The sequence below is a fragment of the Camellia sinensis genome, chromosome 9, assembly GCF_055761805.1.
Source record: "Camellia sinensis isolate YWXY chromosome 9, ASM5576180v1, whole genome shotgun sequence".
NCBI lineage: Eukaryota > Viridiplantae > Streptophyta > Magnoliopsida > Ericales > Theaceae > Camellia > Camellia sinensis.
Window position 1 is genome coordinate 5,666,302 of NC_138969.1, and position 72,089 is coordinate 5,738,390.

The 72,089-nt window shown below is 36.8% G+C and overlaps 2 protein-coding genes, 1 long non-coding RNA gene, 1 other non-coding gene and 1 pseudogene across 5 annotated transcripts; 4 read left to right on the forward strand and 1 right to left on the reverse strand.

The window, feature by feature from the left end:
• The first annotated feature begins 22,007 nt into the window (after window positions 1-22,007).
• LOC114261593 (uncharacterized) lies at window positions 22,008-47,729 on the forward strand. The gene is made up of 5 exons (XR_014339346.1): window positions 22,008-22,301; window positions 45,799-46,078; window positions 46,552-46,653; window positions 46,775-46,821; window positions 47,323-47,729. It is a non-coding gene; the product is annotated as an uncharacterized LOC114261593 (transcript).
• LOC114307786 (uncharacterized) lies at window positions 29,782-31,512 on the forward strand. Its single transcript, XM_082886043.1, has 2 exons — window positions 29,782-30,806; window positions 30,907-31,512. The coding sequence occupies exons 1-2, from the start codon at window positions 29,788-29,790 to the stop codon at window positions 31,346-31,348; spliced, it is 1,461 nt and encodes a 486-aa protein (XP_082742169.1). The 5' UTR covers window positions 29,782-29,787; the 3' UTR covers window positions 31,349-31,512.
• On the forward strand, window positions 32,068-34,840 carry LOC145798972 (serine/threonine-protein phosphatase 7 long form homolog). The gene is made up of 5 exons (XM_082888489.1): window positions 32,068-32,088; window positions 32,249-32,914; window positions 32,994-33,200; window positions 33,288-33,719; window positions 33,811-34,840. Exons 1-5 carry the CDS (start codon window positions 32,068-32,070, stop codon window positions 34,717-34,719), a joined length of 2,235 nt encoding a protein of 744 aa, XP_082744615.1. The 3' UTR covers window positions 34,720-34,840.
• A 3,337-nt stretch (window positions 47,730-51,066) lies between the features above and the next one.
• Window positions 51,067-59,808, forward strand: LOC114261594 (protein CHROMATIN REMODELING 4-like; annotated as a pseudogene). The gene is made up of 5 exons (XR_014339345.1): window positions 51,067-51,368; window positions 52,271-52,375; window positions 52,522-55,274; window positions 57,520-57,677; window positions 59,771-59,808. The product of XR_014339345.1 is annotated as a protein CHROMATIN REMODELING 4-like (transcript).
• Window positions 59,809-62,263: 2,455 nt separating this feature from the next.
• Window positions 62,264-64,592, reverse strand: LOC145799026 (uncharacterized). The gene is made up of 3 exons (XR_014341013.1): window positions 64,464-64,592; window positions 63,284-63,336; window positions 62,264-62,526 (listed from the first exon to the last, which is right to left on the reverse strand). It is a non-coding gene; the product is annotated as an uncharacterized LOC145799026 (long non-coding RNA).
• Window positions 64,593-72,089: the final 7,497 nt, after the last annotated feature.

Below are 72,089 nucleotides of genomic sequence, written 5' to 3' on the forward strand. Positions count from 1 at the left end.
TCTCAATCAGAAAAAATAAAGTAAATAAATTTAAAAAAAAAAACACAAAAAGTCTAGCAAAGCCTTGTCAACAAGTTAGTTATAATTCAGATTAGAAAAAGAAAGAAAGAAAGAAAGGTTGGATGTAACTCTGGTGCATTAATAGGTCTAGCTTAGGAGATTATTAGTTTGAATCTTGAAAATCTAAGTGATTCGTGATTAGATCAAAAAATTAAAATATTCCAAATCCCAAAAATCCAAAACACACAATCTAAATCCACAAGCACTTACGAAAGTGATTTAGATTGTTTGTTTTTCAGATTAAATAATAAATCGACACAAACGATTTTTACGTGGAAAAAACCACAATTGGACACCTCCAACTGTGATTAAAAAAACCACGGGCGAAACGCCACAAATCAATCCACTACTGAAGTAAAAAGATTACAAAGATATCTTACAAATTACCCAACATAGTCAATCTATCTTCGAATCTTCTGTAACTCTTTTTCACGACTTCATCTCGGAACTGATCAATCTTGAAGTTGATTCCACAACCTCACTCACATATAGAATCCAACACCTTTTGAAACTATACGCGAGTATCTTCGGAATCCACCGAAGAGAACTCTCTTCTTGAATTTAAAGAACCCAACTCCTTGATGTATGTATTTTAGATCATGAATGAAGAACTCTTCTCAAGACATCAAGGAAAAACTCACCAAAATCTCTCTACAAGAAGACCTCAGAAAATCTCAAAGTAGATCTCAAAAAGTAATCCTAAAGTTTGGAGAAACCAACTACTTATAAAATCCCGGATTCGGAAGCTCGCTCGAGCGAAGCTTATCTCGCTCGAGCGAGAAGCTTATCTCGCGTGACTTCCATAATGACCTTCGCTCGAGCCATAAAGTCTTCGCTCGAGCGAGGAATAAACACTTTCAGGTTTGTCGCAGATGCAGTTCTTCGCTCGAGCCTCCAATGCTTCGCTCGAGCGCACAATGACCTCTTTCAGGTTTGCAGCCAGACGCAGTCCTTCGCTCGAGCGAGGCCTTCTTCGCTCGAGCGAGCAACACAAAACAGCACAGAAATTACAACTCGATTACACAAGTTTGTTCGTGGAATTGACAAGACTTAGGGACCTAACAATCTCCCCCTTTGTCAATACCCGGACAAAACTACCTAACATAATTTCCTAAACAAACAAACTAGCTAAAACGATTACAACTTAAAGCAAACGAACTAGCTAAAAATATTACAACTCAAGGCAAACCAATTATACAACCAATCTCAAAACAAACTGGAACTAACATCTTGAACCAATAAGCCAAACTTGAGAAAAACCTGTAATCAAAGCTAACTCCATCAAACCTGAAAAGTAACATATCAAAACAAACCAAAACAAACCATCAAATATCCATATCAACAATAGCCACATCATATAAACAGAAACGTCCAAATAGCCATCTGCAAAACAAACATGAGTACCAGTACCCCAAAACTACTCCCCCTTTTTGTCCGGGAGTGACCCAAAAACATCAACAGGCAGATACAGCATAAAAAAAACTATCCAAAGTAAGAACAAAAACTGTCCAAGAGAAGCAGATGCCAAAAGCTAAGAAGGAGAAGATGGTGACTGCTGCAACTGAAGAAGAGAAATAATCTGAGTAAGCATGGCACTCTGCTCATCAAGGCGGCCATCAACACCATCAAGACGTGTAGCCAAAAGATCAAGACGACGTGTAACAGACTGCTCAAAGTGCTGTAGCTGGCCACGAAATGAGCGAGGACGTAGCTCAGGAAGATCAGGGGCACCGGCAGTGGCGGTCTCAAACTCCTCCTCCTCGGCAAGGGGATCATCATTACCTGCACCAGAACTCCCAACCCCCGACACACTCCCCCTCACATGAGCCTGACTCTGAGAGACTGTCAATTTAGTAATGGGTTTGACAGGGTAAGCAAACTCATCATCATCAAAAACAAGAACATCCAGGGCAGTGAGAAAACGAGTAAGCAAACACCCATAAGGAAGTCCCAAAGATTTTCGGCCCTCAGAGACTCCAATCATTTTTGACATAATCATCTCCGGAAGGTCAATCGGGAGTCGGTGATGAATACAATACAGAACATAACCTTGGTCCTGAGTAATATGCGAGGAATGGGTGGTGACATACAGATTCGCACACACGATGATATTCAAGAGACGGAACCGAGGAAGCAACTCATTTTGCTGAAGGAGATCCCCAGTGACCCAAGTCCGGTCAACACCACATAATTCAGTCGCAACACAATTGAAATCAACACCTGACCGGGTAAGAAACGGAAAATGACAATTGTGAACCTCAGGAAGACCAAGTAAAATCCGAAACACATCCCCAGTGATAACAAGTGACTTCTTCCTAACCCAAGTCTCAAAGGAGGCCGGAAGTTCTTTGCGAATGGAATGGATATTGCAATAGAATTCCCGGATGAGACTCAAATTTTGTGGCCCGGAGAAATGCAACACTTGATCTCCCCCTAAAGTATCAAATAAAGACCGAATGGGAATAACCTCAAAGGCATTTGGGAGGATATTGCGCTCTAAATGTACGGTCCGAGATGCAAAAGACTCCCTAAACAACTTAGATTTTTCTTTAGATGGGAACCTTTCAGAGTTGAAGGACGAACGAGAAACCGTAGCTTTACGACGCTTGGATGACTCGGCCATGACTAATACCACCCAAACAGAGCAACATAGACAAGAGCCCAGAAAGACAAGCGACATCCAAAAAACCACACCAGAAAACCCCCAAAACAAAACACAAAGAGCCAGTCAAAACAAATTAGTCCAACAGGGGTTAGAAAAGCAGTGAAATTCGTAACATTAGCATAAAAGAAATGAAATGAAGAGCAGTGCTAAAGAGACAAACAATCAGCCACAGAGAAAACAAGATATTACAGCCATTATAGAATCGAAACATCAATGTATGAGATAATAGAGAGAAAACAGATTACATAATGGCAATATATGTATATATAAATGAAAGCCCCAATGTTAAACTCTGAACAAAACCCCAAAGGGAAACCCTAAGCACAATGGAGAGTGTAATGGACAAAATCAAGAACCCTAGATGCAAGAGTGAGGCCCGAAAATAAGAGGGAAGAACCCAAACCAACAAAAATCAGACCTAGAGCCTAAGAACAACTACAACCACTTCTCAACCAAGTACCATACGAAAAAAAATAAAATAAAACGAAGAAAAGAAAAACACTTACCAGAAACGGGGAGAGAAGAGGAAGAAAAAACACTCCAAAACCAAGAGAGAAAAACACAGACGATCGCAGCCAAGAGAACCACGAAAAACCCTAGGGGAGACAGAGAGAGAAAAGACGAAGGGGGGAAAAAATGAACTGAAAAGGCACTGATTCAGAATTTGAACTGCGAACGGTCGCTCGAGCGAATACTTTATCGCTCGAGCGAGAGCCAAAAAAGCATGTTCTCAGGTCTAAAGCAGTGGCAAGAGCACGCTCGAGCGAGGAAATTGTGGCTCGAGCCAAGGAAAAAAAACAAGCCATTTTTTTTTTTTTTTTTTTAATATATAAAAACAACACTATACTCAAAATCAAGAGGTGAGACCTGAAACAAAAATAGATGATCATACTGAGCCAAGAGAATACTAAGATGAAATAATCCGCAATTCATGAATCGTGTGAACTTGCAATTTTTTTAAAAAAACGACACTGGAAATCATGAGCAAAGTAGATAAAATATAATCAATGATCATAAGCTACATGAGAATGTACAACTCAAAGTCCAATATGAGAGCTCACATAAAAAAGTGTGTGTGTGCAATCCATGAGAGGTCACTGAGCTAGAGTTAATCCTAGTAGTGATCGGATGGCTGGACCTCCATCAAGAGTAACTCAACAATACAGTGAAAAGTCAAACCACTAGGAATCACGGGGTATTTGTTGGGTAAAAGCGGAGGCTCCCCCTCAATCAAAGAGTCCTTTTTTTTTTTTTTTTTTTTTTTTTTTTCTTATGGGCACTCACTGGTGGCTTTCACTCTCAAGAGTATGGAAACCAAACCAGAGAAGAATGAAATCATAAAGGATGGCCTGGTTGGTGCCTCTGAGGTAGCCTTTTCCTAATGCCTGGACTTCAAGGAACTGAGGGAGAAATCGTGGAAGTGAAAACAGATGGTAGATGGTTAAGAGACTCAACATCACCCATGATATGCTAGTATCGGTCAATTCCACAGTAAAAGTACAAGAAACACTGTTAGTGGTCCATAGAGAACTTTGATCACATGTGCGGAAACCCCTGCAACAATTAATCTCAAGGATGTGTACAGAATGAGATCATGTGGTTAATGAGCATGGGCATTCAAAATGAGCTATGACCAATGAACAATGAGATCTTGTAAGCAGCATGAGTAATGTAAAAAAATTGGATGCAAGTAAACAGCTATCAATGATAAGGGGATTATCACATCCAAGCATTCATAAGGCACAAACAAGCACACCTACTCAAGAAACAAGAAACACTCTAGTGATCGAGCATGACACCCAAGGTCTTTCTAAGGAACTCAAACCGAAGAAGATCAAGGGGTTTTGTAAAAATATCAGCTTTTTGATGCTCAGTGGGAATGTGCTCAAGAACAACAAGGCCTTCATCCACTAACTCTCGAATAAAATGATGACGGATGTCAATATGTTTGGTGCGAGAGTGTTGGACTGGATTTTTTGAAATGTTTATGGCACTTGTGTTATCACAAAAAAGAGTGAGAGTGTTCTGTTCTATCCCATAATCATGAAGCATTTGCTTCATCCACAACATTTGAGCACAACAACTCCCTGCAGCAATGTACTCAACCTCAGCAGTAGAAAGAGAGATGGCATTTTGCTTTTTACTATGCCAGGAAACCAGATTATTCCCAAGGTAAAAACACCCCCCAGAAGTACTTTTCCTATCATCAGCACACCCTGCCCAGTCGGCATCAGAAAAACCAGTAATCTCAGCTGTAGTATCAGTAGAAAACCAAACCCTATACCCCAAAGTCCCATTAACATATTTAATGATGCGTTTGACAGCAAGTAGATGAGACTCTTTAGGACTAGCTTGGTAACGGGCACAAACACCTACACTGAAAGCAATATCTGGACGACTGGCTGTGAGATACAAAAGACTCCCTATCATACTCCTATAAAGGGTAGGATCAACATCAATACCAGTGGAATCTTTGGAGAGGTGAAGACTGGTGCTCATGGGAGTGCGGGCATGTTTGGCAGACTCAAGACCAAACTTAGACACAAGATTTTTCGCATACTTAGACTGAGACACAAATATTCCTGAAGGAGATTGTTTAATTTGAAGACCCAAAAAATAAGACAACTCTCCCATCATGCTCATCTCAAACTCATGTGTCATGCAATCCGAAAAATATTTCACAAGATGTTCCGCAGTGGATCCAAACACAATATCATCAACATAAATCTGAGCAACAAGAATATGAGACTTAGTATGTTTCACAAATAAAGTCTTATCCACACTACCCCTTTGAAAATCATTATCAAGAAGAAATGTAGTGAGTCTATCATACCAAGCACGAGGGGCTTGTTTCAAGCCATACAAAGCCTTGTCTAACTTGTAGACATGATTAGGACATTTAGGGTCCTCAAACCCTTTTGGTTGCTCAACATATGCCTCTTCTTTCAAGTACCCATTCAGAAAAGCACTTTTCACATCCATTTGAAATAATTTAAATCCAAGAAAACATGCAACACCAAGTAAAATACGAATAGATTCGAGACGTGCAACTGGGGCAAACGTCTCATCATAGTCAACACCCTCTACTTGTGTGTAGCCTTGAGCAACCAGCCTAGCTTTGTTCCTAACAACTGTACCATTCTCATCAGATTTATTTTTAAAGATCCACTTGGTACCTATCACATTCATGTCTCTAGGTCTGGGAACTAGAGTCCAAACTTTGTTACGTTCAAATTGACCTAATTCTTCATGCATAGCATTGACCCAACTATCATCTAGCAAGGCTTCTTTAAAATTCTTAGGTTCAATTAATGAAACATAACACATATGTGATACCTCATCCCGAATCTGTCTTCGGGTTTTCATTCGATCCGAGACACTTCCAATCACCTGTTGAGCTGGATGATTCAGTTTCACCCTAGCTGATGGTTTAAGCTCAGGACTTGCGGTGACAGGGGCAACAGGAGTGATGTCCCTTGGATCACTCTTTGGACTTGACCTTACCTGTGAAGATGGTTCTGTAACCATTTCTTGTGATGGGTCCGCACCTTCTCCTTGATTTTGTGATTCCGTGTCCAAGATTGGAGACTCATCATTATCATCCTCATTTGTTGCTGGAGTAGGTGCACCTGTGTCATCTATAACCACATTGATAGATTCCATTAAAGATGAAGTTCGCAGGTTATAGACTCTAAAAGCCCTACTAGTGGTTGAATACCCTAGAAAAATACCTTCATCACTTCGGGAGTCAAATTTGCCCAAAGGCTCTCTATCTTTGAAGATGTAACACTTACTCCCAAAAGTTTTGAAGTATTTTACATTAGGTTTCAAACCCTTCCACAATTCATATGGAGTTTGTAAAGTGCCGGGCCTTAAATACACGCGATTTATGACATACACAGCAGTATTTAAGGCTTCAGCCCAAAACTTAGGAGGAAGTTTCTTACTAAGGAGCATGACCCTAGCCATTTCTTGAACAACCCTGTTCTTCCTCTCAACAACTCCATTTTGTTGTGGAGTAATAGGGGCAGAAAATTCATGCTTGATTCCATGCATATCACAAAAATCCGAAAACGAACTATTTTCAAATTCACGACCATGATCAGTTCGGATTCTTATGATACGCCCAATGGAAGTACTTTGTTCATTCTGGATTTTAAAGACTAAGGCCTGGAAAGCATCAAACGTATCAGATTTTTCCTTTAAAAAATTTACCCATGAAAATCGAGTAAAATCATCAACAGTTAAAAAAATGTATCTTTTACCTCCGATGCTTTCAGTGCGAGTAGGACCCATTAAATCCATGTGAACCAATTCGAGAGGACGTTTGGTTGTAAAGCTGTTCACCTTTTGATGCGGGGCACGGGTTTGCTTTCCAAGTTGACATGGTCCACACACATGGCTCAAATTCTTACCCAGTTTAGGTATTCCCCTCACAAGCTCTTTGTTGGCTATCTTAGTTAGGTCATTGAAATTCATGTGACCTAATCTTTGATGCCACAGGTCAATGTTACTAATGATGGCAGAGTGACAAGTGAGATCATTAGTAGTAACAATCCCATAGCAGTTATCAGATGTGCGAACCCCATGTAAGACAGTATTTCCCTTTTTATCCAAAATTTCACATTTATTTTTTGAAAACAATACTTCATGATGGGAATCACACATTTGACTAATGCTTAAAAGATTTGCTTTAAGACCATCAACTAGTAGAACATTATTTAGCTTGGGAAGACCAGCAACACTTATAGAGCCCTTACCAATGACTCTCGAAGTGCTGCCATCTCCAAAGGTAACAATTCCTCCTTCATATTTTTCAAGGGAGGTGAAGTAGGATTTGTTACCGGACATATGACGAGAACACCCACTATCAAGATACCACATGTGTGAATCACGTGCTTTTAGAGCAGTGTGAACAACTAAACAAGTCAAATCATCTTTTCTCACCCAAATCTTTTTAGTCTTGGTATTTCGCCTAGACATGTAAGGTTGTCTCCTAGCCCAAAAAGTATTTGAATTTCTACTCTTTTGAGACACCTTACCAAACAATTCATAGCAATAAGGACGAATGTGGCCATACCTACCACAGTGATGACAAATAAAAACCGGTTTTACCTCATTTTTGTTGATCTTACCAGCTTTTGGTGGACGAAGAGAGAGATCAGCCTGGTCTACCTTCAATTTTCCCTTTGCTTGAGTCTTCTTGTCATGTGAAGTAGAGGCCTGTCCCTTGTGAGCTGTTGCACCATAGCCTAACCCGCTTTTGTCGCAACCCATTTGTTGAGACCCGAGGATGTCTTCTAAAGATTTGGAACCTTTGTTCCACATGGCAATAGTGGCTCTAGCAAGACGAAGCTCTTCATCCTTTTGACAGACTATCTCTTCCAATCTGGCTTGTGACAGCTCAAGACTTGCAAGCTTTTCTTCATATGTGGAATACACCTTCAGAAGTTCATTCCTTTCAGTTTCACAAGATAGTAGTTTTCCACCTAAGTCTTGCCTGTCACTCGAGATCTTGACGATATTCTGTTTTGCTGCTACAAGTTCTCCTTTCAGCCTGACATTCTCACTCTCACATGTTTTGATCTTGAGAGAGAGTTTGTCGTTGGTTTTGGACAAATTTAGAGATTCCTCGTATAGCTTTTCGTAAGCTTGTTGTAGTTCATCGCCATTGATCTCATCATTGTCATCAGATGTTCCATCATCCTCTTTTTGCTCTTCATTCTCCTTTGCCTCTTCCAATCTAGCAACTAAGATTGAAAAGTTGCTGGATGGTGGTGAATGTGAATTTCCTCCTTCATGAAATTGGCTCAAAATTTCCCATGCCTCTTTAGCCTTTGTGCAACGAACAACCCGTTGCTGTTCTTCAGTAGAAATTGCTCCACGAATAGTGATCAGGGCTCTCTGATTGCTCGGATTGTCAGCCCTGTCTGTATCTTGTTCAATGGCCTGCCAGCCTTCTGGATCAAAAGCTCTCAGAAAAGCTCTCATTCTGATTTTCCAAAACAGGTAGTTACTCCCGTCAAAGGTGGGAGGAAGATGCAAATTCTGACCACGAGCTAACTCTGCTGGCTCTGGAGGAGGTGGTGTCAAAGTAGACCAAAAAGCCATGAAAGCACTATCCCCGTCTTCTCCAGATTCAGGTTCTTCGGGTTCTTGCTCCAACCCGCTTTCATCATCCCAAGTTACAGTGTAGACTTTCTTTCGATTCTTTTTCGAAGGGCATTCAAGGGCATTGTGACCAAAACCTTGACATTCATAGCACTTGACCCCTTGCCCCTTTACAATCTTCTTTTCAGTTTTTGAAGCAAGTTTTGGTGGAAAAGTTTTGGGTTTGTCATTACTCTTATCTTTTGAGATAGGGGCTCTGAAAGTCGGCTTCTTTTTCAAAAAATTTTTAAACTGTTTTGTAAGCATAGCCGTCATCTCAGACTCTAAATCAAATTCAGTCTCTGGAGGTTTTGCAGTCTCATGGGCACTCGTGAAAGCCATATTTTCTTTTTGCTTTTTCTTAGAAATTTGGTGGGTTTCATAAGTCTGCAAATTTCCAACCAATTGATCGAGCTTGAGGGTATCAACATTCTGAGCCTCCTCAATGGCTGTCACCTTTGGTTGGAACCTCTCGGGAAGGGACCTCAAAATTTTTCCAACAACTTTTGCTTCAGGGATTTTTTCACCGAGAGTGAAACAGGAATTCACGATATCACTGAGTTTTGCATAAAATTCATCGAACGTCTCATCGTCGCGCATAAAAAGGGTTTCAAAGGCGGACGTGAGACGTTGAAGTTTTGCCCTTTTAACAGAGGTGGTACCTTCGTGAATCGTTTCAAGAATATCCCACGCCTCTTTTGCTATTTCACACGTGCAAATTCGACGGAATTCTTCAGGTGTGACAGAGCAGAAGAGGGAGTTTAGAGCTTTGCTGTTCCAACTCGAATTCTGGTAATCGATTGTGTCCCATTTATCTAGGGGTTTAGGAATATCGATCCCATCAACGGTGATAGTAGGTTCACTCCACCCAAAGATTACGGAGTGCCAAACTTTCTCATCGATGGATTTTAAAAATGCTCTCATACGAGCTTTCCAATAAGAATAGTTTGTACCGTCAAGTAAAGGGGGTCTATGAGTGGAGTTACCTTCACGAATAGAATCCATGATACTAATCACACAAAATCACACTCCTATAGTTTTAAAAAAAAAACAAAGAGTGACCCGCTCTGATACCAAATTGAAAATCTAAGTGATTCGTGATTAGATCAAAAAATTAAAATATTCCAAATCCCAAAAATCCAAAACACACAATCTAAATCCACAAGCACTTACGAAAGTGATTTAGATTGTTTGTTTTTCAGATTAAATAATAAATCGACACAAACGATTTTTACGTGGAAAAAACCACAATTGGACACCTCCAACTGTGATTAAAAAAACCACGGGCGAAACGCCACAAATCAATCCACTACTGAAGTAAAAAGATTACAAAGATATCTTACAAATTACCCAACATAGTCAATCTATCTTCGAATCTTCTGTAACTCTTTTTCACGACTTCATCTCGGAACTGATCAATCTTGAAGTTGATTCCACAACCTCACTCACATATAGAATCTAACACCTTTTGAAACTATACGCGAGTATCTTCGGAATCCACCGAAGAGAACTCTCTTCTTGAATTTAAAGAACCCAACTCCTTGATGTATGTATTTTAGATCATGAGTGAAGAACTCTTCTCAAGACATCAAGGAAAAACTCACCAAAATCTCTCTACAAGAAGACCTCAGAAAATCTCAAAGTAGATCTCAAAAAGTAATCCTAAAGTTTGGAGAAACCAACTACTTATAAAATCCCGGATTCGGAAGCTCGCTCGAGCGAAGCTTATCTCGCTCGAGCGAGAAGCTTATCTCGCGTGACTTCCATAATGACCTTCGCTCGAGCCATAAAGTCTTCGCTCGAGCGAGGAATAAACACTTTCAGGTTTGTCGCAGATGCAGTTCTTCGCTCGAGCCTCCAATGCTTCGCTCGAGCGCACAATGACCTCTTTCAGGTTTGCAGCCAGACGCAGTCCTTCGCTCGAGCGAGGCCTTCTTCGCTCGAGCGAGCAACACAAAACAACACAGAAATTACAACTCGATTACACAAGTTTGTTCGTGGAATTGACAAGACTTAGGGACCTAACAAATCTAAATCAAGACAACGAACAGATTCATATGTATCAAGTAAAATCTAATGTCTAATGCAAGAATCAAAAAGAAGAAGGTAAGTTACATGCATATATCTAAAATATATGTGTGCATATGCACACGTTTGGACATCATTAGAAAAAAACAACACGGTTTTCGAAGTCATAATTTTCAATCTTCAGAACATTGACTTAAGTGAGTATCATCAAGACAAATAGAAACATCCAAGCGAGTATCTGCTAGACAGTCCATACACACATCCAAAATGCATAATGAGTCCATTATAGCAGAAGAAAAAAAAAAGAAAGAATTAAAACATTGTGATGTTTGCAGCTGGAGAAAGAATTAAATGGATGTTATTGCAAAAATGATCAACATGATATGAAAAATGAAGTGTATTTAGCTTCTTAAATTACATGTCAAAGATATTTCACCAAGAATACCTACATCAAATAGGTATATGAGAAGTACAATATTTACTTGTGAACTTATGATTTTGCAGACTCAAGCATATTTAGGTTGAATATGAACTAAAAACTGCTAATCAAGTAAATTTCATTTTCACATTCCTCAAACTAATTTTTCTAAAACAAACCATGGATCCTCCTATAAAAGCTTGAAATCATACTTCGAAATCACAAGAATTTTGCATAAGGAATATTATTTCCCATTTCCTTCTATGTTATGATAATGACAGAACAAGTTGAATGTAGTAACAGTGCAAGACGTCTAATAGTTTCATTTATGTTTGTAAACAGATCTAATGAGAAAGTAACATCCACTAATCCATGTCATCATGACAAGGAAAAAGCAAGTGATCTAGTAGTACACATGCATTATGTTTTCTCACACAATGGATATCTCATCAAATAATTATGCACTTTTAAGCTCTTTCTTTTTCTTTTTTTTCTTTCCAACAAAGACAAAAAAACAAGTAAGAAGAAATGACTATAGATACAAGAACATACCAAAGGAGATGATGACAAAGGATATCAGAGTACCAATAGCACCAAATAGCATGATAGTCATGAAGTTTCAAAAAAATTGGTCCTTCTTTACTTAAAACTTGATGAATAACATTCAACCAAAGGCAAAAAATGACATAATTCTCAGCCTCTTTCCTCATGACATCAATAACAGAATCAATAAGCTCATTGTTCAAAAAAAAAAAAAAGAATCAATAACCTCAGATTTATTTACATGATCTCTCATATCATGCAGTTTGAGAAAAGTCCTAGAGCACTTTCGGATTCTCAAAGATGCAGAAGTAGTTACTAAAAGTTTGAAGTAATTTATTATTATTTGCAACAACTAAAACCAAAATGAAAGACATATGAAAAGGTGGAGTACTTACAAAAAAGAAAATAAATCTCACTCTATTGAATCTAAGGTGGAGTAATTTGATCAATCCAAGTAGTTCAAAGAGTACCTATCATTCAAACTTCATTTGACTAACGCTAGATAAAATTACAAAGAACTGCAATCATAAGATTGTGATCCATATCAATTTGAAGAGCAAATACTGAATCTAAAGATAACTAAATTAATCACAATAAACCAAAGAACTCTGATCCACAAAACCAAATCAAACGCAGTTTCAAACTCAAATGAGAACAAACAAATCAGCAAAAAAATGTATTATTATAGTGCAAAAAATAAAAACAAAGGAATTCTTAGATACAAAACCAGATCAAGTACAAATATGTAACAAATTGAAACAAACTGACTAGAAAAAACAGAGGAAATTTGAAGAGAGTTGGTAATGTAAGTGAATTTGAGATAGGTGAAAAGCATGATAGGTGAGCTTATTCTACTGTATTTGAGACTTCAAGAGATTTTTTCAATGCGGTCTACTAGCAGAGTTAGGGTTTCTCTGCGATGAATCGAGCAAATTGCGGCAAGAGGTGTACACAGATACAGAGAGAGAGCGAGATTGTGCGAAAGAGAGATTGAGAGATCAAGAGAGGAAGAGAGATCGAGACAGAAACAAAGAGATTGAGAGATCGAGGGAGAGATTTATACTGGTGGAGTTCTTCAGACAACGATTGGTAGATAAGAGAGAACAAGAGCGAGACAGAAAGCAAGAACGAGAGAGAGTTGAGTGAGCTTGCTAGAGCAAAACTAAGAAAAGGACGTAAATAAATGAAAGAAAATAGGATCCTTTTCGCGTTTTTTTTTTTTTTTTTTTGCCACGGCTAATTAGACAATCGCAAAAAAGTCGACGCAAAAAGTCAATTTTCTAGTAGTGATGGTTGTACCTCCGGTATATCTATGCTTCCATTGCACGATGGTGCCAGGATTAGATGTTAGTAATGCATGCATGAATTTAGGCAACAACCTATATGATTCATCCCAATCCCCGAATACCATTCTAATTGCCTTTGCCCTTGCATGCCACGCCTTCTTGTATGATATACTATAGTTCATGGTCTTTTTGATATCTTTGATGACATTCTTAATTGGCATGTCAGGTTCATTCTGAATACGACAATACTTATGAGTCAGATTATTTTGGTGTGAATACTATAAACAAAAAATATGTATATATATGTAAACATTTATTTTGTATACTCACCGCAACTTGTCCCCAAAGATGAGAAGCAATGTAACTGGAGCTAATATTAGTGTGGTCCCTGTTCATTCGTGGGTATAAACAATGGCGAGGACTCCTATACTGCTTTATTTCAAAAAGACCATGTTTCCTACTAAGAGATGCATGCAACCACCATCTGCAATTGTGCTTGCAAGCACACCCAAACGTCTCGCTTGGAGGTTACGACTTATACTCTCGATTATTTGTTGTATGGTACAATTTCACAGCATGTACGAGTTGCTTCTTATCAACGAAAACCATCCCTTTGTCCAACTCTGGATTTTCAGCGTTCCAGATTCGGTTACGAGGAACGACATCGCGGTTACTAATGTCAAAATCACCACCCATGTGAATGTTTTCATAGAAAGGGTTTCAGGTCTAGGTGGAATGGGGGCATTGTCAAGGTCAACGGGAGCATCGGCATCATCTTCTTTATCATCATTATCTGATTCGCCCAATAAATTTTCTTCATCACACATTTCATTCTCATCATTCTCTAAGGCGACATCAGGACCGTATATGTCACTGTCAACAAACTGCACATAATTCACCATTTCAGCCATATTACCAGCAACTTCAACTGGAGTGGTATGATGGCTGTAGATGGGTACATCTTCTGTGTTATTGTGAAATTTAGTCTCATATCCACCACGTGAACTTGATTCTACACTATGGCCCTCAAATGTCTGTTGTGTGTAGCCCATTGCATAACATTTATTTGATACATACATAGGAGACTAAAATGTTGTCGTGTTAATCCCATGTGTCAGTAATGTAGTGAACAGACGAGAATCCATCTATGTCATATTCGGGACATTGTGTACAACCTTTTTATCAATGTACACTTCCAAACAATTTGGTGGTTGGAAACTTCCACCGATGCTTAATACGGTGTTCAACGCCTCATCGTCAGTGATCGGTAATATCTTGTATTTGCTGGTTGCTTGCCACTGGCGATAAGGATATCTATATTTGAAGATCAATCGGACAGTTTTCCCGTAACTTGCCACCTTGGACATAAACATCTCCTCCAAATTACTAAGCATTGTGCCAAGTTGCACCCCATATATCCCTTTCAACTCAGCATCATATGACACACTTTCATCGGGATCCCAAATTATATTTCCCCCCCAGTAGAAGATAATTGGAACATTTGCCATATATTTGCTTCAATGAAACAATAAACATTAAAATATCAACAATATACATATATCGAATTTTATTTCTAAAATAATTATATGAATTTTAAATCATTCAATTACAATTACTTGTGAGGCAATAACTTTATTTAAGTAATCAGCAATTGTAATCCAACAATCATTATTCAATTTTTAATTAAAATATGAGTTAAAATAAACCTTATGTTTTGGTTTTTTAGCTTTTTAAGAAAAAAGCTAACAACACAAAAAGAATGTTGGTTTGTTTGGACATAACTGTCTATGGAACTCCTGTGTTCTGCCTTTTCCATTATTTATTACGATTAACATCATGCTCTTGTGCACGGTAAATGTAAATTTTTCTTTTTCCATGCTTCTTCTTCTTTGTTTTGATAATATTTCAGTGTTGATTTGATTTTTGTAAATTAACCTGCTTTTATTTTTGTGTTCGTTATTTGAATTTGTTTGGGCGAACACTTGGTGAAATGAAGTTGTGGGAGTCAAAAGACAATTTATATTTTCCTATAAGTGACATTTATATCATAAGTGACATTTTCCTATAAAAATCAGCCCTCTCATTTTTGTCAATTTATATTTTCCAGGGTAGAAAGAACTGTAGAGGTGAAACATTACTTCAATTTATATTTTGTCACATTTTTATTTGTGTCTCAATTTGTTTATTACTGTTTATTTTCTCATTTTTTCTCACTTATTTTTATTTGTATAAAACAACAGCTGAGATTTCATCTGTACGTGGAGTTTTTTTTTTACTTCTTATGTGGAGACTCTTATTTTTTCTGCGTGAAGGTTCTTTGTTGTCATTGCTCTCTTGTCTTAATTCATAAAAAACATTAAAATGACTATACTTCTTGTTTTAATTCTTTGTTGTCATTGATCTTTTTTTATTCTCATTCTTTTTGAGGTTGGATATGCATTGATCATATGATCCTTTTTGGAATTCATACACATGTATAGATGTCCTATACAAAAATGTTTGTTGAATTTGAAACAAAAGAATTACATAGCAGCAATAACTTCAGATTTTGAATAATTATAGAACTGTACACAAAATGTATATAGGTGGATAAAATTTTTCAAAATAGTAACAAACTCTATAAAATTGTATGCGTATATATGTATTTATATTCAATATTATGATCAATTTTGTTTGTTTATAACAAAACTACAAGATTTTTAGTTAGTGACCCATTTTGATTTACAAGATCTGTAAAGGGACAATTCCAAAGATTATAGTCACGACAGAGTTTAGAGGAAGATCAGATATATGCATGCGCATTATTCAGTATCCAGAGACGGTGTGTTTGGTTTGTGTTTGTAGAGTAGTTTTTGAGATAAAAAGTACCAAAACTTATTTGGTTTGCCTTCTTTCAGAAATGGTTGTGGAAAATTGTTTTGGGAAGAGAGTTTTACAAAAAGTGATTGATTTGATATGTATGAGAGAGAAATTTATTTTGGAAAATAGGTAACCAAACAAAATTTTGAGATTTTTTTTTTTTAATTTGTTTAGTTTGATTACTCTTGAAAATTTGTTTCTAGAGAAATTTTTCCAAAATATTCTATGAAAAACAAACCAAACAAGCCCATTATTTCTATGATTTGAATCCATAACACTCGAATTATAATAGATTTATTTTATTTTATATTATTATCAGCATAATAAAACAACTTTACCATTGCGGCAAGGGCCTCCCTCCCTCAATATGATCAATTTTTAAAAGGCATTCACTCCAAATAAATAAATAATAAGGACTCTACACAACCGTTAATTTAGGCAATGATTTAATCGTACACATGTAAGTGGGACAAATTTAAAAAACACTTATTTTGTTTTCTTTTCATAAATCTTGATCTATTTTTTAGTATTTTGATAAAGTAGACAGATATATCACACATTTAAAAAACACTTCATTCTATCAAGTATTCTTTTTATTCAGTGAGATTGGACAAAATTGGACAAATCATACAAACATCTTAAATCATAGTTTAAAAGTTTTGTATGAAATTATTATTTTTTTCATTGAGTTGAAATAACTCGATTGATTTGGACAATATAAAATAGAGGTTTCAAACATTATTTTTAATTTTTTAAAACTGGTGATCCAATTCTTCAAATTTATGGACAATTAAAGATAAGTTAATTTGATTTGCTCAAACTTGTGCCATTAGGGACCTTAATGACAAAAATATTTCCTATGTGAAATAGTAACCCTCGTCCACTTTTTAGAGGTTATAGAGGCTTTGTTATGAAATTCAAACAAAAAGCTCATTTGGCTTGTTCTGAAAAGTAAGAAAAAAATTAAATTTATTTACTCTTTATTTTTTTCTTAAACATACAATAAATAAATAAATAAATAAATAAATAAAGAGCTAATATAATCAAAATAAACCAATAAATTAATTTTTTTTCTTGTTCTCAAAAGAGGTTTGTGCCTTGGCTTATTGGCTTATGTTGGTGGTTAAATCTATGTAGTAAATTTTGGATAGTTGTCCATGTCAATCTATTGGGCCATCCGTAGCAATTATTTGGTATTATGAAACACAAGTTTACCCATCAAAGTGCCTTTTTTTCCCCCCCCCCCCTTCTTACCTAGGAAATTTCTATAGACTATTAATTAGAATGTTTTAAGACTCTTTTGATACATATATTATTACTAGTGTATGCCCGTACCTGAAGGCACGGTGTAATTAATAATGACTTCTAATTATATAAATCAAAATAAAATTATTAAAACATAATGTTAAGATTTTTCTTTTCAATGGTGGTGGACAGTCACAAAGCGGAAGTGGCGATGAGTCCCTTCGTTCAATACCCATTTCAAAAACTTTTTCAAATTTTTTTAAGTTTTGTGAGGAAATTTTAATTTCTACTATAATGCTATTATATGTATTACAAATTCAGCTCATTAAATTTTTTAAAATTTTTATTAAAAAATTATAAAATTAAATGTTAGTATTTTATGATGAAATGTCTTCAAATTATTCTAATATCAAAGTTAATATTTTTTATAAAAATTATTAATTTTATTGAATGTATATTAAAAATAATACATGATATAGCAGTTTGGTTTGATTTTTTAAATTATTTTTTGATTTTTTTGAAAAAATATAAATAAATTTGACAAAAATAAATTGTTTGGTTTGATTTTCCAAATGGTTGTGGAAGAATGTGGCACCTCCCAAAATTCAGTTTTTTTTGTTGGTTAGCTTGGAGAGGCAGAGCGAAAACATCAATTTTCTACATAGAATTGGGGTGTTGGATAATAATGCTAGCACTTTGTCTCTCTTTTGCGGGAAGGAAATTGAAACTGTCAACCATGTACTTTACATTGTCCACTGGTATGGAGAGTATGGTTTGGATTTTTTAATTGGTGGGAATTGTGTTAGGAATGAGCATCCCCATCTATCCCCCTAAATTATTTCCTTATCTATTTTATGGATTTGGAATTCCCTTATATCACCTCACCAACTCCCTTATATCATATCCTAAACTAATAATTGCTATTTTTCTATTTTTATTATTGTCATTATTATTTTGCTTTGTTTTGTTTAGGGACTATAGTACACATTTATAATTTTTATTTCTTTTAAATTTATTATTAAAAATAATATTTTAATAGAAACTATAACAAAAATTAGGATTTTGTTAATAGAACATAGAAAGAATAGATAATTTGTTAAGAAAAATAGATGAAAAAGGGATTTCTAAAATAGAGAATAAATTTTTTAATAATATTCTAAAATAGAGATGATCTAATACCTGGATGATGTTGAAGCAATGTTACAATGGGGAGCAAGTGTTAATTTAAAGAAGAAACTGAGTATTGTTCCAAATTGTGCCATTAATATTACTGTGTTCAATATCGAAATTGAGGAATGATATTGTGTTTATAATGGGGGGTCATCACAATTATGCTGACTTGGCCTAGGTAGATAGCTCCGCGTAGCTCATAGTGCCTACGATAACATTGTGCCTAGCCTGTCTAAGAGTTCGGCCCAACTCTGTGAACATTTTGGACAAAGTTCGTATGGAACTCAACCCGGTCTAAAGAGGTCGGTGTGATTATGTTAAATTTGTAAGATATTATCTTAAGAGATGTGAGTGTAATTTATCCGATATGTTTTGATTTACGAATAGAAATATATAATTTATAAAATATATCTAAAACAACAATTATAATATGTATAAGAAATGTATCAAACTCTAAGATTGATTACTTAATTAGTCATTTTATACCTTTTGTTTTATTTAGTCATTGAAATGAGATAGAATGACATAAAAATTGTCATTTTTTAGTCTTCCATCTAGAATCATTATTCCCTTATAATAATAAATGATTATTCTATTTATAATAAATTTTTGTCTTAATAAATCATTAAGACAAATAATAATTTTTAATGATATTAAAAGTATATTTCAATTACCAATTCTCATAAACTAGAAGCATCAACGGTTATATGAATTTCATAATATGAATTTCAATTCTCAATTATATGAATTTCATAATATGACATTAACAATTCTCAATTATATGAATTTCAATTATCATAATTTTATTCTTAATTAAAAAAATTCCTTTTATTAACAAGTAAAAAATAAAATTTCCAATTCAACAAATATAGGTTGGTTTATTCACAATTCAAAATCCCAAACCCTAATTTCAAAAAATATAGATAGAATTCACAATTCACAATTCACAATCCACAAGCATAATTTATGATTTCACAATTCAAAACCCTAACTGTAACAACCCAGATTTTTAATTATTCTGTAGAATTTATACTAATATTATTTAATCTCAGTTAAGAAAATATATAATTTATTATATATTATTATGTGTAATTTTATAAAATAATATAATTATTAAAAGTTTAGGGGTCAAAATATAAATAATAATAATATAGATAATATAAATAATAATAATAATGTGTGTGGTATTAAAATAAATAATTAATTTCTGTTAGTATAAGATAAAGTGTAATTTAATTAAAAATTAAATTATTTATGTAATTATATTAAAATATTGAGTCAAAAAGTAATTATCTTAAATATCTATTAAGGATAAGAATGAATCTTTGTAATTATTATCGAAATCTGCCACGTATTGCTCTCTCCCCCTATAAAAGGCGGAGGCGTCCGCAGAAAGAAAGAAAAGAAAAGAAAGAAGAAGAAAGAAGGAAAAGAAAGAGAAAGAAAGAAAAGAAAGAGAGGAAAAGAAGGAAGAAATAGTGGAAGCTAAAAGGGTTTTTGATAGTGGGAAGAAAGAGTAAGGTATTAAAGTTAAGGTGAGTTATATTATACCTTGAGTTACCAAAATCTATTTTACTTATATTTTAACTTACCAAAATCTATTTTATAAAAGTTATGTTTTATTAGTATATTTATAAAAGTTATATTTTATAAAGATTTCAGTCACGTGGTTTTATTTCTGAACCCTGTTCGCTTAAAAGAAAACCCATGGATGTGTCTGTTTTACTCTTAAAGAATATTTGGCTATGACTTTATATGAAAATATGTTTTGTAAGTACCACCACGGGAGTCCCATGCCTTGGGGGACTTAAATAACCATTGGCTTAGTGAGTCCCATGCCTTGGGGGACTGAAATAACCATTGGCTTAGTGAGTCCTATGCCTTGGGGGACTGAAATAACCATGGGCTTAGTGATTGACCACTTTGTGGTCCAGTGTTTGTCGTGGATCCATTGACCAGTGTAGTGCTTGGCACTTAGTGATGTACCGTGGTTATGGTTGTATAGTGATTTCCGTATTACATGTATACGTCAAATGATTTTCGTATTATATGTATCAAGTTCTTTTTGGCCTAACTAATTATCCATGGTGAATTTTATGCCTTATACTCTTAGTATAATATTTCTCACTCTGCCATGAGCTTATAGTTTTTTTACCACTTTCAGGTGGCATGTCGAGACCAGCGTGCGGAGTAGGCACAAAACACTTTTATTGATGTATTTTTTTAATGTAAAAATCGGCCTTTTTGGTCAATACCTTTTGTAATAAAAATAGAAGCTCCAATGATTATTTTAGTACCCTTATTTAAATATTCTTCCGCTTGCGTTTATTAAATTGTTTAAAGATTTGGCCGGAGGTAACCTCGGTTACTGGCCATCACGATGCCTAACCCTTGGGTACGGGGAGCGGGTCGTGACACTAACATTTTATGATTTCATAATTTCATAACCACACATTTAAAACCCTAACACATTTCATAATTCAAAACCCTAACACATTTCATAATTCAAAACCCTAACACATTTAACCACATATTTCATAATTCAAAACCCTAACACATTTATGATTTCATAACCCTAATTTCTAATTTCACATTCAGTTGAAAATCCTATAAAATTTTCACAATTCAAAACCACAACATTTTACCAATTCAAAACCATACATTCACATTTTCACAAACACAATAAATAAAAATTCAAATGAGACAGAGAGAGACAGATGCCCTACCAACGAGAAAGAGCAACCCACGAACAGCGAGAGAGCAGAGAGAGAGAGAAAGAGAGAGCAGAGAGAGAGTTTGAGAGCAGAGCGAGGGCGAGAGTCTGAGAGCAGAGCAAAGGGGATAGCGAGAGTGAGAGTCGAAAAAAACGTAAGTCTAAAAAACGTGATTGCAAATGAGGGGGCTTGGGGGGGGGTTTTATATAACTTGTAAAAGCGTGGTTACGAACCACGCTTTCATTTAACCACGGATTTTACATTATTAAAAGCGTGGTTGCAATTCACGCTGCTTGTTTTCAACAGTGAAAGTGTGATTGTGAATCACGTTTTCTTAACAAAACAAATATGCACAGTGAAAGCGTGATTGTGAATCACGTTTTCTTAACAAAACAAATATGCACAGTGAAAGCGTGATTGTGAATCACGTTTTCTTGACAAAACAATATGCACAGTAAAAACGTGGTTTGGAACCACGTTTTCTTCAGAAAAAAATAAACACAGTAAAAACGTGATTTGAAACCACGTTTTCTGAATAAAATAAATTTTTCCTAAAAGCGTGGTTTGTAACCACGCTTTCACTACTTCACAAATTTTCTATTACAAATAGTGAAAATGTGATTTGTAATAGCACTTTAACCTAATTTGAAAATTCTGTTTAAACTAGGGTTAGTTTGAAAATTAAGATGCTAATTCGACTTAGGCCAAGTTTGAATATCCTAAATAAGTACACATTTTTTTATCTTTTTTTATCACATCATCTCTCTACTTTTCTGTAAATCTTTTTATAAAAAAATAAAAATTACACTTATTTAGATCATCCCAAACAATCCCTTAATTTGAGAAAAGCCTGGAAAAACACACACTCTCTCTCGGCAATTGATTATGGTGGCTGAGGTGACGAAGTTAGAGAGAGAATGTGGGAGGAGTGTCCATACATTCAATGGTGCAATCAAACTCTCTCTCTTCTTTCTCAGGAGAGAAAATGAGGGAAAAGAAAAGAAAAGAAAATAAAAGAAATTTGGGAGGGAGATGGGGACAAGCGTCCTGGAGGTGCACGTGGCGAGACGTCATTGGCCATGTGCTTTTCGCTCCGGGGCTTCCACAACAACCCAACTCCTGCTGCCTTGTCAGTGTCCTATGAGGCCCGGTGAATCAGTACCGTATGCGTCTTTCTCTCTCTACATCTCCATCTATTTATTGCATTTTTGTCTCCTTTCATTTTCTTCCTATATCTCGATATTCTCGTAATCTACATGCTTCATATGCCCGAATCAAACCCCCTCTCTACGCCCTATCTGTGTATCTCAATTTCTTGCTCTGCCTCTCTTTCAATCCCATCTCCATTTCTCTGTGTTTTGATTCCTTATACAGATTGGTATAATTCTATCTATTACTGTTGTTTTGAGTGTTATTACTCATTTGTTGGTGGTGAATTTTTTTTTTTTTTTTGTGCAATTTCAGTTGATTCTTGTTTGCTTTAAAGTTGGTTGTGGTGGAAGTGTTGCGTGATTGCTGTGATTGTTGTGCCGTTAGTTTGAATTTTGTGTTCAAAAATTGAATATATTTTTTTGGGGGTAGTTTGCGAATTGGGTTTTTGAACGAGTGCGGCTATTAGCACCTACCAAAATTCTTTGGGGCCTTTTCCCAATATAAGCCATTTTTGTATTGTATTTCCAAAACTAGGCCAACTTCTGACGGAATTCCAAAACTAAGTTAAAGCGCCATTACTATTCGCGCTTTTACTGTTAGGAGCGCAAAAGTAGGTGAACAGGAAAATCGCTATTACAAATAGCGACTTTGATTAATAAGTCGCTATTACAAATAGCGCTTCTAGTGTTTGTTTGGCTGCGGATAAAAACGCTTTTCCTAACAGCGCTTTTTTCAAAATTGACAAAAAACGCTATTCGTAATAGCGATTTTAAGAAAAAATTTTCCCCGGAAAAAACGCTATCTCTAATAGCGATTTCAGTTCAAATTTTGTTGCCAAAAAAACGCTATTTGTAATAGCGATTTCATTTAAATGAAATCGCTTTTTAGATCAGCGTTTTCAAAGTCCTCATATATACGAACAAACCCCCCCCCCTCATTTGCATACGTTTTGCAGATTTTCAGACTTAGGTTTTTGGCTCTCTGCTCTCGCTCGCTCTCTCTCTCTCTGCTCTCGCTCCTCCATCTCAGCTCGCTCTCGCTCTCTGTCTCTGCTCTCTCTCTCTCTCCGTGGTATGACATTAACCCTAATTTTATGTATTTAGTTTTTGTGTTTGTAAATGTGTTGTATTTTTTTGTCAATGTTAGGGTTTTACTTGTGAATTATTAAATGTGTTAGGGTTTTTATCATTGTGGTTATGAAATTAGGGTTTGGAATTTTTTGGCATACGGGTTAGGGTTTTTCTGTCAATGTTAGGGTTTTTAAATGAATTTGAATTTTTTGGAATCATGGTTAGTTTTTGAATTTTTTTGAATTTTTATTGGTTTATCAAAATAAAGTATTTTTAATTTGAAACATATACTGTCATTATATAATTTTAAATAAAGTATTTTTATTTATTTGGTTTTTTATTTTTTGGAATAAATTGAAATGCTTTATTTTTTTTGTAATATTATAGCATCAATGGATTTTATTTTTTTGGTTCTAATATTATAAAATTAATAGATTAAAATCTAATTGTAAGTGAAATTCAACAATCTATTTCAAAGAATTGTTTCAAGTTAAATGAGCTTCCAAATAAAGAAAGTAATATTATTTATATGATTTATAAATTTATATTTTATTTATAATGAAATATTAATGTTTTTTGTTTTTTTATTCAAGAGGATACTATCATTTTATTTTGTTATGTTTTTTTTTATAAATTAGTTAATTTCATTATTTCAAATGTGAGAACATTTTTGTCTATGTACAAAAATATCTAAGTTTCATCATATTTATTTCTATTTATGTTTTACATTCTCCTATACAAATGAAGATAGTTAAAATAGAAATCAAAGCATGTAAATGTCATTAATTTGGGAGAAATTGTAGAGGTCAAGACTCGAGACCTGCATTGTGATACCCAAGAGACAAAGGACCCATGTTTCTTTGGGACTATTTAGGGGTTTTCTTTATTGGGTTTTGAATGTGTTAGGATCACATATGGATGACCTACCCCAAAAAACAAATTAAATTAAAATTTTAAAAAAAAATAGGAAAGTTTTGTCACATATGTATACTCTGATTAATTTAAGGCAGAGAGAATTACATGGAGGATCAAAATATTTTACTTAATTATATATCCTCATCTCTTGAAAACGTGATAAGATTCACTAAATGCTAGATTTAATATAATTTGATCATCCCAAAATTTCATGGACCGTTACAACAAAACCAAAATATTAATAGGGCTACCCAAAAATAAAATAAAAAATAAAATGAACATAAACAAATTTCAAGGTTTCAAGTCAAAGAAAGGGCACAACAACTCAATCTGGCTTTGCTCCCGTTTGGGATATTAGTTTGGGCTAAAATAGTCATATAAGATAAAATAAGTTATTTTATTCATATAAGACAAAATGTTACATCTAAATCATAATTATTTTATTTTTTCTCTCATAAAAGTCAAAAAAACCTATCACTAACGACATTTTTTAGCCCCAAATTAAATAGTCAAAAAATCGACTCATATCCAAACAAACCCTTTGGTTACACCAAATTCAGATCTCAATCTTGATTTTTTTGTTGGAATGCAGTAAATGACAACACCCTAAGATTATGTTTCTTTATCTTGACAAAAAGAAAATGAGGTGAATTTATTTATTTCTCTTGGTAAATCCAAGGCTCGGGTACAACATTAAATGACCACATTAACTTAATTCACAAGTCTTTTAATAGGTGTACCAAAAACTTGAAATCAAATCTAACCTTCAGTCGAAAAAAAAGAAAAAAAGAGAGTATTTTTTTCTCTTTTTACAATCAATTCTGCAATGATAAATCTAATATAACTTTGATTAAGAAAGTGTCTCATTTGTCAGGTCAATCAATCTCTTAAAACTGAGTTTGAATTAAGAGAAAGAAAAATGTGAGTAAAATAAAATCTAATTTTTTCTTCTATTTTGTTTTCTTTTCTTTTCTTTTCTTTTTTTTTTCTTATTTTATTTTATTTTTAATCTGTGTTCAAAGTTATGATTCAAACACAATCATAATCAAGTCAAATGAAGGGAATTCATGAACAAGTGAAAGAGCTACTCATCATTATGCAAAATCATAGACTGGATTTCTATTGGGCAATTAGCTAATTTAGCTGTAATATATATAATTTTAGGATGTATGTAAATAGTGTTATGCCTTCTAAATTTAATTTTTGTCAATCTTAGGTTTCGTTTGGCATGTCATGTTTGGGCTAAAATAGCTATAAAAAGACTCTTGACCAACAAGCTAGTTCTTTGTTTCATACTTTTGCGAAGTGGGTTTATTAGTAGAAAGAAGAATCTCCAATGTCCACCCATTAATTACTATGTATTGCACCACTGGCATTGGACCCAAAAGAAAAATATTTTGAATATTGAATAAATTTGAATATTTTGAATGTTTATATTTTTAAATTTGAAATCAGGAATTAGAATTTTGAAATTATGCTTATGAATGAAAATGTCTATATTTTGAATATTGAATAAACCAACGTACATTTGTTGAATTGGAAATTGTTTTTTTTTGCTTGTGAAGAGGAATTAAAAGGAAATTAGGGTTTTAAAAGTAATTTTTTTTAATTAAGAATTGTGATTAAAAAATCCGAAATTCATATATTTAATTTTGACTATATTTTATTAAAAAGAAATATTTTTATTGGTTTCTCAAAATATTTAATTTTGACTCTATTTTATTAAAAAGAAATATTTTTATTGGTTTATCAAAATATTTAATTTTGACTCTATTTTATTGAAAAGAAATATTTTTATTGGTTTCTGAAAATATTTAAATTTGACTGTATTTGATTTAAAAAAAAAAAAAAATTGGTTTAATTTCGTTTGGTTTATTTCACTATATTTGGGGTCATATTTGGGGTCAAGCAGCCAAAAGATGATTAAAACATTTAATGAGCTGAATTTGTAATACATATAATAGTATTCTAGTACAAATTAAAATTTTATGAGAAAACTGAAGAAAATTTGAGAAAGTTTTTGAAATGGGAATTGAACGAACTGACTTATCGTCTTTTTCACTTTGTGATTGTCCACTACCATTGAAAAGGAAAATCTACTTTGTAATAAATTTAGAGTAGTTACAATATATGCATGAAAAGAGTAATAAATTATTTTAATTAATAGTCCATAGCAATTTCGTACGTAAGAAGGGGGAAAAAAAAAAAATTGGCACTTTCATGGGTAAGCATGTGTTTTGTAATACCAAATAATTGGTACGGATGGCCCGATAGATTCACATGGATAACTATCCAAAATGTAGTCCATACATTTAACCACCAACTTCAATTTAATTATCTGTAATTTTTTGCCATTATAAATGATTTCTGTAATTATTTTTTTGTTTTTGTATGTGTAAGAAAAAAAAGGAGTAAATAAATTTAATTTTTTTCTTACTTTTCAGAACGATCCAAAATGATCCAAAATCAAGTTTTCTGACTTTTCAGAACGATCCAAAATGATCCAACATGGAAACACTTCAAATAATTTTTCAGTTTCTAGTATCCAGGTTTCAACTTTCAGTTGCTCAATAACACCTAGAAAAGTCAGAGGTTTCATCTTGTTAAATTTTTGAGTCAACCCGATAATGTCATTAATTATCAGTTCCACTTGCACTGAAGAAGGCGAAAGAGGTAGTTGTTGTCTCTGTTGTTATCTCATGGACTCGGTTAAAGCTTCTAACATTCTTTCCATTCTGCCATCAAAGGATTCAATCACATCATCACTTCTTGTTCTCTCCATTTGCTATAGGTAAATAGAGCACTAATAAACATAGGCAAATAGCTCGTTTATAGTTTTGACAATGTTCAATTTCATTTCATGTCTAATTGTTTCAGACATGTCGTATAATTTCACATACACTAACACATGCTGATGTAATGCCCCTAATTCTGTCTAGGACATCTAGTAGCTTATATGGACTCATGTGTACGGTATAACTCGTGCTCTGATACCACTCTATCACGACCCAAACCCGCTACTATAGGTATGACCGGCCAGTAATCCTAAGATTACCGAAGGCCACTTAAATAGATTTACAAAATTAGGGGTTGGCGGAAGCAAATATCATAATTATTCTGTCCATAGAGGTGTGCAGACATATATGCATGAAAAGAGTAATAAATTATTTTAATTAATAGTCCATAGCAATTTCGTACGTAAGAAGGGAAAAAAAAAATTGGCACGTTGATGGGTAAGCATGTATTTTGTAATACCAAATAATTGGTACGGATGGCCCGATAGATTCACATGGATAACTATCCAAAATGTAGTCCATACATTTAACCACCAACTTCAATTTAATTATCTCTAATTTTTGGCCATTATAAATTATCTCTGTAATAATTTTTTTGTTTTTGTATGTGTAAGAAAAAAAAGGAGTAAATAAATTTAATTTTTTTCTTACTTTTCAGAACAATCCAAAATGATCCAAAATCAGTTTGTTGTTTTAATTTTATAAGAAAGCCTCTATGCCCTCTACAAAATGGACGAGGGTTACTAGTTCACATAGGAAATAACTTTGTCATTAAGGTCCGTAATGGCACAAGTTGGAGCAAATCAAATTAACTTATATTTTCCATAAATCTGAACAATTACATCACCAGGTTAAAAAAATCTCTCTCAATGTTTGCACCCTGTATTTTATATTGTCCAAATCAATCGCGTCACCCTCTACTAAATATCTCTCAACCTATTTTATTTTTCGCCACTAATTCGAAAGAATTAAGACAACAAGTATACTTCTTGTTATGTGTTTTTTAGATGAAGACAATAGAGCAATGACAACAAAGAACATTCACGTTGAAAAGATAAGAGTCTTCACATACGAAGTAAATAAGACACAATATACAACTCCACGTATAGATGAAATCTCAGCTGTTCTGTTATACGAATAAAAATAAGTGAACAAGATTATTGAATAAAAAGTAATAATCAAGTTGAGACACAAATATATAGTTGACAAAATACAAATTGAATTAATGTTTCACCTCTACAGTTCCTTCAACCCTGGAAAATATAAATTGATAAAAAATTAGAGGGTTGCTTTTATTTGTGGCTTCTGCAAATTTTAATGTTTATTTTACAAGTACAATTCGATATATGTATATTGTTGATATTTTAATATTTATTGTTTCATTGAAGCAAGTATATGGCAACTGTTCCAATTATCTTTTACTGGGGGGGAAACATAATTCGGGATCCCGATGAAGGTGTGTCATATGATGCTGAGCCGAAAGGGATATATATGGTGCAACTTGGCACCACACTTGGCAATTTGGAGGAGATGTTTATGTCCAAGGTCGCAAGTTACGGGGAAACAGTCCGATTGATCTTCAAATGTAGATATCCTTATCGCCAGTGGCAAGCAACCAGCAAATACAAAATATTACTGATAAATGACGATGAGGCGTTGAACACCGTTTTAAGTATCGGTGGAAATTTCGAACCACCAAATTGTTTGGAAGTGTACATTCAGAAAGAGGTTGTACAGAATCTTCCGAATGTAACACAGATGGAATCGCATCCGTTCACTACATTGCTGACACATGGGGTTGACACGACAGCATTTCAGTCTCCTATGTATGAATCAAATGAATGTTATGCAGCTGGCTACACACAACAGACATTTCATGGCCATGGTGGAGAATCAAGTTCACATGGTGGATACGAGACTGAATTTCACAATAACACCCAAGATGTGCCCACCTATAGCCATCATACGACTCCAGTTGAAGTTGCTGGTAATATGGCTGAAACGGTTAATTTTGTGCAGTTTGCTGACAGTGACATGTACGGTCCTGATGTCGCCCTAGACAATGATGAGAATGAAATGTGTGATGAAGAAAATTTATTGGGCGGATCAGATGATGATGATGATGATGAAGATGATATCGACGCTCCCGTTGATATTCAGAATGTCCCCATTCCACCTAGACCTGAAATCCTTTTCTTTGAAAACATTCACATGGGTGGTGATTTTGACATTAGTAACCGCGATGTCGTTCCCCGTAACCGAATCTGGAATGCTGAAAATCCAGAGTTGGACAAAGGGATGGTTTTCGTTGATAAGAAGCAACTCGTACATGCTGTGAAATTGTACCATGCAACAAATAATCGAGAGTACAAAGTCGTAACCTCCAAGCAAGACGTTTGGGTGTGTGCTTGCAAGCACGACTGTAGATGGTGGTTGCGTGCATCTCTTAGTAAGAGACATGGGCTTTTTGAAATAAAGCAGTATAGGGGTCCTCACCATTGTTTATACCCACGAACGAACATGGACCACACAAATATTAGCTCCAGTTACATTGCTTCTCATCTTTTGGGACAAGTTGCGGTGAGTATACAAAATAAATGTTTACATTTATATACACATTGTTTATTTAAAGTGTTCACACCAAAATTGTGTCTTTAAAGTGTTCACACCAAAATAATCTGACTCATAGGTATTGTTGTATGCAGAACGCACCTGATATGCCCATTAAGAATGTCATCGAAGACATAAAAAAATCCATGAACTATACTATACATTACAAGAAGGCGTGGCATGCAAGGGCAAAGGCAATTCGAATGGTATTCGGAGATTGGGATGAATCATATATGATGTTGCCTAAATTCATGTATGCATTACAAACATCTAATCCTGGTACCATCGTGCAATGGAAGCATAGATATACCGGAAATACAACCATTATGCCCGTCTTCGACTTTGTTTTTTGGTCTTTCAAACCCGTCATCGATGGATTCAGACATTGTAGGCCTGTTATAACCATAGATGGTACATTCTTATACGGGAAATACACTGGTGTGTTGCTTGTAGCAACGATTGTCACCGCCAATGGCAAAGTACTACCGCTTGCATTTGCTGTTGTCGACAAGGAGAGTTTGGAGTCTTGGTCGTTCTTCATTTCAAATATCAAGGAACATATTGTCATGGACCGACAGGGAGTGACTTTGATATCCGATCGAGCTGAGAGTATTTTAGCTGCTGTGAGGCGGCATTGGTTGAATCCCTCGCTCCAATTTGTTGGATATCATCGGCACTGCCTTCGACATGTTTGTAGTAACTTTAACACTACGTTCAGAAATAAGGAGCTGAAACAACTTCTATGGAAAGCAGGAAGTGCTCATCAACGACGAAAGTGTAATGGTTACTTACAACAAATACAGGCTATTGACCAAGAAGCCATCACTTGGGTTTACAAGATGAATCCTAAGGAGTGGGCCCTTTCGTATGACGGTGGACATCGCTGGGGGGTATTGACTAGCAATGATGCAGAGTGCTTCAATAGCGTCTTGAAAGGTGCAAGGAACTTATCTATCTCAGCTATGGTAGAATTTACATTTCGGCGGCTTGTAAAATATTTTGACGAGATGGGAGCCCAAGCTGAACTAGATGTACGAAATGAGTTCCAATACCCTAGACAGATGCAAAAAACTATTGAGGATGGCATCGCAAGGGCAAATACTTTCAAGTTGATATCATATGACAGGTTAGTTTGTAATATAAATTAAATTATTGTTATTATGTTGTCAATTTAACTACACCTAAAAACATGAACTTCATTAGTTTCTACTATAATTTTTTTATAGGCCACGCCGCGTGTTTGAGGTGCAAACATCTTTTCGCCATGGACGAGGTCGCAATACACAAATTGTGCGGATGAATCAACCCACGTGCAGTTGTGGGAAATATGAGATACGACACTATCCATGTTCTCATATGCTCGCTGTAATGTCTGAATGCGGTGACAATCCATTCGAGTACGTTGATCCAGTATATAGGCTTCCTGTATACATGAGGGTTTGGGAAACTAAATTCAATCCAATACCGCATCAAGATTATTGGGCTGATCCGCAGTGGACTTTAATGCCTAATGTACTGCGTCTGCGACAAGTGAAACGTGGTCGTGCATCTATGTCTCGTATTCCGAATGAGATGGACATATCAGATAGGCGTTTGACCGCTCGTTGCAGTGAGTGCCAGCAGACAGGTCATGACAGGCGAACATGTCCGGCGCGACTTGGTCGATGAAGACTATGTAATACTTACATATTGTAATAGATCTTTTTGTAATTCTTTATTTGTAATAGATCATTTTATTTTCTTTTGTAATTCATTATTTGTAAACGGGGTCATACATGTAATAGAACATTTTTTATTTGTAATAGATCATTTCTGTTGTTTAATTCTTTATATATTGTAATTGTTTTATTTGCTTGACGAAATTTACAACTATCATAGTTTTTATTCTCTACTTCATTGAAAATGTTTATTACAGAATTTTGTGAATTACATGTACGTAATTTACAAATTTTTTACTTTATTGCAAAACAAAAATTACAAAATCAATAATGAAGTTGTCGAATATGCCATAAATGTAACGAATTTTGTCAAATATGTCAAAATCAATATATTAGTCTGAAGCATGTTATTGGTCATTATTAAGCTTATGTAACTGATATCGTAAAATGACTTTGTAAAAGATTTTTATATTAGTTTGAAGCATAGATAACGATAGGTTATGTTGAATTGCTTATCATATTTAATGGGCACATAATATGCAAAATTTTGATTTTAGTTAATTGCTTCCATGTTAATGGCACACAAATTTATACTTTTAAAATAATCGGCCACATTTATTTTTCAAGTCGTCATGTACATAATAATTTCAGCATAATTGATATAGTTAAATTACATGCTCACCAATACAGTTTTTCAAAATGTATTTGTTTTTCAACTGTACAGGCTTCATGGCACATCTACCTGATGAGGTCCCCCTTTTGAGTCATCCACATCGGGCTGACAGTATATGGGAGGACCCGGTATGCAATAACGTTTGTTGGACTTTACGCGTACAATGAAAATACATTGCATTTTGTTTTTCATTTCCTTGATAATGCTATAATTTAAAATACTCATTCTGTTATGCAGGACCAGTCACGCACCGTGGTGGCATGCCGACGAGGAGATTCCGGCCTGTGGGATCGTCCATTGGACCATAGAGTCTTGCAGTGTCTACTACGCGCGGGATTCTATGGTGTATATCGTATAGGCCATATCAGACTGGACCACCCACTCATTACTGCTCTCGTCGAGAGATGGCGCACAGAGACTCATACATTTCATTTCCCGACCGGTGAGGCCACCGTCACATTGCAGGACGTATCTGTCCTATACGGTCTACGGATTGATGGGCGAGCAGTTACTGGACTTGACCCATCATTGACGACGGAGCAGTGGATAGCGCTATGTGCTGAGCTATTGGGAGTAGCACCTACACCTGCAGACTTACAGGCAGGTAGAGTGAGGGTGAGGTGGCTGTCGGAGCATTTTCAGGGCGATTTTCCAGATGATGCTGCAGATGAGTTAGTACAGCAGCATGCGCGAGCATATATTCTGTGGCTTATTGGGGGGGTACTTCTCCCTGATAAGTCACAGAACCTGCTCAAGCTGATGTATTTGCCACTGTTGAGAGACATTGACGTCATCGGCCAGTACAGCTGGGGCGCCGCGGCTTTGGCATGCTTGTATAGGATGTTATGTCGAGCCACTCAGGTGGGTGTGACTCAGATCGGAGGACCCCTTGTCTTGCTACAGGTTAGTAAGAATTTTATTACATGTCAATTCATATTGTATGGCATATATCAGTATTGTAATTGCGTTCAAACTATTGCAGATTTGGGCGTGGGAGAGATTGATTCGCATTGCCCCGGCTAGGCGGCAAGTAGTTGCTCCTGGTGAGGTTCCCATCGGGCAGGGAGACATGCAGATGCCGGCCGGACCTCGAGGTAGCCAATGGAGGATTGACATGAGCCACGAGGTCGTATCGACCCACGTAGTGGTCGTGTATAGAGACCAGCTTGACCGGATGATAGACGGCGAGGTATCAAATTTAAATACCTAAATTTTAATTGTCATATGGACTGTATACGTTTATGACCGATTTTTAATAGACTTGTCGTTATTGTAGTTTATCTGGCAGCCTTATGCTGATGTCCTCCACACGCTCCCAGACTACTGCCGCCTAGGTGAGGATATATGGATGGCGAGAGTACCACTCATTTGTTATGACGTGGTTGAGTGGCATCTCCCTGATCGTGTCCTCCGACAGTTTGGTCGGGTCCAGCCCGTGCCGGATCGATGTGACACCGAGTGGCGGTTGCATGCGACGGATAAACGTGGCCGAGCCAGCACTGACTGGAGTCAGCATCATATGCGATACATACAGTTGTGGGATGCCCGTCGCGACACTATTGTACAGGCTGACTGGAGCGATGGGGTCCTCCCCTCTCCCAACCCTTACATGTTGTGGTATCGGCGACATACACACCTACTTGTCGGTAATCCGAGCCACCTGTCCGAGGCCGGATATCAGGGAGTTGGGCCTTCTCTCGAGTCATTGGTGAGTAGCGTACTATATCTCCGATAATTGTTAATATCATAATTGATTATTTTCAGTCAACTATAGCCTAATATATCTATTTTTTTTACAGGTGGTTCGAGCTGGGAGGTCATATCACTTGGCTGAGGATGCTATTTTCAGACGTGATGGACAGCTTGGTCTGCAGGCCCTTGTAGAGATCAGCGAGTTATTGTACGAGGGGATCCAGCATGCCCATCGGGTAGATCGTCTGCATTTTGGGGACTACGGTGTACACACTGCAGCAGCTGCTCCAGACACATCAGTCCCGTCCACGTCAGTGCCTTCCAGTTCAGCGCCAGCCACAGCAGGTCCTTCGACTTCAGTCACCCCACCACATGATACCCCATACATTTCTCCATATTCCCCACACGTACATCTTACCCAGCATGCTGACCCTGACCCTGATTGGTCACCGCCCCGCTTCATACATGATGTTATTACCCCACCCACCCAGTTACATCCTACTTTTCTGGGGAGTACTTCGACCGCCCCCCGGTTCATGCATGATGTTGCTACCCCACCCACCCAGTTACCACCTGCTTTTATGGGGACTACTTCGACCACGCCCAGGAGTACACATGATGCAGTTCTCACTGACATCTCACACATTGATGATGAGGGCCATATTGAGCCCCCCCCAGAGCGCGAGGGAGAGGTTATGGTCGTGGGGGACGTCGCGGCCGAGGTCGGGGTGCGGGCAGAGGCAGAGGTCGTGGTCCAGTTGCAGATCGTGATACAGTTGCACCAGACGAGGGAGTGGGAGTTTCACAGCTCACAGCAGTATATGATCTACAGGCACAGGCAGGATCAGGGGCATCAGATGCAGGAGAGGGGAGGTCACACTCACACTCACAGGCTCCACAGGCAGTCAGTGGAGGGCAGCATGCAGGGGAGAGAGTGCCAGATATTCAGAGAGTCTACCGTAGGAGACCGAGGAGGGAGATCCACGGTCGGGGTTGTGCGACTGGGGGCAGGTTAGGGCATTAGCGGTTGCGATATGGACTATTTAGGTTTTTTTTTTTTCTTTTTTTTGTTTGTATGTGTCAAACTTGTACAGCTGATGTAAGTGTCATACTTATTTATTCGCAATTATCATTTCATAATTTTTTATTCTTATTTATATTGATGAATCACACAAATCTGTTTCACATCTCTACCCCTCTCTCATTATCCGTAATTTAGGAGAACATAAATTACAAACGCGTTTGGTTTGAACAAAATGTGTAAAGAAGCTATAAAAAATATGTTTGTTCAAGGCTAAAAATAATTGAAATATCTCGCTTTATTGATAAGTCATGGATAAGCATTACAAATTGCATGCATTACAGAAATGCCCTGGGCGTTCATCCAAACAATTTCATTCATTATCATCATCATCTGACATCTCAATATCAGATTCATACATAACATCCATGCTCCAGGCGTAGTACTGGTGTGCATCATCCATTAACCCATCTTTGGCACGCTCATTTGCGGTCTTCATTAGTTCGGACCTCTGCAAACGTTGGGTCATGCGATTAACCTCGTCGCGGATACGATGCAATGCCCTTTGCAACAACTGTGGAGTGTCAGTTGGCATACGCATGGCTAACCGGCGAGGAAATTTAAGATTAACTTCACGGCATAGCTCAACGAGAACGTTTGCTCGAGTTTTTCGAAATTCCCACTCAGCTCTCATGGTATTGACGGTGGCACGTGAGTAACGCAAATTTGGATTTAATGGGTATTGAAATTCATCTCCATCTGCAACCCAATAGCGACCCATTGCTGAATATAGATCAACCACCGTATATGTCATGATCATATCGGTAGAAATAGCTGTAAAACTTTTGTTGTGGTATGCTACGATATTTATACCATATACACACATGGTAGCTGTGTGTATGCAATTTCCTGTTCGATCACATGCATGCCACTGACCTTATCCAGTGCATACGACTGTCAGGACTCGACTTTGTGCAGTCATGAACGAATCAACGGCCTGTAGCATCGGCTATTGTGCCGCAGATGCAGCAATGCCTGTGACTTTGTGCATAATTGCAATGGGCACAGTACGTAGGAGGTATGTGACTTTGTGCAGCGATGCAGGGATGCATCTGACTTTGTGCAGTGATACAGTGATGCGTGTGACTTTGTGCATCACTGCATCACTGCATGTGACTTTGTGCAGTGATGCAATGCTGCATGTCACTTTATGCAGTGATGCAGTAATGCATGTGACTTTCTTACTTTGCCATGCTTGTATACGTTGTGACTTTTTTCTTGACATTACGTGATGCATGTGACTTCTGCAGTGCAACTTACATGCTTTGTTTTTTCCGCACATTTCAGAATTCATCTAAGTCACATTATTATGACTGTGAAAAGAAGCAGAAATGCTATTATGTTGGTAAAAAAATATGATGGACGATTGTGTAATGACAATAAAAATCGGATGACTGTGAAGTTCATTAACTGAAAATAAGATAAAATATAGGCACCAACGTTCCAATCGTGTTTACCTAGCAGGTGACCATTTTCTTATGTTGGTGAGAAAAACAATGATAGTTTATGAACAATATTACTTGAATACAAAGAAAATTTCATTTTTCGATTTGATTTATAATTTCTCGAAAACACTTATACGTACTGAAATCGTCAATTCCAAGTGAGTACTTATTGTATTACAAAAGTAAGCATGACAAAATAGTTTCATGTGCCGATGTGACAACTCACTGCATTTTGTTTTATTTGACAACGCACTGCTCGAATATGAAGGGATAGCATTGTGATTCTATGGCCTACAATTATTATTTTATCTTACAACCACGTCCGTGACTACATCACAGGTACACAAAGTCACGGGTAATCAAAATTACATGAAATGAATAACATCAAATAATATCACGTGTATCACTTATTCCATAGTGCCCTAGCACCACTATCATGTCTATAAATACCCCAGTATGATGTTTGTTGAAGGCATAACAATAGTAATAGATATACAATTACTATTATTATTTTTAATTTTATTAACAATGTCTTCAAGAGGTGCAGGAAGTTCACGCCGGCAAAGAAATCCGAAAGTGTGGCTGCTACCTCCATTTATGTATGACTACAAGAGCGAAAAGTACTCAAGTCCGAAGGATTATTATGCTGGTATCCGAGCAGAATGGGCGTTCAGGGTAACGGAGTAAGAAGGATTGTATAATGATCTACGTAACTTTGGGGCACCGGTACCTCATCGTCGTTCATTGACCATGGCTAGACGAAATGTGAGTGACTATGAAAAAGCAGTTAGCAGAATTAAGAAGGAGAACAACAGGATGTTGATGCGGAGATGTCGACATTTCATGCTTCAGCTAGCCACTGAAATGGCAGAAGCAAGCAACAGAGATTTGACAATGGTTGAGCGAAATAATGTCTTCAACAATGAAAAATATCTCTCTGACTACTACATGTCAGATGACGAATAAGAAATCAAACACCGTTATCTTTCATATGTTCGTTCCTGGAGTGTAAGACAACGTTGTTGTTGGTGTAACGTACGGATGTATTTCAAGTATTTTTGTTATGAACCTGAAGTTTATGAAATACCTACATTTATAAGTACACATTTATGAGTTCATGACTTTCTTTATTGAATTGCAATTTGTTCATGAATGTTCTGGATTAATTAATGGATTAATGTATGTTCAATTATGTGAATACTTAAAACACATAAAATAGATCAGGCAACTCGGAGAAAAGGTTCCCTTAACTGGGGCTGCTGAAATAGGGATGAAATTACAACGAATTTCAATCTCCATCAGGAAAGAAGAAAGAGTCACCTTACAATTCTTGAAAGTCCAGTAAAAATTATGACTCCGGTAATGAATGAGGGGTTGACAAAAAACTAAACTCGGTGAATCGAACTACCGCCTTTAACAACACATAAAACATAACAGGTAGGTCGGTGAATAGCTTCCCAAATGACAAGAACAATTCAAATAGTCATACTTTTCAATGAAATACAAATAGCGGGTCGTAAGCTTCATAAGCTTCATTTTTTCACACATTGAGTAGTCAAATCGTGGAGAGACTTGTCAGTATATGCAGATAGATTGTGAAGTCATGTGACCTGGTGCACAGTCTTCGGTTTTATTGATTTGTTTATTACAGTCACAACTCATCTCTTATTTACATATGTGGGATTCTCAACTCAGAAAGTCACATGGCAACAGTGAATTCATTGATTTACCTTATTGTCAGTCTGCCTTTATTTTGTCTGTATATGCAGATGGATTGTGAAGTCATGTGACTTGGTGTAGAGTCTTTGGTTTTCTCGATTTTTTGCTCGATTTTTTTTATTACAACTTATCTATTATTGATATATGTGAGATTCTTAACTCAGAAAGTCACATGGCAACAGTGAATTCACTGATTTACCTTAACAACAGCATGCCTTTATTTTGTCCTTATATGCAGATGGATGGTCTTTGTCATGTGAATTGGTGCACAGGCTTTGGTTTCCTCGATTTGTTGCTCGATTTTTTTTATTACAGTGACAACTCATCTGTTATTGATATATGTGGGATTCTCAACTTAGAAAGTCACATGGCAACAGTGAATTCACTGAATTACCTTACAGTCACCATGCCCTTATTTTGTTCGTATATGCAGATGGATTGTGAAGTGATGTGACTTGGTCCACATGCTTTGGTTTTCTCCATTTTTTGCTCGACTTTTTTGTTACAGTGATAACTCATCTCAACTATATAAACGAGTAAAGGTGAAGACACAACCTTACAACTCAAGGTGAAGACACAACCTTACAACTCATTTCGCCCTACGAAATTATTATTCATTTGTTTTAAAAAATTAGCATGGCTACATGGTTCATAGGAGGGAGTGGGGGTCGCAGAGGTGGTAGGAACTTGCAAAGGGGTGAAAGTTCACGACGAGGAGGGGGAAGGGGAAGTGGCGATGCTGAAGATGAAACACCATTTCCTTTCTTGGATGCCTCTTATGCTTATCATGATAGGTTTGGGAAGCGACATTTCGTCATGCCCAAGTACTATCGAGATCCATGTGGTTTGGTGGAGGATCCATCAGAAAATCAAACAGGATATGGTTATGCAAAGGCTAGACTTCTTAAGTGGCCCGCACTATTTATAGAGCGAGTGCAAAACGAAAGATTATGTCGGGAAAGAGGACTGAAGGTGCCAAAAGCACGTTCTGTTGAGATCCAAAAGGAAGATCCTGATAATGTTGATCGACTATGTCAAACACTAGAACGTGAGATTTCTCAAATGGGTCGTAGATTGGCCCGCGATATGCAGCTACTCATACTTAAGAAGGATGCCCAGAAGAACAAAACAGAACCAAATGTTGCGGCTATCAAGGCTATCATGGAGGATCCTGAACTTGTCTCTGACGCTGAGCTTTCGGATTGTTCAGACTCTGAGCCACCTGCCGATTTAAGCGCGAATTAGGTGTTAATGTCTACACTTCGGCAATATAACAACTTCCATTAATATGTAATGTCTGTGTTAGAGTAAGTATAACTGTTATGTTATGTTATGTTTATGTTTAAGTTTATGTTTATGTATTGTGTCTGTCAAATGTTACGGCTATTAATATGCAATATTAGGTCATGAATTAGGTGTTTCTCTATCTAACTGTTATGTTTATGTATTGTGTGTTCAGTTAAGAGTGTCCAGGATGTATGTAATGTGTGTTCAGTTCATGGTGTCCATAATGTATTTTTGTGGGAGAATTATGTCTGTACTACCTACGTAACTGAAACTATTACATTTGCAACTTCAGTTATGTTGTTTTCATACCCGTAAGAGTATTTTGTAAAGTACTGACTTCGTATATTATGTATTAAGTATTATTACAAAAATGTTGAGAAAATTTATTTTAGGAGCTCTCGCTGTGGCCTTTGTCTTCTTGGCCTACTCCGCGGTGGTCTTCGCGTCTCACCCTTCGTCGTTGCTCGTCGAGTTGCACAATGTGTGGGTGTGCTTCGAACTGTACAGCATGCATATCACATTCTAACCCATAACAAAATAAATTTAAATGAAAACGGGTACAAAACGGTTTTACTAAACTGGTTTACTAAACTGATTTTCTGAATTACATTCTCACCTTCTAACCCAAAACAAAAGAATAAATATATATTTATGTTTAAATGAAAACGACTTTCGTAAAGCCAAAATAATTTTCTAAATAACACCTTCCAACCCAAAACAAAGACAAAAGAAAAAAAAAATTACATGAAAACGACTTTAGTAAAGCGAAAAAAAAATAATTAATTACACAAAACAATAAGCAAAAAAAATTTTTACATGAAAACAACTTTAGTGAAGACGAAAAAAATTTTTTAATTACATTTTCTAAAACAAAACAAAGACAAAAGAAAAAATGAAAAATGTAACATGACAACGGCTTCAGTAAAGCCAAATAAATGAACATGATTGCCTTAATAATATCTACATGAATATGATTTTGAAATTATATATATGAAAAATAGTATGTAAAATTAATATATGAAAAGAGGTTTTTTTTCATATTATGTAAAATTTATGAATTACACATTCTAAACAAAAACAAAAGAAAAAAAAAACATATTTTAATATGATAATTGCTTTATGTTTTTTTCTTTTGTTTTATCTTGAAAATAGCGTTTTATTCCAACAAAGTTTATGTTAAAAACGCTGGGTGGGAAAAAAATTTCTGTTAAAATCGCTATTAGAAATAGCGTTTTTTTGGAACAAAATTTGAATTGAAATCGCTATTATGAATAGCGTTTTTTCTGCAAAAATTTTTTTGTTAAAATAGCTATTATAAATAGCTTTTTTTTGGGAAATTTTTTTTTGTTAAAATCGCTATTATCAATAGCGTTTTTTGGCAACAAAATTTTGTGTGAAAAGCGCTGTTAAGAACAGCGTTTTTTATTGGGAAAAAGAATAACCCTAGAAGCGCTATTTGTAATAGCGACTTATTAATCAAAGTCGCTATTTGTAATAGCGATTTTCCTGTTCACCTACTTTTGCGCTCCTAACAGTAAAAGCGCGAATAGTAATGGCGCTTTAACTTAGTTTTGGAATTCCGTCAGAAGTTGGCCTAGTTTTGGAAATACAATACAAAAATGGCTTATATTGGGAAAAGGCCCAATTCTTTGGACCCCAACCTTAAATCCTAAATTTTAATAATATTTTTTTGGACACCCCACTTATTACCAAATCTATCCATATTCATAATATTTTTACAATGAAATGCACACCCACCTAATTTTTCATCCCTCTCCTTCCCTGACTCACTCAATCTTCAGAGTTTGGAGCTTTGGTCCAGTATAGAATTCTTGGACCCCAACCCTCCATCACTCTCGTCGCTGTCTCGGCCGTCAACAGAGCATTCCGACGACTCTCATCTTCTCTGAACGCTCTCCGTATCGCCGAATCGGTAAACTCTTTCATCCTCTCATCATCATCTTCTTCGTTGCTTTTTGTATATTCGTCATCGTTGAGATCGATCGAAGATACTCCAATTTCTACGGGATTTGTATAACCGTTTGCAAGATGAGGAAAAACAGAATCATCGTCTGAATTGCCATCAGAATTCTGAATGTAGCCAAAAATAATTTGTTCACCACTGTGTAGCTGAAAAATTGTATTTTGTTCAGAACTATTTTGTCGAACAATAATGATCCTGTTAGCATTGTATGTCCAAACAAAATTTGTTTATCACTGTGCAACTTGAATCCATTCCAATTCACAATTTAAAATAACATGAATTAAATCCATTCAAAATATATAACTTAAATCCATTCCAATTCACTCTTTTCCATTCTAAGTTAGTTTAACAAAGAAATTACATAACTGACTATCTGCATTAATGTTCGGAACCTATGTATTGAACGAGAGGATTATGTTCAGTATTGTATTACTGAACATAATTCTAACAGTTAGCAAACCAGTACCGAACAGCTCGAACGAAACAAGTACGACCGAAAACGACCGAGAATGTTAATGCAAGACAGATAAACTTATAAGATGATGAAGTATACGTTATACTTGAAGCAAAACTTTCAAGTTCAATACCGTTGATGATGGTAATGAAGATGACACATTCAAGATTTAAGATGATTAAAAAAAATAATAGATTTAGGGTTTATGTTAGTTGGTTATGAAAAGTAATAGGTTTAGGACTTACAAACATAGAATACGTATAGTTGGAGTTGGGGGTGGGGGTGGGGGTGGGTGTCCAATATTATAGAGTATTAGTTCTTATTGATAGGTGAGTGTTCCATTTAATAATGTCTTTTTAGGGTAAAGTTGTAATAAAAAAAAAATTATAAAATGGGGGGTTCAAAGAATTTTGGCAGGTGCTAATAGCAGCACTCTTTTGAATTTGTTGTCTGACGAGTTGTTGAAATGGGCTTTTTTGGGTTCAGAGGGAGTTTAATGTGCCAAGTCAGTTTTTAGTGTTTTGGTTTGTAAATTTTATTTGATGATGCTCTGGATGTCAGTAACTGATTGTCTTGTAAAAACTAAAAGGGCCTCATTGTTTTTTGATTCCCATGATAATGCTATTCATCCTTTGGAATTTGCATGATTCAAATTTGATTTCTGTTGCTAATTTGAGCTGGCAATTTATGAAGTTTGTACATGATTGCCAAAGTTATGTCATACTCACTTCAAATTTAAATTGGGCGATAGTCATGGGTTTTAAACTTTTGGGTTTGATTGATTGCATTGAAGTAGTTGTAGATGCCATTGCTACAATTGTTGGTCTGGTTGGGTTGGGGCAAGAAAAGCCTTGGAATGAAACATGGTTTGAACTGCAAATTGTGTATTTGAATGTGTGATGAGGTCTTTCTGGCCTTTTATTGGTCTAGCAGACAGTATAGAGAGCTAAAATGAACCACATTTTCTCATTTTTAGTGATGGTGATTAGCTTGTTTTTTGACATTTCTGATTCACTAATGAATTTTCACCCAGTTTATGTTAATATGTTTCGTTTGCTTCAATGATTGTCTTGCTTTGGTTATACCCCTAGTTGGTCATCAACAAAGATGTTTCTAGAGTCTGTGACAACCTGACTATTCCCGCTTTCATCAATGCTTAATCAATGCCTTCCGTGTGCTTCTTTAGTCATCTTGTACCATTTCGCTGCTTTTAATCTACTTTTGGCCAAATTATTATTGTTAGTGCTTTTGAGGCAAACTTGCTTAAAATTATTTTGTTCAAATACTTTTAGTGGATGGACTCCTAGCTATTGCTGATCTTGTGACTGTTTCATGGTATCCAACTAAATGAGTTTCTCTCAGAGCAATATTTCTTGCTCGAAGCATCCAATTTTTTGCTTAGGGAAACATTAATAAGTCTTTCTGCTTCAATAATAAACTGCATGCACTTTCACAGTCACCAAAGGTCACATTTAAAAAGAAAAAAAATCCCGCCCTTTTAGTTTGTATTAGGTTGGTGATCTCACCTATCCTATGTTACATAGACTCTTCAAAATAAATCAATACTTGTGTTGGACACCCAACACTTGGACAAGAGTGTGAGATATGTTTATGATATTTTCTCTCGGACACTTTTTATATATTTATATTTAACACTATCGTTATATATATACATTGTTGTATAATATATATAACAATAAATACAAAAAAAAATGTATATATTGTTATATAATTGCTATAAGTAAAATGTCTTTTTGACGTTATATGTAACATATAAAACTATTTTATCTCACATAATAAATTTAAAATATAAAAATGACTTCTGTTTTGCTGGGTCTGCTTACCCTTAAAATTAAAGGTTTGATGGATCCGACTTCTAAATACACACTCACACCTAACACCCATACCCGAGTCCATGCAACATAGCATCTATCATACTTCGTTAATTGAGAGGTTTTTATGATGGTCAGCATTAACCTCACTCATGGAGTATGCTTTTTGCAAACGATACAGTACTAGTAGATCCAGACTAGAGAAGAAGTTAATACAAAGTCGGAGATTTGGAGAAAAACTCTTGAATCTAAAGGATTCTGGATAAGCAGAACTAAGACAGAATACATGGAGTGTAAATTTAGTAACAGTAACAATAAAAACAGAGGAAAAGTGAAGATTGAGAACCAAGAACTGCCTAAGAGTGAACATTTTCGTTTTTTAGGGCGATTATCACAACAACGGGAGAGATTGATGCGCATGTGGCCCATAGGATTAAGGCGGGATGGTGTAAGTGGAGAAGTGCGTCTGGGATAGTATGCAATAAACGAATACCCACTAGACTTAAAGGTAAGTTCTATAGAACAGCTATTAGACCAACGATGTTGTATGGGACTGAGTGTTGGGCAACCAAGAAACAACATGTAGATAAGATAAGTGTGTCTGAGATGAGAATACTAAGGTAGATGTGTGGCAAGACTAGATAAGACATAATTAAGAATGAATGTATTCGGAAATGGGTAGGAGTAGCACCGATAGAAGATAAGTTGAGAGAGAATTGATTGAGATGGTTTGGTCATATTTAACGGAGACCAACCGAGGCAGTAGTGAATGTGATGCTATAACAGTAGATGGAAGTGTTAGGGGACGGGGTAGGCTTAGATTAACGTTGATTAGCGTTGTAAATAGATATATGGATTTACTTAATTTGACTAACGAAATGGCCTTTGATAAGGCACGTGAAGAAGAAGGATTCATTTAGCCGACCTCATTTGATGGGACTTGAGGTTTGGTTTGGTTTGGTTTGGTTTATGCTTAAACTGATACCCATTTTGAGAAACAAACTATGAGTTATTGTGTTCCAACATCAGAAGCATATGCTGCTCCTCTGACATTTTTGGTTATATGTGACTATTTAGGTTTGTTTTTGGAAAAATGAGATTCGGTTATATCATTTTAAGCAAAGTCAGTGAAAGGTATGATACATGATGGACTAATAGAGCCATTTAGTTTGTAACTCACATCACCTTTACTTTTTCTCGAGCGTTGGGCATTAAGCTTGCATCTTTTATCTTCGTGGCGAAATTTTGCTCTAGTACTTTTGCATACCTTTCTCTTATGATTGATCTTTGTCACTGTGCAGTGTAAAGCGAATTATGTGGCTATTTGAGTTGATGGTACTGACCTTTGGCAAAAAACTTTGGACGATACTGTTAATCAATGGGTGTAGTAGTTGTTTCAAGATCTTCATTATGATGTGAAAGTTGTTAACCCAAATCGTTTGAAATCTTGATCAGATAAGAAAAACTCAACAGACCATTGTTTTAATGCATTTCCCATACTCATTATTGCTGTTTGTGGGAAACTTGCATTAATCTGTTCCTACCCTTACTTCATATGCATCTGGTTTAAAGGTTGGTGCTCTTTTTACAGAGAAGGACATTGATGCCTTATCCCACTTCATTGACTATATTTTCATTTGCTATGGTTTGCATGAATTGGAGTTTCTTACTTTCTAATCTTATATAGGCTAATGTCTGCAGCGTGTTTGCTAGATAAACTTTCTGTTCAAGCACACATCTGCAATTAAAAAGGAAACTTTTGTTGGTTTGTTTGGTTGGAGCGTAATAATAGGATTTTTCAGGGGGTGGACGAGTCAGTGACTCGTTTGAAGCGAAGGTTTTTGGGAGTTTTGTATAGATGGGTGTCGGGATGAGTGGATCCGGATTTGTTTTCTTTTGAGATTTTTTAGATACTCTTCATGGTTAGTTGGTGGTGGTTGGTTGATTGTTTCTTTTGTATTCATTAGCATCGGCTTGATGCTCTTTTCTTAATAATATTGACTTATTTATCCACAAAAAAAAGGGGAAACTTTTGGTGCATATTTTCTTACACACACACACACACACACACAAATATATGTATATTTAAAATTTCTGTAGCAAATATATATGCTATGATTACAAGGTCTGATTTTAATGTGCTGTTTAGGGTTTAGGGTTTGTTGCTTTTACCTAGTGGTTTTTTATTCTTTTCTTTCCATCAACTGTCTTCCATAATGGGAAAGTGTGGGAACAGAATTTGGAGATTTGATTCTTGAACTTCTCCATTGACTCATGACGTTTCTCCTGTCAGGGCTAATAATAAATGCAGACCCAAGATCCAAAGATGAAGGAAAAAGGTTCAACTAGTCCAATGATTAACCGAAACTGGGGCTCGAAGTGCAAAAGAAGAAAACTTCCATATGCAGATATATCCAATGGTAAAGATGGAAACTCTATAGCCTTGAAAATATCCGACGATAAAGATGGAAACTCCATAGCCTTGGAAACTGCATCAAGTACTTCTTCATCTAAATGCAAGATGAAGAATAAAACAAGTTCTGATTACTCGCAAGGAGAAAAGAAATGATGGGGTAAATTGTCTCATTTTATTTCTTTGTCCTTTTATTCGTATTTTTCTCTTAAATAAGAAATAATAATATAACCAACAAAAAAAGGAACGTACAAAATGGAGTGGAGGTCTCCTTGAAAGGAAACTGAAAAAATATATAACAAAGGAAATGCAAAGGCAGTTGGAACAGCTATGGCAATCCTTGAAATAGCTTCTTTCCCGACCAAAAATGTCTGTTCTTTTTAGCTTTTTCTGCCAGCTATTCTGGTCATTGTTGTTGTCATCGGTTCTTTTTTGGTTAATGTACTTGTTAGTTGTAGTAGGATCATGCTTCTCCATCTCCTGAGCCACCTAACTATGTAAGCTATACAGTTATCCTAACCTAAGATGGCAAGTGCATGTTACGGTTTAATAATATTCTGGCATATTGACAGAATTGTTAGCATTTATGAACTGCTTGTGACTCCTTGTATGCTCTTTTCTTTCCTTGTCCAGTACTATTATGAGTGTGTGATCTGTGATCTTGGTGGAAACTTGCTTTGTTGTGACAACTGTCCCAGAACATATCACCTTCATTGCCTTAATCCTCCTCTTAAGGTATGTCTGTTTAACTGTAATATTACAGTTGATGTGTTTCTGCTTTTGGTTAATGAGTCGTATTTAATGCTAATTATCACTTCTTTTCCTTTTTTTTTTTATCTTTAATTCGTGCCCCAAGAAAATTCCAACTGGAAAGTGGCAATGCCCAAAATGCTGTCTGAAAATGTTGAATTCACCCATGTGTGAAAGGGGTGATCATCCAAGTCAAGTTTGGTTGGCAACAATGGGAAGGCAACCAACCAAAGTCCACCTTGGCGGCCACCAACCATCTTGAAGAGTCAAGGATGGAGGCTGCCCAAAGGCTCTCCCACTTACTCCCTCACCTATAAATGGAGGTTGAGAGGAGAGGCCAAAGTGTGAGTAAGTGAGAGAGGAAGAAAACCGTGAACCAAAGAGTGCGAGAGATGTGAGGCGGAGAGACCGTCTCCCTCGGTGTGAGCGAGGGAGACGGGTGAGTGGCTGAGTGAGAAGAGTGTGAGCTCCTCCTCTATTGTAATCTTTCTGTAATCTCCTCATTGGTATAGTGATAACCGGTTACTCTCCCGTGGACGTAGGCATTGGGCCGAACCACGTAAAATATTGTGTCTCCTTGTGTGTGGGTGTGTTTTTCTGCTTGCAATGATTTCTATAAGGTCTTGGGCGGGATCCCAGATCCCAACAGAAAAGTGATTCAAGTGAGCCCACAAACCATCTGGATCCCACCTTAAAACAGATGCCGACAAAACTTATCATTGGAAAATCAAAAACTGCAATCAAACCATCTGGCACTGACAAGGTATCACAGATTTTTGGGAGCTCTGTTCCTGGAAAGAAAAGATCAGAGAGCAAAAGAAAATCTTCCTTATCTCAAGGAGTACAATATGTTGAAAAGCATATCAATGCATCTGTGGAGCCCGTCATCTCTCACGTGCAGAGGGTGATTTATCACTTGTGAATATTGATAATGAGATAGAACCCGAATCATCTTCAATAGACAAACCAGGAGAAAAGAAGTCAGTGTCTCCTGCAGTGAAAGTTTCTTCTCTATCAAGGACTATGAAGTTGAAATCAAACAATGAAGCTCCTGAGAAGATGTTGCGGATCGTGGGCACACCAGGGGACACTCACAAGCAAAAACACAAGAGTTTTAACGTGGTTCGGCAAACCGGCCTACGTCCACGGGAGCGATGTTGTTATATATCAACAAATGGAGGAGATTACACACTCTCAACTCACTGTCTCTCTATATAACACACTCACTCACACTCTCTGACAAACAGAAAATAGCTCTCACTAGCTCTCTCTGTTTTGTGCCTTTCTCTCAGCAATGTGTTTTGCCATTTGCCCTGTCTACAACTCACCATCACCATTCCATTTTATACACCTTGGAGTAGGTGGGAGTGCCATTGGGTAGCCTCCATGCTTGACTTCGGCAGCCTCCTTCTTTGACATGGTTGGTAGCCTACTTCCTTGTTGACCAACCAAGGTGTGTTCACAAGATAATTTCCCCTTCACATGGGGTGAATTCAACAAATCACCCCCTCAACCCATGTGAGGTGATCCACTGCACACACTGCTGCTAATCTTGTCACGCCCAAATTCAACAAAGTCTGCATCTCTTCACTGAGATGCTTGCACCCCCTCGCCTGGAGTGCCCGACACCCCCTCACTGGGGTGCCATGCAAAGCTTTACTTTGCAACTCTTTGAGATGGCATCTCTCCCTTCCATCCAGTCTTGGAGAGATCCCAATATGTCTCTAATTCAGGAGCAAAAGAAACTTTCTTTCCTGGGACATGCTTTGCTGTCTTGGTCTCTTTGCTCTGAGCTGTCTTTAGAATTGGCCGCAATGGCTCCGTCTTGTGCACCTCCGAACTGCCTCCATGCGTTCTTGTACACTTTGGTTGCCATGTCTGCTGGGCCCTATGTCTCTTCTGTGCATGTCTTGTACGTCTTGCCCGGTAAGTGACAGTAGCTCCGTCTGTCACAACCTTCTCCACAAGCCTGTACAGATTCCCCTCCAGTCGTCCATGTAGCATCACCGTATCTCCATGGATGACTTTGAGATTTCCTTTGCTAGATGTGAAGCTATAACCTTTCATGTCTAGCATACTTAAGGAAATTAGATTCTTCTTCAGTCTTGGCACGTGTCGGACTCCATCCAACGTGAAAATTTTTCCATCTTCCATTCTCAGCCGTACTGTTCCCATGCCAACAATCTTACTCACAGTGTTGTTAGCCACTCGAACAATACCTCCATCATTGGCTTGGTAGGTAGAAAAAAGTTTCTTATCCATGCATATATGATATGTGCTTCCGGAATCTAAGATCCAGTCAGGTTTCGTCATACTCGACGAAACTGTAAATGCATACTCATCCTTAGCATTTACTGCAGCAGCGACATTTGATGAGCTCGCCTGTTCCTTTTGTGCTTTGTCCTCCTTGAGCTTTGAACAGTCTTTTATGAGGTGATCCTCCTGATCACAGTAATAACACTTTCTCCTGAAGCCTGACCTTGATTGCGAACGTCCTCTTGATTTGGATCTACCCCGTCTATCATTGGACCTACCTCTGCCTTGCTCATTTTCTGAGGCAACCATGGCATTTCCTTCTGGGTGTTTGCTACTACTACCTTCCTGTTTCTTCATCGACTCATGAGAAATGAGCGTAGCAATCACCTCATCCAGTCCAAGAGCATCCTTCCCGTACAATAGAGTTGTCCTGAGATGCTCATATGATGCAGGTAGAGAGACCAGCAAGATCATAGCCCTATCTTCCTCCTGGGTCTTGTCTCCAATGGTGTCCAATTCCATTGTGATCCTATTGAACTCGTCCAGATGTTCTGTGAGGTTCGCACCTTCTGGCATTCTAAGTGTATATAGCTGCCTCTTTAGAGATAACCGGTTTGTCAAAGATTTTGACTTGTACCTCATCTCTAACTTTGCCCATAGCTCCGCCGGATCTACTTCACTGATGACTTCCCGGAGTGTGTTGTTCCCGAGATACAACTGAATTGTACTGTTTGCCAATTCCCTCAACTCCTCCCACTTGTCATCCTTTATGTCTTCCGGTTTGTTGGACTTTTTGAGAAGAGCTTTCACCAGACCTTCTCGTGTTAAAATGTTTTTCACCCTTTGCTGCCACAGGGTAAAGTCATTACTACCATTAAAAGGCTCAATCATGAAACTTGCGCCTTTTCCTGCCATTGTAAATTTCTTCCCTTTTTAAAGAAATTTCGATGTAAGAATCTGACCGTACGGATGGGTCCGGAATATTTCAAATAGTTGGAACGCACTATTGGGTCGCCAAAAACGGACTCCGAATGGCCTAGATCTAGCCAAAAGAGTTTGAATGCCTCCGATTCAAAAACTAACCGTACGGATGTGTTCGGAATACTCCAAATAGTTGGGACTCACTATTGGATCGCCAAAAACGGACTCCGAATGGCCTAGATCTAGCCAAAACAGTTTCAACGGTTCAGATTTGCTGAATCTGGTGCGCCTGAGAAGCACCAGATAATTCCTCCGGTTTGGCAGGTCAACGGCTCGGTCAACGGCGCAGGCGGCGCGGTCAACGGCGGCTTGACGGCTGGTCAACCCGGCTTGGTCAGCGGCTCAGGCTGACTGGGCTGACACGTGTCTGACACGTGGCTGACGTGTCGGCTGACGTGGTACGCGCGTGTATTACACGCGCCTTCCCCCACTCGTCTTCTTCCTCCGTCAGCGCGTGTGGCGCGTGGATGAGAGTGGGACCACGCGCCGGGTGCCTTAACGGCGCGTGTGGCGCGTGTCGAGACTGTGACTCACGCGCCAACTTCTAGGAGCGCGTGAGGGCGCGTGGAGAGGCTTCTGGGCTCTGTTTTTGCTGTTCTGGACTCCTCTCCTCCTGACCTTCCTCCTGGTATGCTCAAAAGTGGATTTCGACCACTTCGAAATCTGGACACTTTCGGAAAAAACTCGATTTTTCTCCACCCGGGCTCTGATACCAATTGTTGCGGATCGTGGGCACACCAGGGGACACTCACAAGCAAAAACACAAGAGTTTTAACGTGGTTCGGCAAACCGGCCTACGTCCACGGGAGCGATGTTGTTATATATCAACAAATGGAGGAGATTACACACTCTCAACTCACTGTCTCTCTATATAACACACTCACTCACACTCTCTGACAAACAGAAAATAGCTCTCACTAGCTCTCTCTGTTTTGTGCCTTTCTCTCAGCAATGTGTTTTGCCATTTGCCCTGTCTACAACTCACCATCACCATTCCATTTTATACACCTTGGAGTAGGTGGGAGTGCCATTGGGTAGCCTCCATGCTTGACTTCGGCAGCCTCCTTCTTTGACATGGTTGGTAGCCTACTTCCTTGTTGACCAACCAAGGTGTGTTCACAAGATAATTTCCCCTTCACATGGGGTGAATTCAACAGAAGAAACCTGACATGTCTGATGATAATGGATCTCCAGTTTACAAAATTGTTTCCGGGGCAGCTATGCAAAAGGAAAAGGAAAGAAAGCATACGACTCATATCAGTGGCACTCAAAAGAAGCCTTGGGCTGATGAAGGTAAATGCACCATGGATTTTTCTCGTAAACGTCGTTCCAAAGCAAATTCTGCACGTACCAGAACTAGCAAATTGCACCGAAAACATATTAGTGCTGACCATGGGGCTTCTGCTTCTGGGTCAAAGGAGGATATTCGAACCAAGAGTGTGGATATCCAGCTAAAAGATGAGGTATCAATTTTTTTTTTCTTTTCTTTTCATGTGTATGTTCGCATCATGTGGTGCTCATTCAAGTTTAAATATTGTTTCCTTCGCTGATTAATTTGCATTTTGTGAAATTCTACTCTATGCCGCAAATATTGAAGCTTAATTTAAAATATTTACTTTTCTAATGCATTTCAAGAGGATGTTGTGTCACGTACTTACGTATCTTTATTATTTCTCTTTAATATATTGAAGTACGACAGTATATGGAAGCTATGGAGTTCTAATTGCTAGTTAATATGGCATATATTATTGTTTTTAATTATGTTGGGCTTGTCCTTGATCTTGAATTTACATTTGTAACTTGGTTGTAAATATAAGCTAGCCTCACATGGATGATTTATCACGTCTTGGACTGTAGCTTTTATTCTTATCCGTGTACGATGTAAATATATCAAATTTGGTCACCATCAACGCATGGATGTTCAGGAAAATTTGGGAGGTTTCGCATGCTAGACCTATGATTATTAGTAACTTTTTATAGTGCTTTCATGTTGGGAGGGGTTTTTCAGCATCATATACTATTTGCATGTTGAATAATTAGACATGTGTGTCCCCCACTTGCCCGAGTGTAAAAAAATTAAGACAATAATAGGGTTATAGGGCACGTTTAGATGAGTGTTTTACACATGTTGGGAAGTGTCTGAAGAGTGTGGTGTTTGACACGAACATGCCACCTTCTTAGAAGTGTCTGTGTTTCTTAAGCTCCCATGCTTAACCTGTATTTGTGGCAGTTACTAGTTACTTTTTTTTTTTTTTTGGGTCAGATTTCTTCTCGATCGTCATATGTTATGATCTTTAAAGTTCTTATGGTAGTTATATTAATTTTGTTGTCATTTTAAATTTACATTATTTTTTGTTTGATGCAGCTTATTGCTGAGGAAGCAGAGGATCCCTCACATCAACAGCAAACAGAAAAAAATGTAGATGGCACAGTGACCTGTAAATACCATGTTCCTGGTAAAGTTCAAGTGGTAAATGTTGAATTTTTTTGTAGATATAATTGTGCCATATTATTATGTGTCAGTGTATTTTTTGTGTTATTTATATATTTTGTTTTGAAATAACATAATATATGTTAATTTTATTTTATCTTAAATCATACTCATGTATATTATAGGTTGATCGGGTCTTGGGGTGCCAAGTGCAAGGTGATAACAAGAACTCATGCGAGATCTCTCTGATGCTTGCAAATGACTTGCCTTCCGAGGATTTATCACTTCTGGACAAGAAAAATAGAGTAGCAAAGGAAAAACCTAACAGTGACAAGATTTTGGATGGGGGAACTGCCGAAGATTTCACTGAGGGCCTTCAGAATATCATCAGCCGTTCTGATGAGGTGACAAGCTTAAACAACAATACAAGAGTAGAAAAGTTACAAGTATATAGAAGATCAGTGACCAAAGAATTTAGAGAAGGGAAGGCTGTGGATTCAGCAAGGAGAGATACCAATGATTCCAGTTCTACAGCCACAAATGGTAAAAATCAAGATGACTCTGTTGTGAATGCAGAAGTCTTGGAGAAAACACCTGAGATTTCCAGAGTACAGAATACTACTGTTTGTTTGAGAAGTCATGGTGATAATGAGGTTTCAAAAAATTGTCAAACCCTTGTTTCTCATGAAATCAAAGACACAAAGGAGGCAAACATAGAAATAAGAATGAATGGCAACCCTGATAATAAAACTCAGTTGGCTGAATTGGCATCCTCTGATGTAGTAACAGTCTCGTATGAGTTTTTAGTCAAGTGGGTCGGGAAATCTCATATTCACGACAGTTGGGTTTCTGAATCTCAGCTGAAAGTTCTGGCAAAGAGAAAACTAGATAATTCCAAGGCAAAGTATGGGACAGCAGTGATAAATATCTGCGAGGAACAGTGGTAGCTGCCTCAGCGGGTGATTGCTCTTTGTTCCTCCAAAGATGGTTCAGATGAAGCTTTTATAAAATGGACTCATCTTCCTCATGATGAATGCACTTGGGAAAGAATAGACGAGTCTGTAATTGCGAAAATGTCCCATCTGATTGATTTATTTAACCAGTTTGAACTCCGGACATTGGAAAAAGATGCTAGGAAGGATGATATGCCAAGAGGAAAGGGGGATTGTCAACAAAGTGAGATAGTTACTCTCACCGAGCAACCAAAGGAGCTAGAAGGAGGTGCATTGTTTCCACATCAGTTAGAAGCACTGAATTGGTTGCGTAAATGCTGGCACAAATCCAGAAATGTAATACTTGCTGATGAGATGGGTCTCGGGAAGACAGTATCAGCTTGTGCTTTTATATCATCATTAAATTTTGAGTTCAAAGCTACGTTGCCTTGCTTGGTTTTGGTCCCTATTTCTACAATGCCTAACCGGATGTCTGAGTTTTCATCATGGGCTCCTAACCTCAATATTGTGGAGTATCATGGGTGTGCAAAAGCTAGAACCATAATTCGCCGGCATGAATGGCGCCAATGATACAAGTGGGTTAAATAAGAAAACAGCTTCTTATAAATTCAACGTTCTTCTAACTAGTTATGTAGTCATTCTTGCTGATTCCTCTTATCTACGTGCGGTTCCTTGGGAAGTTCTTGTAGTTGATGAGGGGCATCACCTGAAGAATTCAGGCAGTAAGCTTTTCAACTTGCTTAATTCATTTTCTTTCCAGCATCGTTTATTGTTGACTGGTACACCACTTCAAAACAACATAGGCGAGATGCTTAACTTGTTAAATTTCTTGCAACCCACTTCATTCCCTTCCCTACCATCATTTGAGGAGAAATTCAGTGATCTTACCTCTGCAAAAAAGGTCAAGGAACTGAAGAAACTTGTTGCTCCATATATGATTCGTAGACTTAAAAAGGATGTCATGGAGAATATACCCCCTAAGACTGAACGAATTGTTCCTGTTGAGTTGTCATCCATACAAGCAGAATTGTATCGTTTTTTGCTAACTAAGGACTATAAGATTTTACGCAACATAGGTAAAGGGGTTGGAAAGACATCGCTGCAGAATATTGTGATGCAGTTAAGGCTTGCAACCATGCTTATCTCTTGCCAAATGTTGAGCTTAAATCTGGGTCAGAATAATTCCTTCATGAGATGCAGATAAAAGCTTCTGGTAGGCTGACTCTGTTGCATTCCATGCTTAAGGTGTAACATAGGGAAGGCCATAGAGTCCTTATATTTTCACAGATGGCACGGCTTCTTGATATCCTTAAGGATTATTTTAACATTGAATTTGGGTCCGATACATTTGAGAGAGTGGATGGCTCTGTTTCTCTGGCTGATTGCCAAGGCACGTTTTAACCAAGACAAAAGTAAATTTGTCTTCCTGCTATCAACATGCTCATGTGGTCTGGAGATCAATTTAGCAACTGCTGACACTGTCATTATCTACGATTCTGATTTCAACCCACATGCAGATATCCAAGCTATGAATTGGGCACATCGAATTGGACAATCAAAGAGACTTTTGGTTTACCGGTTTGTTGTTCGTGCTAGTGTTGAAGAACGTATCTTGCAGCTTGCAAAGAAGAAACTGATGCTTGATCAACTTTTTGTGAACAAGCCTGGATCACAGAAGGAGGTGGAAGATATCCTACGATGGGGAACAAAACGAACTTTTTAATGATCCTTCTAGTGTCAGTGGGAAAGACATTGGTGAAAACTGCAGCAACAAGGATGAAGCAGTTGCAGATATAGAACATAAGCATAAAAGGAGAACTGGTGGCCTGGGGGATATGTCCAAAGATAAATGTACAGATGGCAGTGGCAAGATTGTGTGGGATGAAAGTGCAATCCTGAAATTGCTTGATCGCTCAAATCTCCAATCTGGTTCTCCTGATAATGCTGAAGGAGATTTAGAGAATGATATGCTTGGCTCGGTAAAGGTGAATGGCACCCTGTCTTTACACATGATCAGTATTGCATTAAACTTGTTGGCAATAACTACTGAAATCCTACTATCTTTTCACTATAAAGTCTTGTCAATAACTACTGAAACCCTATTATTTTTTTCACTATTCTAAGCAAACCGAAATTTGATGCATCTGTTTTAGAAACTAGTTTTTGCTGAAATTGGACTGGACACGGTTTTATCAAGGTTCTTGCTTTGAACCGTAGTTCTAACAAGATTCTTTCTCTTGCTTTGAACCACAGAAACGTCACCCCTAGTGAGCAATTCCTGCAACTAAGCTTCAAACCTATCAATTTGGTTGGGAGTCTGTATAAAATCATAGCCAAATCCTTTCTCTGAGATTGAGGAGAGTGATTGGGATGATTATATTACAATCTCAAAATGCTTTTGTTGGGAAGGCAAATCCTTGGATGTGGCTTTTTCTAGCTAATGAATTCGTGGATTCTTAACTCACGAGGTGATTTGCATGTCAGATTTGGGAAAGGCTTTTGACCATGTTAATTGGGATTTCTTATGTTATATTTTGCGGAGGATGGACTTTGGTGAGAGGTGGAGGTGGATTTGATTTTGCATCTCTAAGGTAGTGAATGGGTTGGTAACAGGCTTTTTCGAGAGCTCTAGATGGCGAAGGCTTTTTACTTTTATTAATTATGGAAACTTTGAGTCAGATGATAGATAGGGCATCTCGTGGTGGATACTTAGTGGCTTTGGGGTGGGAGTAAAGGATGGAGCAATGGTGTTTGTTTCCCATTTTCTTTTTGCAAATGACACAATGATTTTTTTGTGGAGCTAATGAGTAAGAGTTGAGATATATAGGTGGTTTTGGTTTGTTTTATTTTGCCTTTGGTATTCACCGTTTATACGTCTCACCCCTTCCGGAAATATTCTTGTGATAATACATTTACTTAAATATGTGGGTGTTAGGATTTTTTTTGCTTTTCTTTTTTGGTGACTACAAAACTAGTTTACTTTGGTTTCAATCATGTTAAAGTTGATCTACTTTTATATTTCAATATTCTCAGCATGATGTACTGAATTATTGGCTGATTTTCAGTTAGAGTTCCTTGTAAGTCTCTGGGTATAACTCAACCTGAATGTAACCTAATTCAAACTGTCTATTTTTTTAAAGTAATCTTTGTCAAATGACTATTTGCACATATGAATTAATATGCTTGTTTTTCCTTCTGTGCTGCAAATTTTATTTTTTTGGTAAAGCGATTTCATTACCAAAAAAGATGGATATACAATGAAGCTCAAGACATTACCTTACACACGACATAAGCCAAAAAGTAATGAAAAGCTCTTCATGGAGAGACAACACAAGTTACCTAACCTACAAAAAGAAATCTTCTCACAACCCGAGAGGATATGTCAAAACTCACAAGGTACAAAGAAACACACAAAGTAGGCACAATTATGGAACCTCTCACAACCCCAGAGGCTAGGCACATAAAACACACTTACCAGCAAAAAAGTTGATCTAGTGGTGTTTCTTGGCCTAATTTTGATAATGTTGTACATATGCCTTTCTATAATTGTATAGATGGCAGTCAGTCATCTATACGATTTCATAGACCAGGAGATAAATATAATATTTAGGATTATAATCTCGCTGTTCTCACATTGCTATCAGAAAATATTTTATTTTATTTTGTTTTGTTTTTGTTGACTAGTGTGTATTTCATTAAGCAAAATGGTACCAAAGGGTGCCACCCAAGCACAAAATTAAAAGAGGAGGATCCCCAAAACCTTAGGAAAGAAAAATAGCAAACTTTGCAACCCAACTACTTAAAAGACCCTACAAAATCCAAAAATTGATCCAAGTATGGCTCAATACCATTTGAGTTCCAACTGTATTAAGTAGACAAAAACTATCACTAGAGCTTAAGCGACACCTCCACACCTTTAAAGGTTCTATTCCACTCTCGCCAAATGATCCACAAAAGAGCAAGGGCCCTCCTCCCCAAAACTATTTCTGGTGGCACTCTGTTCTTTATTTTTTTTCTCATGTCTGTGAAGAAAAACATTGATTCTCCATATACCTTGCTATTTATTTTTTTGGGTTTTGCTAGATAGTTGCATCCATATCACTCCTGCTATCTCTTGTTTGTATTTCTGACTGAACTATAGCACTAGCTTTTGAACTTGAGTTTTACAGAATACTAACATGTTGATTGTTGTTTCCTGCTATCAATTTCCACATTATCCTTTCCAACCAGTCGTTGGAATGGAATGAGGAACAAACTGAAGAACAAGGGGGAGCTGAATCACCTCCTGTTGTTGCTGATGATCCCTGTGCACAAAGTTCCAAAAAGAAAGAGGATAATCCAGTTAATGGTACTGAAGAAAGTGAATGGGGCAGACTTTTGCGACTAAGGTAAGGAGTAAATTATTGTGGTGACTTGTTCATAGTTTCATTGAGCATCACTGTTCTAGAATACATTATATGACCCTTATTACTTTAGAATCTGATGTCACATTTTTAGCAAGTACAAAACATTCTCAACTATTAACCATTTAATTAACTTAGGCATTCTCATATGAGAGCAATAAAAAACATGTATATGCAAAATTCAGAGTTATACCTAGGGTACAGACGTACCAATGGGCCCCCCAAAAAAATACAGCTATGCCACCTTAATGCAATAGCAATTGGAATGATTTGAATTGTTGATGAAAGAAAGAAAACAGGCAACAGAATGCATTCTAGTGGTTTGTGATTTTCCTAATCCAACTTCTGTGAGAATGTCCCACTGTAATTTCCTTTCTGGATATTGATTATCATATTGAACCACAGGAGAGTACAATTACCCCATTATGTGTTTTATGTAGCAATTCCTGTACTCCCTGTCAACTAGATGAGCCTCCCTGTCAACTAGATGAGCAGTAAAAAAAAAGAGTATATCGAATAGACGAGCCAACACCCAGTAAGGTACTCTTACTGGGCCTATTGACTGTGCATGCTGATTGCATAACACAAGTTACCAATGCTCTTAAGGGCTGGCTGCTTTTCCCTGGCTTTCTTTAAATTTTGTTCTCGTGTATGAGAAAATTGCCTCTAGTAGCTGCACAACACTGGGATGGCTTGCTTGGGCCTTTTTAAATGGCTGTTATGCTTAACTCCAAACTAACAGTTGTGCGCCTCACTTGGCCAATCCCTGACTGATCCATCAAAGATCATCGATGGTAGAATTGGTCTTCTCTGTCTTCAAGACTTTTTTTTTTCCTTTTCTGATAAGAGAAACTTTATTAACAAAAATTCAAAAAGGGGGCAAACCATGGACACTCAAAAAGCCTGAATCTTATAGCTATACTTCCACGAGCTTGTACAAATCACCAATAAACTGAAGAAAAATATTTAGTAGATGGAAGCTTGAGGCTATCACCAACCATCAATAGGCCAGGTAATTAGACAACTGAGAATCATTGGCCAATATGAATGATGACACATGGTTACTGTATCAAATGATTTAGTTGAGCCACATTAACTCCAAGGTTGTATCATCATAAACTGCACCAATTGAGGATTATTCCAATTATGTGTTAGCAAGACAATCAAACAGTTCTATATGTATTTCTTTAAGATGCTCTTGGCATCTTCAGAAAGTGAGTGTGCTGGAGGTACACCAACCACATAAAGAGGTAGATAGGGGCACAAGAATCCATAGCATGAAAAAATGGTAAAAAGAATCTGATGAAAAAAGTTCCCAAGAACGGAAGTTACTAGAATATTAAAAACCAAATAAAATTTGGCCATCTATAGCTTCCTTTGAAGGTTCAATCTGGTAGATAATGTGCAGATCTCTTCTGAAGGATTAAATAGTTTCACTCGCATTGCTTGGCCATCTATAGTTTCCTTTGAAGGTTCAATCTCGTAGATAATGTGTCCATCTCTTCTGAAGGATCAAATAGTTTTACTTGCATTGTTTGTACTGGAATATGTACCTATTGAATTTTGATGTACATGAATTTTCTTATATATGGCAATTGTTTGCATTGAGAACTGGAGCCTTGAAATATGACTGATTGAGGTCCAGCACCAAGTAAACCAATTTGCACTTCTACTTTCTGCCCAAATTAACATTGCCCGTTCTTTTTCTGTTACTATTAATTGTGTTTGATTCCTGTTGAGGAATACATAAAAGCTTGCCACTATTGCATGAATGATTATAGTTCTGTGTGTGAACCACCAGTTTGCTTGTAAGAGGATATAAATTTAAAATACCAAAATGATTTCCATGACAATATGATAGATACATTTATGTCGTGTCCTCTTAATCACTAACCAAAGGTCAGACATAGGAAAACATAATGAATTTTTAAAAAAATGCACGGCACACATACATATATGAAATTCCTGGACTCATGGAGCATAATGTTTTTACTTCTCTGAAGGGGTACTTGAATTCAGTAACTAGTTACCTGTGAAATGTTTTTCTTGCATTGCTTCATTTTTTGCTGGTCCGGTAGGTGGGAGAAATATCAGACTGAGAATCATGCAGCTCTTGGTAGGGGAAAATGCCAGAAAAAAGCTGTTTCTTATAGGGATGCATATGCTTCATACCCTAGTGAAATATTGAGTGACGTCTGTCATTTATTTCTTGTAAAGAATGATTTTGCCAAGACTGTTAAGTCTGTCCTAGTTATTTTTGTGCATAAGAAACCATTAAACAGAATGTCTATGTATGTCACTTTGTAGACTTGAAAATTATAGATCCCTAACTTTTGTTATACAGAATATATACAGGGTCAAAGACTATAGTGCGCTATCCGAATTCCCTTACCTCAACACACTCATTCGCCAGCATGAATTGCGCAAAAAGTTATTTTGGTTAAAACTCTGTGCGACTCAGAGGACATAAATATATATTCTTCCTATTGAAGAAGAAACTTTTGGCATATAAATGTCTATTACTTCTAAGAATTAATGTCGGACTTTTTTTATTGCTTCCAAAGCTATGTTACATGGACTCCTATAAATGTGTGGGGTATGCATGTTGGACACTTGACACTTGGATAAGGATATGGGAAATGTGTTATGTGTTCAACATGTGTAGTTGAACATTTCTTGTTTGATTTGCAACAAAGAGAATTTATTAAATAAAGAGTAAAACAGAAGTACAAAAGAGTACAAAGGGGACAAGAAGTCCTCCAAAAAGAAAAAAGAAAAAGGAATAAGACAACAAAATTACATGTCGAACACAACTTTCCAATCTCTACTAATCAAAAAACAAAGGAAATCCATTGAAAACATGTGATAATGACGCCCAAAAAGAAGTCGAATACAAAATTTTCCCATAAACTTGCTATATTTTTGAACTTTTCCTCAAATATTCTTGCATTTCTTTCTGATTATATTACCCCCAACACCACACAAATCATATGCCTCCGAAGAATTTGAGCTTTCCTTGTAAGGCCAAAAAAAGCCCATACAATCAATCAAATAACATTCGAACACAAGATGATGGTAACACAAAATCCACCTCTGCCAATTGAAGCAATCTCAACCATAAAGCCAAAATGACAAGACAATGCATATAATAATTAAGTCTCCTTATTTGAATCATATCATGATAGTTAATGCAAATACTCTAAGTGGCACATTTGCACTCCAAGTTATCTCATGAGGGCCAAAGAATGGTACATTGGTACAATTGATCATCAATAATCTTATCTAAAAGGATTTAAGAGAATACCCCAAATGACTGAATACTCTATGCTTGTTTATCAACATTTGCATGTCTCAAAGAAACACCATCAATAATAAATAATAAAGAAGCAAGTCATTAACCTTGTGATCATTAAAATTTTTGAAAAAGTTGAAATCCTAAGAAATAGACATAGAAAAAGAGGAAACCATAGAGGCAATAGAAACACTATGAGGACAAGACAATCGGTGCAAACGAGAGAATAAATGAGTAAATTGTTAGAATATTTCCTTGTTTCCTTATTTAGATTAGATTGTGATTGATTGATTGTAATTCCTTAATCAGTCAATCAATTAATTAGTCAATATAAAAGGTGATTCCTTAATCAGTGTCTTAGGACTTCCTTTTGTAACAGTTGATTGATTAATATAAAAGGTGATGATATCATAATCATCACCCAAGCTTTGTATTCTCTTAAATTACATGGTATTAGAGCCCAAATCCTAAAAACTGTCACCCACACAGCCGCTGCCACCAACCATCCATCACCTATCACCACCCATCCTCCATCGTTGGTCCCTGAGTCTCTATCAGAACCAGCCAAGATTTCACGAAGTTGTTTCGGCTTTACCCGAAGGCCCCTCTGGCCTAGTTGACCCTTGTGAGAGCTGTCCTAGCCTCTCTTTGTGTATTTCGGTTCTTGTGGATGAGTGTTTGAGGGCTGTCCATCTTCTGTTGCCTCAAGTTTCTTTCTCTCCACTTTCTTGAACACAGTTTAGCACTTGTTTTGATTGGAGGTTCGTTTTCCCGTATTTGATTTATTTTTTGGGTCCATAGATGACCCATTAATCTGATTGTTATGCTCCTATAGTGGTCTGTATGTGATTTTGTTTGTTTTAGTCCAGTCCAGCCCATTCCATTCCTCTTTCCATTCTTGTGTTTTGTGCAAAGTTTTTTTGGTTGAAATTGTAGAGTTCTTATGGCTGACCTAACTAGTGAATCCACCACTACTTCTCACCTATCTAAAAAGGAGAGCTCCAGTCCAGTTATAACTACTACATCTGAGAACTTGAACCCTAGCCTCAAAATCACCACCGCTTTGTTTAATGGTCAAAATTACCTTTCATGGTCTCAGTGTCTGACACTTTTTCTGAAGAGTAGGGGGAAGATGGGATATGTTAATGAGAAAGTTCAAGCACTAGGTATTACGTGTCACACCCCAAATCCGGGCATGACCGGCCGTGGCCCACAGGGACTTAGCCCAAGGCACACGTAAGCCTAAACACGAATCCAATCATATTGAACAACTGAACAATAGTCCAATAATAAATAACCAAAACTCAATCCAGACATGTCACAATTATAAACGGCAAAATCAACCGTAATCACAAACCATCCAAACTTATGGAATATAAACAACCCACATATATAAAAAAAATAATCCTAAATGAACTTCGATAAGAATAAATATAAATATGCACAAATTTGACATAACACTCTAAACTAAAGGAATGCCCTAGAGGTCCATGCAATTTAGTCCCCGCTACGCCATGAGTCCACTCTAAGTCCTTCTAACACCTGGAAATGGTAAACAACTAAGTCAGCTGATAGCTCAGTGAGTAGCAACATGGATAGTAAATACAGTTTTGAAAACAGGGTTCAATTCCAAAATAAGATATATATCACAGAAACTAGATTGGCATACAGTTTGGTAAATACAATCTGTTTCAAAAAGATGGTTCCACAGTTCAACACTTAAAATACTCATGTCTCGCAAGAACATGATAAACAACATTTTCCACTTAAAACAGATTATAACATGAACACCAATAATTTTCTGGGTACCAATAAAAACAAATAATCTGCCACACATTTCTCAGGCTATAAGCCCCGTTGGATCCAATACCGAACTAAGAGTCATCCTCAGGGTGGCACCTGGGCCTTTTCTCAAAGACGATCCAATTGAAGGTCACCTAGTTGTTTTTAAAGGTCTGTTCCTTACAATCGTTGAGCACTAGAGTCATCACGGCCCAACCCGGATCTGTTCCCTAGTGGCCAGAGTCACCACACACAGTGGAATAATTTTCCTGGACTAAATACACACATGGTCCCAGTAATCAATACACATCAGTTTCGCAAAACATGGTAGTTCATCATTATAAACATGAGACCAAAACAAATAGTTTACAGTATGCCAAGTTCACACATGTTTCAGAAATAATTTGATTCAATTGATAATATAATAATTTATCAAAACAGTTTAATCATGAAACAATTTTCCAACAGTTCAGGGTAGGGGAACATTTATAAAAATATGTAGCATGAAACTACTCACCTGAAACGCAATAATATAATCCTCGAATAGAGTATGAAAGTCCAACTAGCGCCCTGAACCAAGTATAAAAACTACACGTCACTATAAATTTAAAAATACTAAAGAATACGAACTAAGTAACCCCAAACTAAAGCGCACTAACACGGCTCAACCCAACTCACCGTTACTCCTAAATATTACCTAAGTTCGTATTCTTCAAGTTCTAAAATCACCCAAGACATAGATTCCGATCGAAACTTAACTAAAAATGACTTGGAGATGAAACAGTGTTTTAAACCAGTTTTCCCAATCTATTCGCTAACTTTGAAAATTACAAAACCCACTCCACGTTGTTCGAAAAACTCCAATAACCTCCAGATGTGATCTAATACATCCTAAGTTTCAAACCCAATTGGTTTCACTTGATTTGCTTATCAAAATAATTTTCTACAATTTATTATATCCAAACAGGTTGTTTTCTGCAGCACTTTAAAGAAATTGATGGTTCTCTTAATATACACGAGCAATCAATGCAAGGCCAAAAACGTACGAAACTAGACTCGTAACCGGTTCTAATGACACTAATTTGATAATTTTTGGATTTATACCCAAAGAGAACAACACTCCCAAATTTCCTGTTTTGGACTGGTTTTCTGGACAGATTTGAATACCTCAATTTATATGGATTTTGACCCCCAAAAATTATGAAAAAAATCAGATATACAATTCAGTATGTAATTAATCTACTGTAAAAATTTCAATTTAAAATTCATCCATTTGATATGGTTTCTTGATTTTTAAAGTTTGCTGTTCTGAACAGAATTTTATTTTATTTTTTGTTTGTACTAAGAAATACTCCATTATTAAGTTATCACTTAGATTCCTATTTCCCGAAACTCAACTGGTACAACCTTCAAACACAACACTTAACTATGCACAGCCATTTAATGTCCACTATAGCACTTTCAACAGTGGAGAACCCATCACTAGAGTTCACAAAAGGAATACCTATACCCCACGTGTTGCTTGTTCTAAAATTCCATCAACACTACTTGTATGAGCACTAAAAATATTAATAAAATCCCAATCAACCACCATACTATTGCACTGCTTCCTCACGACAATACTCAATCAAAGAAAATATGATCATAGATAATAATGAATCAAGAAAACAGGGAAGGAAGATGGTGAAAATGCATACCCAAGACAATGAATTCACTTGAAACCTAATGGTGTGCCTGCTTGCCACTCTCTTCCCCTCCCTTTTTGACTAACGGCTGCTGCTACTTGGGGTGAGTAAATAAGATTGTAGGGTTTTGTTTTGTTTTTATTTTATACTAGTGTTGGGCAATATAGGTCAAATAAATATATAAATATACAAAACATATATATAAGTTATATGCAACTCAAATGGTAAGGGTTTTATATATTAACCTTGTGGTCTAGAGTTCAAGTCACACCCTCCTCTCTATATATATATTTTTTTTATAATAAATCTTGCCTCTAAATTAAATACTTTCACCATAAATTTATTTTAGGTTTTTTTTTTTTTTAAATTAATTAAAAGACCCTCCAAATATTTAATTTGCACTTTAGAATTCTCCATCAAAATATTTGAGATTGTAATATTATTATTTAATTATTTACTTAATTTTTATATTCGGGTTCTCACATTATGCAACTCAAATGGTAAGGGTTTTATATATTAACCTTGTGGTCTAGAGTTCAAGTCACACCCTCCTCTCTCTCTATATATATATTTTTTTTATAATAAATCTTGCCTCTAAATTAAATACTTTCACCATAAATTTATTTTAGGTTTTTTTTAAAAAAAAATTAATTAAAAGACCCTCCAAATATTTAATTTGCACTTTAGAATTCTCCATCAAAATATTTGAGATTGTAATATTATTATTTAATTATTTACTTAATTTTTATATTCGGGTTCTCACATTACGGATCTTGGCTATAACCAATGGGAGATTACCAACTCTTTAATCATGGGGTGACTCATTCATTCCATGGTTCCTGAGATTGGTGAAGGCTACTTATCCATGGATACTGTTCAGGATATTTGGGAAGCAGTCGTTGCTACATATTCTCGTAAAGGAAATTTTTTCAATCTTTTAAGCTACGCCGGTCTATTGAGCGCTCAGTATAGGGGGAGCAGACACTTCTCCAATATTACGCCTTTCTGACTAATGGTTGGAAATGGATAGATCATCTCCTGGATTACAAGCCTGTCTGTACAGTTGACTCAGTTGGTTATCAAAAGTTTCTTGCACAATAGAGGGTCTTCAAATTTTTGGAAGGCCTCAATGTGGAGTTTGATCTGGTTCAGAGTCGTGTCCTTGGCATGGATGTTCTTCCATCTCTTTAAAAGGCCTTTGCATATGTACAGAATAAGGGGAGTCGTCATTCTGCTATGTTACCACCGTCTACTAGAGACCATTCAGCATTACTTTCTGCTCCTTTTCGAGATGGGGCTGGTTTGTCACTACCTCGTTCTCATCCTTTAGGGAAGGATATTGTGTTCTGTGATTACTGTCGCAAGTCGCGGCATACTCATGAGACATGTTGGAAGTTTCATGGGGCTTCATCTGGGAGTCGGGGTGATCGGTTTGGTACTAGAGGTGGTCGATTAGGCTAGTCTGGAGGACGTGGCTCTGATCCACGGGCCCATTAGTCTAGTATTGTTGACACCCTTGATTCTACTTTCGCTTTAGTTGGTCCGACTTCTGATAGTTTATCTAGTATGACTTCTCTTGAGCTTGAGGATGTTCTGAGTCATTTGTTGGCCTGCCGGTCTTCTACTACTCCCAGTGCATCTTCTTCGTCGTTTGCCCACTCAGGTAATTTAGCCTCTTCTCCTAGTGCTTTTCTCTCCCATAAGTCTTTGTAATGGATTATTGATTCTAGTGCCTCAGATCATATGTCTGGGTCTTCTGACCTTTTCTCAGCATATAAGCTGTCTTCAGGTCAAGACAAAGTTAAGATTGCAAATGGTACTGTTTCTTCTATCTCTAGGAAAGGTTTAATTCATGTCACCCCTACATTACTTTTGTCTTCAGTACTCCACGTTCTTAATTTTTTTGTTAATCTTCTATCTTTGAGTCGCATTACTAAGGATTTGAACTATAGTGTGACATTTTTTTCCTGATCATAGTCTTTTTCAGGACCTTGTAGCAAGGAGGACTATTGGCAGTGGTAGTACAAAAAATGATCTCTATTTCTTGGATCAACCGAACAAGCTTGCTCATCATTCCATCCAGTTCTCAACCACCAAGGAGGATTTATGGTTGTGGCATTGACGTCTTGGACATCCTTATTTTCATTTACTTAGGCATTTATTTCTTTCTGATTTTACAAACAATAATGTGTTTGAGTTTCTTTGTGAGTTTTGTCAACTTGGCAAACAACACCGAGCTTCTTTTGCTCAAAGTCTTAATAAAAGTTTAGCTCATTTTTCTTTAATACATTTTGATGTATGGGGTCTATTTCGTGTTGTGTCTTTAAAAAGCCATAGATGGTTTGTTACCTTTATCGATGATTTTTCTCGTACTATTTGGGTGTGTTTCATGAAAGAAAAAAGTGAGGTTTTCTCTATGTTTCAAAATTTTCATAAAATGATTTATACTCAATTTGGGGCAATTATCAAAATCTTGCGTTCTGATAATGAAGGTGAATACATCGATTTGGGATTAGAGAGCTATTTTTCCACTCATGGCATTATACATCAGACATCTTACACTAATACCCCTCAACAAAATGGGGCTGTAGAGTACAAGAATTGTCATCTTCTTGATATGGCTCGCTACATGTATTTTTCTATGAGTGTGCTTCAGTCCTATTGGGGCGAGGCCATTCTCACCGTAGCCTATCTCATTAATCGTCTTCCTACCCAGGTTTTGCAAAAACAAGCTCCACTTCAAGTCCTTCTCGATTCAAAGTTTTTGTTTTCCATTCCCCCTAAAATATTTGGCTGTCTATTTTATCCACAATTATTCTCCTACTTATGGTAAGTTGGACCCTCGCTCTCTCAAGTGTGTTTTTCTCGATACTCGCTTACTCAAAAGGAATATAAATGTTATCACCCTACTTCTCGTAAGTGGTTTGTGTCTATGGATGTCACATTCTTTAAGTCTCAGTCCTACTTCTTATCTTCTCCGGTGGCACAGTCATCCCTTTAGGAGGAGCCTTGGTGTGAAGAGATTCTTGTTGTCCCTGTTGTTCTTATGGTGGAACCAGTTATTCCTGCACCACCTACTACTGGGACTATAGAATCTAATGCCACTAAGGATAGGGAAGGGCAAGTTTATGCCAGGGACAAAGACAGACAGAAAGTTACTTGGATACAAGAGACCACTTCTGCTCATCCACTGCCATCTCCTGCTAGAGTCTAGGTAACTTTGAGCCTCTTGTTTCTCTTGAGTCTACTGATATTGCTATTCCTGACACTATCGATCTTGATATTCCTATTGCCAAGATAAAGCGTGTGAGATCTTGTGTCATACTCTTATTTGTCTTCTTCTTATAGAGCCTTTGTGTCAAACATTTCCTCTGTTAGTATTCCTAACCATTTTCAGGATGCTCTCACTACTTCTGAATGGAAACTTGCCTTGATTGAGGAAATAAAAACACTTCGTAAGAATGACACTTGGGAATTAATTGAATTGCCTAAGGGCAAACGATCGGTGGGATGTAAATGGGTATATACTGTGAAGCACAAAGTAATGGTTCCATTGAGCGTTAAACTTGTGGCAAAAGGCTTCACTTAGACTTATAAAGTAGACTATTAGGAGAATTTTGCACCAGTGGCTAAGATGAATTCAGTCAAAATACTTCTTTCTCTAGCAGCTAATTTAGATTGACCACTTCATCAGCTTGATACAAAGAATGCTTTCTTATATGGTGATCTAGAAGAAGAGGTATATATGGGCATTCCTCCTGGTTTTGAGGATCATTAGATAAAGGGTAAAGTATGCAGGCTTCGGAAGTTGTCATATGGTCTCAAACAGTCTCCAAGGGCTTAGTTTTAGAGATTCACTCAAGCTATGCTTAAATATGATTTCAAACAAAGTCAGGCAGATCCCACTTTGTTTGTGAAACATTCCTCACGTGGTAAGACTATAGCTCTCATTGTTTATGTGGATGACATAGTGCTTACAGACGATGATAATGAGGAATACCCTTGTTGAAGAAATATTTAGCTAGTGAGCTTGAAATCAAAAACTTGGGGAACTTGAAGTACTTTCTAGGAATCGAAGTTGCTCGCTCCAAGGATGGGATATTCATCTCACAAAGGAAATATATTCTTGACCTTTTGAAGGAAACAAAGATGCTTGGATGTAAGGTTTGTGATACCCCACTGGAACCTAATCAGAAACTTGGTGATGATGAAGGAAGAGCAATTGTTGATAGGGGGAGTTATCAGCGACTAGTGGGTAAGCTCATTTACTTATTTCACTCACGTCCTGATATTGCTATTGCTATCAGTATGGTTAGCCAGTTTATGCATGCTCCTCATCAAATTCACTTAGAGACTGTTATGAGAATTCTGAAGTACTTGAAATCTTCTCCTAAAAAGGGCTTTTATTTTTTCAAACATGATCATTTCAGAGTGGAACCCTATACAGATGTTGATTGGGTAAGGTCAATAACTGATAGGAGATCTACATCAGGATATTGTACCTTTGTGGGCGGCAATCTTGTTACTTGTAAGAGTAAGAAGCAGAATGTGGTGGCTAGATCGAGTGCAGAAGCTGAGTTTAGAACTATGACACGAGGTATATGTGAACTCTTGTGGATCAAACTGTTGTTGAGTGATATGGGGATAGGCCAAACAGACTCTATGCAGCTATATTGTGATAATAAGGCTGCCATCAACATAGCTCACAATCCTGTTCAACATGACAGGATAAAGCATGTTGAGATTGATCGCCATTTCATTAAGGAGAAACTCACCAGCGACATGATATGTACTCCTCTTGTGAAGTCAGGCAAATAACTTGCAGACATCCTCACTAAGGTAAACCATTTCATGACATTCTAGGCAAGCTGGGCATGCGAGATATATTCGCACCAGTTTGAGGGGAAATGTTAAAATATTACCTTGTTTCCTTATTTAGATTAAATTGTGATTGATTGATTGATTGTGATTCCTTAATCAGTCAATATAAAAGGTGATTCCTTAATCAGTGCCTTAGGCCTTCCTTTTGTAATAGTTGATTGATTAATATAGAAGGTGATGATATCATAATCATCACCCAAATTTTGTATTCTCTAAAATTACATAAATGAAATCCCACCCCTCCATACATCCTCTAAAAAACCGACATTCTTCTCATTTCCCACAATGAAACAAATGAACCGAGAGAATAGATAGACCATGTGAAATGAATTTTCATGGGGATCAAGAATCCCCCGGTTAACCAAGTGAGAGTCCTATCCATTGTCTTAATAATACCATGCCAAAAAGAATTGTGCTCAATAGGAAATCTGCATAACCATCTACCAAGTAAGGCAATATTCTTTTGTCATATGCCCCCTTAATTCTTAGGAAGAGAAACCACATCCTAGCCTTTACCGCCAAAAAAAAAAAATCTGTCATCATTTTTTCAATTTCATTTACCACATCTACCGAAAATTTAAACAAAGATAAGTAGTAATAGGTACGGTTCACAAAATAGATCAAACCAAAGTAAACTTCCACCTCTAGATAACAAGGCCCTCTTCCATTCATCTAACCCCTTAACCAATCCTCTCATTATCAATGACAACAACTTAAAGAAAGCCCAAAACATAAAGGATAAAGATTTAATGCGACATCTTAATAGCCCAACCAATCATTGTAATCTATCTTTGGAAAATTAATACCAACTATGATATTTTTATTCATCTTAAGCCCAAAAATCATTTTAAGTACTCTTAATATTGAAAGCATGTTAACCATTTTATCCTCTTCATCAAAAGAGAAGAAAATTATATCATTTTCAAACTGTAGATGAAACATTGAAACTGTGAGCATATTATGGAAATATATCAATTAGATTCCTTGTATATTTTAGATTAATTGATTGTATAGGGTTATTCTTGTTTCTTATTTTAGATTAGGTTTAGGTTTGCTATATATATCGGTTGTAAACTTTGTATTAGACACAATTGAATATACAGAAAAGCTTTCAGGAATCTTACATGGTATCAAAGCTTGATACGAAACCCTAGCAGCCATCACACTTTGGTCGTTGCTTCTGATCGCTCGTTGGGTGGTCACCGACTGATTTTTGGTGTTGTCCTTTGTCTCTCCATCAAGCTCCTTGGTCGCGATTGTTGGGTGGTTGCCAGAATCACAATTTGTCATCATCCATCGCGACTCGTCATCATCCGTGACCTCTAGGCCGTCAGATTGCAAGTTGAATATGTGGTTCTCTGGTCCCTGCGTTCGACTTCTGGTTCGTCTCTCTTGGTGCGGTGAACGTGGAGTTCGTCTCTTAGCTTCGATCTCCTTCAGTCTCTCTTTGGTTTCGTCTCTCAGAATCTGCACTATTCCTCAGCTTCAATCATAGTTGTTAAGATAGCGATCCGGATCGTAATCCTACGATTCAATATACAGCATTTGATCCGACTCGCACTCTGGATCGACCCCAGGTTAGGATCGTGGTGGGATCGTAATAGGGTCGTTGGGATCGGTGGGATCGTTTCTGGATCGCGACTCAGTGCGATCTAGATTTGAAGCTTTTTTTCGCAACTTAAAAGCAAAATCGGGAGTAAACAGATAGAGAAGCAGAGAAGCAAAGAAGCATACCTTGCGATTAAGGCAATACAAATTGGGGAAAAAGAGAAATTCAACAGCAAATTTCAGAATTTGCATTCACAATCAACCAAGTACGCTTCTTCCTTCTTCTTCGAATCTTCTCTTCCTCTCTCTTCGTTGCTTTCTTTGCTGTTCTTCTTCCTCTCTCTTCACTACTTTCTTCGCTGTTCTGCCGCCTCTCTCTTCGAATCTTCTCGTCTTTATCTTTCTTTGTTGCTCAGTTCTCTTTCTTTCCCTTCACTGAGCTGCTTCCCTTCTCTGAGCTGCTCTCATTTTGTGGTTCGAATCAACTTTATTTTTTTTATTTTTTATTTTTTTGTTTTTGTAAAATATATGTTAGTGTATATTATATATATTTATTGTTCTTTTTTTGTTTTTTGTTCTCTTTATATATATGTTTATGTTTTTTGTTCTCTTTTTTGTTTTTTTTTTTTTGTGTATTATATATATTTTTGTATGAATGATGTTTCTCTTTTTTCTTTTTTCTTTTTTCTTTTTTCTTTTTCTTCTTCATTTTTGTTGGTTCTTCTTTGCTACTATGCCACTGTCCAGACAATGAAAAACAAGTGGACTGTTCTAGATATCAACTCAGGGCACCAACTTATGCACTTGTGTATTCAACTCTCTGCCTTTATGCTTCTCCAGTCTCCTACTTATGGCATATTATAATGAAAAGAGTAGGTTGTTATGGTTATTGCACATTGGAACATGTAACAAATGCACACATAAACTGCTGTTCTTCTTTCTTTCTTTTTCCTTAAACTTTGCTAAAAAATTTTCTTTTAAATTTCACAATTTGCAGCACACAATGTCAGCCTCTGGTTCAGGAAGAGGAAGGAAGAGAAAAAATGCTGTTGGTCACAGATCCGATCCTGGTTGGGAACACGACATTGAAGTGGATGCTGCAAGCAAAAAGGTAAAATGCAAGTACCGTAATGTTACTCGTTCTGGAGGAATATATAGATTAAAACACCATCTAGTATGCACTTATCAAAATGTCGAACCATGTCCCCA

Excerpts from the sequence above, each read along its gene's own strand:
- LOC114307786 (XM_082886043.1), top strand. The coding sequence starts at position 29,788 with ATGCCCATTAAGAATGTCATCGAAGACATAAAAAAATCCATGAACTAT. Across the intron at positions 30,807-30,906 it reads AAGTTGATATCATATGACAG|GCCACGCCGCGTGTTTGAGG; the intron begins GTTAGTTTGTAA and ends ATTTTTTTATAG.
- LOC145798972 (XM_082888489.1), top strand. The coding sequence starts at position 32,068 with ATGGCACATCTACCTGATGAG. Across the intron at positions 32,089-32,248 it reads TGGCACATCTACCTGATGAG|GACCAGTCACGCACCGTGGT; the intron begins GTCCCCCTTTTG and ends TCTGTTATGCAG. Across the intron at positions 32,915-32,993 it reads GACCCCTTGTCTTGCTACAG|ATTTGGGCGTGGGAGAGATT; the intron begins GTTAGTAAGAAT and ends AAACTATTGCAG.